At 39.5% G+C, this 72,089-nt stretch overlaps 2 protein-coding genes across 12 annotated transcripts in view; both read left to right on the top strand.

Annotated features, from left to right (window-relative positions):
* Positions 1–440, top strand: part of ttc14 (tetratricopeptide repeat domain 14) — a 12,977-nt gene extending 12,537 nt beyond the window's left edge. The window contains exon 12 of the mRNA XM_061034962.1: positions 1–440. This exon is cut by the window's left edge and continues 1,273 nt beyond it. The gene's annotated coding sequence lies outside the window, so the exon portion shown is untranslated.
* A 22,805-nt stretch (positions 441–23,245) lies between these two features.
* fxr1 (FMR1 autosomal homolog 1) lies at positions 23,246–36,104 on the top strand. Of its 11 annotated transcripts, none has more exons than XM_061034552.1 (19): positions 23,246–23,390; positions 26,949–27,001; positions 27,108–27,201; positions 27,293–27,364; positions 27,597–27,745; positions 27,958–28,051; positions 28,276–28,392; positions 28,626–28,796; positions 29,140–29,218; positions 29,334–29,443; positions 29,613–29,699; positions 30,892–31,017; positions 31,195–31,417; positions 31,530–31,623; positions 31,848–31,969; positions 32,249–32,458; positions 32,747–32,824; positions 33,394–33,476; positions 34,219–36,104. In XM_061034552.1, exons 1-19 carry the CDS (start codon positions 23,274–23,276, stop codon positions 34,408–34,410), a joined length of 2,271 nt encoding a protein of 756 aa, XP_060890535.1. In that variant the 5' UTR covers positions 23,246–23,273; the 3' UTR covers positions 34,411–36,104. The 11 variants fall into 11 exon arrangements, with proteins under 11 accessions (XP_060890535.1, XP_060890534.1, XP_060890533.1 ...); XM_061034551.1 differs by having other exon boundaries at positions 29,607–29,699; XM_061034550.1 differs by having other exon boundaries at positions 29,604–29,699.
* The last annotated feature ends 35,985 nt before the right edge of the window (positions 36,105–72,089 follow it).

Raw genomic sequence — 72,089 nt, 5'->3', positions numbered from 1 at the left:
AAAATGCCGTTCTTGTAACTCCTAATTATGTACATCGACATTTTTCCCCCGGTTATATCTTGTTTGAGATAACTTTTATACATTTGACAGATTAGTGGAGTTTTCAAATTTAAAAGGGTAATTTCTTCTTACATTTTTGGCCAGTTGATTGCATCATTTGGCCGCTCTAGCGTAACTTCATTTACCGCAGGCTCGATGTCTCTTGTTTAGTGTTTACCTTAAGTCGTACTTCTTACTGCTTAAGAGGATACTGCCTTATGTTTACTGCCTTGTGCCATTCTGTGCATTCTTTCTGTGGCTTGTGAAACTCTTTTCCCAAACAATCTGACTGTTAGGTACTACTGTACCTTTTTCAAGTTTTACACAATACACACGTTATCAAGTTTCTCCTGTAGTGAATACAAATCAGTCAAATGAATAAAGCATTTTGAAATGTCAAACTACGTGTCATTTAAGTCTTTGGGATTTAAAGGTCCCATGTTATGCATAATATACCTGACCATGTTTTTGTTTTTTGTTTTTTTTTTAAAGATTTTTTGGGGCTTTTTTGCCTTTAATGGAGAGATAGGACAGTGGATAAAGTCGGAAATCAGGGGGAGAGATAGAGGGGAGTGACATGCGGGAAAGGAGCCACCGGTGGGATTCGATTCTGAGCCGCCCGGTTGGAGGACTACAGCTTCCGTACTGGACTAACATGCGTCCCTAAGCCTGTCGACAAACCCTCCTATTATGAGAAAAGTCCAACCCCTCCGACTTTTTCCTGCTCAACTTTTCATGAAAATGTGTGCTCAAACGGGCCGTTTGGAGATTTCCCCTTTATGACATCACAAATGGCACAGCTGGGGGTTTTGTTCGTCCCTCTTGAGTCTGCCTTCTCACCCTAAACAATCAGGCATGGCGCAAGACAGCTCATTTGCATTTAAAGCTACAGACACGTGGAGAGCGGGTAGTGACATGCGGGGAACGAGTCACAGGTCTAACTTGAACTCGACCGACGGCTTTGAGGACTGTAGTCTCCGTACATGTGGTATGACATACACAAAGGCCATGAGAAGCAGAGTACTTAAGTCATATAAATGCAAAAGTTTAAATTGTTACCGGTCTGTGGTGATTTGTAGCCGAAGCATCAGCTAAAATGCTAAAAAAAATATATTGCACACCAAAGTCTTAAAGCTATATAGAAATTTAAATGAATTTTAATAACAAGAGGGCTCAAACTATCTGAAAATTAAAAAAAACATTTTTTTACTTAATGACACTAAACGTCCAGTTCCATGAATTTTAGAATACGGGAGGATTTGTTGACTTTTTATAGCTAAGGCTAACTACACTCATTATCACCATTCGTTTGATTCAAATATAAACACTCTTTTACTTCCATTGCTGACCATATCAGCCATATGTTTCCAAACTCCAAACAGGCATTTAATAAGTTATAGTAATACAAATCTATTTTGCTGAGTGTACGAGGCTTCGTGACATTCTTCTTGATAATTATCTTCTAAAAACAGGACAAAAACGAGGTGTGTTTTGGTCTTCAGCTTCCTCAAGAGATACTGACACGACTGTGGAAATATCCCGATAAAGCCTGAAACAGACATTAAGAGACCCCATCCACAAAGCACAGAAATGAACGTTAAAAAAAACAAAAGAACTTCAGCATTGGCTGTACGGGTGAAAAGAGGCAAAAGCTTCAACTCTCCTCAAAGTGTTGTGAAGAATGTGCATATTTAAGGAACAGTTGGTGATGAATTGCAACAGTGCTGGAAACCACCAGACCAACTTGGTGGTTCAAGTATTCAGCTGGGGGGGCTGTTTCAAGAGACTTACACATGGATCACTTACACACCTGTCAAGAGAAATACCTCTGCATTTTTTTTTGCAGAGGCGTGCTACCCCTCCTGGCTCAGTAATTTGTGTGGAAGAGGATTCATTTTCCAGCAGGATATTGATCCTGAGCATGCATGGAAACTGCTATGTAGCAGGTCTGTTTGAAGTCTAGGGAAGAGCAAAGCACTGCTGCCCCCCCCCCCCCCCCTCCATCTCCAAACTGAAACTTTATTGAAACTTTATGTTTATATTTGGCAGCATTTCACTGATATTAGGCTAATCACATTTTATTTCTATCATGATGTGACTTAAGCAAATTAAACCTAAAGTAGCATTATGACTTATTTGTGGTTTAAGCTACTTGGTGTCACATATTTCATTAAATAACTGGACACACACACACACACACACACACCAGTGGCTGTGTGACCAGCCGTGCGTCGCCTTTGCTAAAGTAGCTTACTTCAGGCTTAGCTGCCATCCTCTCTCTCTCTCTCTCCCTCTCTCTCTCTCTCTCCATCATTACCGGCTCCATCATCAGTGATGCAGCAGAGAGGCTATATGTCCCAGCCAATCTTGTTAGGGCAGATTAAGCACTAATATACAGGCAATAAAAAGAAGCCTGAACACACACACACACACACACACACACACACTCCTGGTCCTTCCTCTCTCACATGTGTGCCATCTTAATCTTAATAAATTCTGACTACAGGAGACCCTGCAGTCAGGGTGCTGGTCCCACTGAGTGCCCACTCTGTGGGTCATCATTAGTCCCACAAAGAGGCAGTGGACGAGTTTTTGGTCCTGAGCAAGACGCATCGCTGAGCACAGGGATTATTCGGGTGCTTTTATGCTCTCTAAAAATGACAAGTGTATGGATTGCAATCTGCATATTTGCTCTATTTCAATGATTTTGGGGTTCAAAAATCCGACATACACGAGAATGTATGGGTGAATAGAAAATAATCAAATTTTAAAGTCAACAATAAAAAAATGTCTAGACATAAATTCAGAGGATTTATCTGCAGGCTGTATTCATTGTCCAACAAAAAGCCTTGAATGAAAGTACATATTATAGTGGAGATATTTTATATTGTTAACTCTTTGTAAAGACTTGTATAACACCAGATATTCAAGACAAAAAAAAGAACTCAATTTATATTTAGCTTCGTTTCCCACAACTTCCATGTTACTAATGTAAATGTAAAACTCGGTTATCTCTCTCACTTGTGCAATCTTTAGGATGAAATCATTCATCTCTATACCTAAATTGTTGTAGTTTTTCTCAGCAAGGAAGTTGGCCAGACTACAAAACGTCTTTGCTCAATGAAATGTTGAAATATACTGTAGGCACATTCATGCAGAGAGATTTTCAGTTTTTTTAATCTGTTTTTATTTAACGACATCAACGTCATGTTTTTCTATTGAAGCTGTAATTTGTGAATGATCGTTAATAATAGTAATTAGTTTTGTCTGGGCCTATTGAAAGAAACCACCTCACCTGCTCTGCAAAGATCTGACTCATGAGTGAACATATTGGGACGTTTCTTAATTTGACATAAAAGAACAAACTAAATCTTCATCACTCCTCAGATTATCTGCAGTTCTGCAGCTCTCCACTGGGGGGCAGTGTTACACTGTCTGTGGGTACCAGCTGTGGGTTTTAGGGAAGGAAACAGAACCTAGAGTCTTCTCCACATCAGTCCTGATGGAGCTGTATATACATATATATTTTAGTTTCAGGAAGACATTGCATGAGACATGAACTCAAGTTTAGATCAAATATAAGAGTGAAACAAACGAGTAAACAACAACACACCAAAGACATAATATAACATTGTTAAACAGTAAAATACCCTTATAACCCTTGAGATATCACATTAAATATCAGTCTGTATGAGGAGAGGGAACATGTAAGCCATTGTACTCTAAAGAAGAACAATAAAAAGAAAATAGCTTTAATTAAAATGCACCTTACAGAAACCAAAGCAAAAACATGGAAATCTATGTAGTAAAAAAACCGAAAGTAACCCATAAAGGAGACCATTGGTCGATAACATAAATAGTAAGTCTACGTAGAACCCATATTATTAAGAGCACAATGATAAACAGAAAAAAAGTATTCCATTGAGGCTTCAACAGCTGATTATTTCTTGATTCATAAGTTATTTATTTAGTCAGATGATGTCTGTATTGTAAACAAACAAAAAAAGCAAGAGGTGTCCAAAACACTAAAAATCAGTTAACTATTAAAAACAAGAAAAGAAAATCATGATGTTTGAGAGGCAGAACTTAAAGATATTTGACATATTTGCCTGAACAATAACTCAGCAGGACATGTGCATACACGTGTTTAGTTTTTGGAGAATTTGAAAAGTTTTTAATGTTCTCAAAACAGAATATATTTAATGTGAATTTAGTGGTCGGTCGGTTACTACCTGTATATAAATCTTTGAACTTTTGAGCATTTCTTTTAGTTATCCAACCAATGAGGTAAGAGGACAGTAAAGCAAGGCATCAGGTCACAGGAGGAAAAAGCTGAATTTGATGAACATAAATGCAGTTGTTATAAAATATAGATGCAAGAGGAGTATTAATCCTCTATATTGACAATTTGCAGGAAATCATTTGCTCAAAATTCATTCAATTTGCTGGATTTTAAATTACTTTGTTCCATTTTTGCCATCACTCTGTGGGTTTATTTTTCAGTTTGTATGTTTTTCAGTACTTTTTGACAGGGACTGTGTAGAGCCTATTAGCTGTGCCAGAGTTAGCAATGAGCTAATTTACATCTGTAGTCCCTGGGCAGGAGACGCATATAACTTCTCTTTTATTATTGTGCATTGAGTATTATGTGAATTACCAGAGAATAAATGTTTTATAGTCCGAGGTCTTCAGTTTAATCAGTGATAGAAAAGGGTCCCTGAATCACAAAATGGTAGTGTCGTGTGTAAAAAGCGAGGCTATGGCCCTTCAAAATAAAATCAAAGTCTTGCTTTTCTAGGAGGCAACACCAACTCTTGACCGTCTGTCGGCTGTTTATTTTTTTGCCTAAAGAATGATGAGTCAGTTTTCTGTGTGTTTCTAAATCTATCATTCATCCTTAAGATAACACATTCAGGGAAACACGTTCATGTAAACTTCAGACACCTCACCACTGTCCTTTTCTGCACACCTGGCGGACTTGATTTCTCTGGGAGGTTAAGTCCTAACCCTGCACTGTGGCATTAAGCTGAGAGAAGAAAAAGAAAGGAGGAAAAAAAAGGGATGACATAGAGGGAGTGAGAAAAAGGTGCGACTGCTGGAGGGAAAAGAAGACCTTGAGTCCTTGAAGGTTTGGGTCTCTCTGCTCGTCCAGGGGGGGGGGGGGGGGGGGGGGGGGGGTCAGAGGAAGCAGCAGCAGCTGTCCTGCTTGACCAACTTTGATGAAGCTGCAGATTTTCCCCTTCATGAATCATCCACCTCCATTCTCCTCCTCTTCCTCAGCTTGCACCGAGACTCCTTTTCACAAAGAGAGGGGGGATTCCTCCTCTTAGGCCTCTTTCTTCTGCGCCGAGGCAATCAGACTGTTGAACACGCAGAAGGAGATGAGACATTTTAAATTAGTGTGAGGACAGGAGAGAGAGAGAGAGGGAAAAAATGACATTTTTCATTTTCTACAATAAAGGGTACTACATTGAATTCGCCAAGCATGACAATACGGAGGAGTAAGTAATGGAATAGGAGCGGACGTGGTGTCTGTGTGTTAGTGGATAATGAGGAATTTAAAGATGTACGCTCCTCTGCTGCCATTCAATCACGCTCTCTCACCTCATGTCGCTGTCACCGGCCCCTCGTGTCAGCGCTGTCACAATGCTGCATCAAACTTCTTCTACGCGCAGACAAGACTTTAAATGATTTCTGCAGTCACCTAGAAGTGCTTTAAGGGGATTTTTGGGCATCAGCTAATCCAAGTACGACCCTTCAACTAAGTAAAAGTCATTAAAAAAATTGACAAAGAATTTAAAACTTGTATTTATTTAAAGTCTTTATATGTGATTTTTCACACTTAAATATAATATAAATCAAGTATATCCTCTGAAAATAACTCTGTGAGTCATGACTGTCTACAATGGGTGTAACACCCGAGTCCCACTGTCTGTGATGTTTTCAGAGTTTTCAGAGTCCTATCTTCACTTTGTTTACATCGCCCGGACGGCCGGCTGACTCCTCCCCTCGTGTATAAAAGCTGTTTAATTGAGGGACTAGAGAAAAGAAGAATAACATACTGTACTCACTGCTTAACTGTGTTTCTAGATCACGCTCATTTCAGGTATATATAAATATATAAAATAAATATATATATACACGCATATAAAGCCTTTAAAGTATTCCTCATGTTGATTAATAGAATACAATATCGTCGGTATATTGCAAGACATTGTAAAAGCACAATTTGTGGGGCACTGGTGGAGTTCAGTTGGTTGAGCAAGCGCCCCATGTCCCGAGGCTCACAGCTGAGTTGTTGGGGGTTCGATCGCTTTGCTCAAGGGCACCGTAGCTGTACTTAAGTAGTGACCTGGTCAGAGGAGCTGCTTGTCAGTAGGCAAGGCAGGGCAACTGCTTTGGGCCCCCAGCCAGTAAGGGCCCTTCGAATGGCTGACAAACTTTAAACCACAGCATTGCCTCAAATTTTTGCAAATTTTGCAATGGCAGTAGGGGGGCCCCGTCTTAGAGCACTCGCTCTCTGCTCAGCGTTGCATGCATTATTGCTGTGAAAACCAAAAAATGTGTCAATGAAGGAAAATGAAGAGGAATTATCTGTCTGGGAGTGAAAGAGAAAGAAAGAGGAAAATCATAATTAACGCTGGTTGGATGGGCCCCCAATGAATTTTTGCCTAGGGCCCCAACAGACCCGAGAATCACCACCGGACCTGGCACCTCTCCAGCAAACATACCATACTGTAGTTCGGGACTGGGACTGAAACCCTCGACCCTCTAGTTCCCAGCACAAGCCAGACTGAGATACAGCTGCCCACCAAAAAAAGTTCATCAAGTTTGTACAAAAGCAATCGACTTGATCAAGGTATTAAGATCCTTACCGGAGTGTAAAAATGTAAAACACTCACCCATTGGCCAAAAATGTAAAACACTCACCCATTGGCCAACATTCACTCCTTCAGTGGACGGTGGACGATTCGTTAGTTAAGTTAAATAAATGAGTCAGGATAGGTAATGCCTTTTAGATGACCCTGTAGACAGACAATAAATGTATTTTGAAGGTAATACTGTTTTGAAACATTATTTGGGAATTTTACAGAAAGCATTATTTGCATAATAACATTTTGAATCCCAGTATAAGCTTGAATTTCCTGCTATGAGAGGGTGGGGGCTGCACTGCTTGGACACTCAATAAATCCACGACTTATCATCTGATTTTGATTCTGTGTACAGATATTACTTGTACACAGAATGGTAATGCAAAGTTCTGTTTTCACAAATCAAGGCTCTTTTGACTTTTCTGTTACAGACGTTTTGTGTCTTCATTTACACTCGTCCTAACCATGCATGTTCTGCTGGGTGCAGTGATCTGACAGATAAACAGAAACAGCTACAGGTGATAAATCTGCCAAATGTTGCCTTATTGCAATGAAAGGAACGTATAGGTGTCTGGTATTTATCTTTACAATATATCTTCTTTTTTGTTATTGAAAGACCAAAAACAGCACAGCAGGAGAAACAAAAACAGTAAGTATTGAGTTTCGTTCACACAACATTTCAATAATATTTGGATACCTCACTTCACTTGTCTTAAAGCAATATCACTCCGAACCGTAACCATGAGCAACCTTAAAGGCAAAGTGCATCATATCAAACAGTTACCCTTGCTTTTGTATGCGAAGTACAAAATACAAGTTTAAATGAAGTTAGCCTATATCATCTCTAAAAAGATCTATAAAATAAAAATCAATTAATTCAGCAACGTCATGCTCATTTGCACGAGCTCTTCCATTAAATCCACTCCAGCCTGCTACAGAGTGGCACACGCAGAAAATATATGTTTAAGCATACATTACTCCTTCTTAAAATATACACCGCATGCATCAAATGGTGAAGCGTGTCAACACAATAACACGTCTTCAGCCCCTTTGTTCAGTCTTCACACTCTGCACACTCTGCAATAATAATAAAGCACAGTATTTTGTAAACTATAGCATATCATTTAGTGACATCATCACAAAGCCGCATAGCAATTTCAACTTCAGGCAAACCTGTCAGGCACAGGAGGGCCTGCTTTTCACGGGACAGGAATATGCTTCACTGCTACAACCGTAAACAACTGTTTTGACATAATTGCTGCCCTGAGAGTGCACAAAGAGGAGAATGAACCCTTATTTATGAGAGTCTTCAGCATCCCAGAGGCCTGTTTCCCCCCCCCCCCCCCCCCCCCCCCCCCGGTGATGTGTCATTAGAGAGCAGGAACACAGCAGGGTGCCGCGAGAAAAAATGCAAACATTATCGTTCTGGGTTAGCTATTCCCTAATGGCATAATGTGTCTTTTATTGCTCTCCTAGGCGTAATATGTTGCTCGCACTGTACTGAGAGTTTCTAATGCAAAATGTGCAAAGAAAAACAAGCCGATTTGACAGCACTGTCGGCAAGAGGTGAACCCTCTCTTCTCTCTTTCCGCACAGCAAGGCAGCTTTTCATTTCATACAGTGTCATGATGTTACGATTCAGTGGACAGTTGATTGTTTTTCTCCCTCACTTATGAAGTGGAGCGATGAAGAGGCAGGAATTCAGATTGGAGAGAGAGAGAGAGCTGTCAGAACATCCTTCAAGCTCTGCATTGGATTAAAAAAAAGGATGAATGTTCTGGAAGTGTTCAAGGCCAAAGTGAGCGGTGAGAGGAATCTGTTGATTTGCTAATGGAGCAGAGGTGGCAGCGAATCTAGAGCATCCTGTGTGCAAAAAAACTCCTTTCTCTGACCTCTTTTTCTTCCTCTTTTATATATATTTTACTCTTTTTACACCTGGACTACATTCTCTACTTTCCCCTCTTTTCCTTTGCTCTCCAAACTTTGGACTCCCCCCCCCCCCCCCCTCCTTTGTTTGTCTGTGCATACATTCATTTTCAAACCACCACATCTGACTAATATTTCCCAAACCCTTCAGCATCCAATTGTTACATCCCCGTCTGCTCTGAAGATGCAGGCACAAGCACATTGTACACGCAAAAGGAAATGTCCTTCCAACAACAAAATTACACTTGGATAAAAAACAAGCATGCACGCTCTCAAGTGTACAAATACATGCTGGAACACACACACACAATCACACACACACACACACACACACACATATACAAATAGGTGTTCTCACAAAGCTTGCAAATTCCATTACACTTCAAAACGCAACCCGAAAAAAAAAGGATTTGGGTTAATTTGGTAAACACAGGGTCAGAGCTGCCACAAGAGCTTCTTGAGAGGAGGTGAGTGTGCACAAGCTTTAATGTGTGTGTGTGTGTGTGTGTGTGTTTGCACATGTGCACATACATGTGTGTGTGTGAGGAAGAAACGCTGACTGTGTGAAGCGGAGAGTCCTGGCGGCGGCGGCAGCAGCAGTCTAAAGCCAGCCTCTCTGTGCAGAGATAGCGCTTCTTTCTCATTTGCTCTGGCCCTATTTTAATAATAGCTGTGCATAAGTAATTTCTAAAAGGCCAGGCAGGCACATGGGCGTGGGTGGAAGAGGGGGGTGGGGGGGTGGGGGTGGAAATTAAACTCATTTTATCTGTGAGCAGGTGGATTCCTATTTATCATTAACATGCATAGAATTTGCACAATGTTATTTCTTGCTGCTGCTACTGATGGAACGTCATCCAAATAATGTCGAAGGAGGGTCTGGCTCCCCCCCCCCCCCCCCTCCTGCTTATGCTGGAGTGAAATTCATAGATAAAAGTACTAGGTTTTTTTTTTTTTTCTCGCAATTTTCTGCAAACGGAAACTAATTCTGGGAAGCTTCTTATTACAGTGCAGGCTCATTTGGTTTGCATTAAAAGAGGGACAGGAGCGACATTAGGATTTCTGCCAGATTTCCAGGAGATGCTCCAACATTTGCTCTTATATCATTAGTAACGCCCCCCCCCCCCCCCCCTCCTCCTCCTCCTCCTCTTCCTCTACTTACAGAAGCCCCCCATTCCCTCTTTCAACTTGCATTAAACAATCTCTGCTCATTATTGGCCCAATAATAAAACTGGAATATATTTAACTTCCTGATTTAGATCCTATCAAAATATTGGAATGTAAATGTTTAATTTTGGACGCATGATATGGAGGCTAATAATTGTGGTTTTTATCTCTTTTATTTTAGCATAATTCAACAGCAAGATTATTTGTCTTTTTTTTTTTAAATTAGTGCTTCTAAAAGAAATTTTTCCCGGAATGATTGAAGCTGTTTTTTATTTAATTCTGGCCTAAAATAAATCCTAAACTAACACCAGTCCTATAGTCATTGCTTTAATATTTATGTTAACTGATGGATGGTTTGGTCTTTGAAATATCAGAAAACTACGTCACACACTTGTGTTTATAAAGCCCCAAATGACTGATTGGAACTGCTTTGCATTTTTACTTGAATGATGCAAAAATAATTGACACAGTTTATAAGAGATGAATCTCAACACATCACCAATTAAAAAGCAACAACGATCAGATTTCAGATAAGGACAAAGAGAACGAAGACCGTCGCAGTTTTCTAAAATCCAAATACAACACAGAAATAATAATCTTTTGAATCTGTGATCAACAGATTAGGTAAGACACTTCATGTCATTGTATGCATCCAACGTCATGTTGACAATCAGCCCAGCAGAAAGAGACAAGAAAAACAAGAAGGTAAAAGTGAACAACAAGAGCAAACAACACACATCGTATAAAAAGTACTAAGTGGTTTTGCACATATTGTCCATATTGCAGCAGATTCAAAATGCAGTATATTGAACATTACTGCATAAAAAGAAAAAGAGAAGAGAAGTTCAAAAAGTGTCTTTTTTTCCTTTACAAAATGACTAAAACATGAATCAATAAATCAATGATCACGTCAACTCCTTTCTTGTCTAACGCTCTTTTTTTATCTGTTAAATGCTTTATATGTGATTTTTTGATCCAGCAGATGTCGCCCTTGAGCACCAGCATGAAACCAAAACAACTCGCGGTGCATTGTTGTGTTAGCATGCTAATGCTAGCAATCTTTATTATGCTCGTATCTTCACACTGCATGTAAATTTACCTGAAATGAGCGTGATCTAGAAACACAGTTAAGCAGTGAGTACAGTATGTTATTCTTCTTTTCTCTAGTCCCTCAATTAAACAACTTTTATACACGAGGGGAGGAGTCAGCCGGCCGTCCAGGCGATGTAAACAAAGTGAAAATATGACTCGGAAAACTCGGAAGAGAGAGTTATTTTCAGAGGATATACTTGATTTCTATTACAGTTAAGTGTGAAAAATCGCATATAAAGCCTTTAATAACCTTTTAAATGTACATTTCAGAGATCAAACGGACACTTTTGAATCCGTTCCTGTCATCTCTGCATCCAGGACCATGTGTTGTCATGTAGTGGAACAACATCACTTTATAGAGGGGGGGTGGGGGGGGGTCACTGGAGATCCGTCTGCAGGCAGGATTAAGGCTCTCCGTTCCGGACGATGAGGAGCGAGATGATGATGTGTTTCTCTGTCTCCTTTTCTCTGCGCTGACAAATAACAGCATGGCAGCTCATGGCAGCCCCTCAGCTCCTGACAGCCATCCAAAGCAGCCAAGCAGGCAGGCAGTCAGCCATTGTTTTGTAATGTGTTTCACTCTGCCAGCGCTGATCCTTGCTAAGGTACTTACCACGCCATTGTTGTCTAAGTATGCTATTTTCTGGCTGGGCACCTCCACTATAGAATAGGCTGCTTTTTCCCCCCCTTTTCTTTATTCCTCTTCTTTTTTTTTTTTATCCAAAAGAGAGGTTTGTTACAGTCACCGTCATACTAATCCTGCTGTGTGATATGTATATGTGTCAACACAGAGAAAGAGAGAGAGCGAGAGAGAGAGGGGAGTCTTAACCCGGCAGACAAATGGTGTGAATGGCAGAGAGGCAGATAGACAGACAAGTCCCATTCACTCTGTACTATCCCCCCGTGACACCAAATTACTGTTTATCAAAATAATACGAGCTGTATAGTACGGATACTTTAGGAGTGTGTCGTCTAATGCGTCTTCAGTGTGTACAGGCCTCAAACATATCCACCCAGCAGTCAGATTAACAGCGGGTCAGAGGAGGTCTTTTCCACAGCAGAAACGACAGAATGTTTAATTATTTACAGTCAGAAGAGAGTAAAAGTGTTTTACCACGTACATTTGTATAGTGAGGTAAATAACTGCAATTTTTGTTTGATTTTGAACCTAACATTTGGGAAAAGTGTTTTTTTTTTTTTTTGCTGAGAGTTCGATGAGAAAATTGACGCCACAATCAAGAAGCTACAGGTAGAAGTTGGTTAGCTTAGCTTAGCTAGAAAGAAATAAGGGAAAACAGCATCTAAAAAAGTTAGCTATCAGCATCTTTGAAGCGCAACACCACCTTTTAAAAATCATGAGGTAACACTTCTACATTTCATTTTTGAACAGATTAAACAATAAAACATTTGAAACATTAAACAGATTGATATGAGCCTAGCTAGCTTATAGGAAGCACCTATTGATATCTGACACTGGCCAGATACTGAATGAAGTATCTGGTTTGAATGAGTGATCAGGAACAGTCTTGAGCTGATCTATTCCATTTAATTTTATGTTTAGTTCTGAAAAAAGTCGTCATGCATCGGCAATTCAGCTGCCATTTTGCTCGATGAAAGATGGACGATGCTACAGCCGCGGGGAGGGGCTAGCTAGCTGCGAGTTAGCTGTTATTTTGGATGAACATTTTTACTCATGTACACTTTAAATCAAGCTTCATGTTACCTCAGAAAATGGCCACAGTCTCCTCTGCAAAGTTTTGCACACAGCTTTAACACCTAAAGCCGAGGTGTTTATATCAGATGGGTAACACTTAGTATTGATTAATCATCTAAATGTTGTCAATAAGCAATTTCACTCAAATGTCTTGCCATTTGAAAACCTGTACTTCTTCATAATTTGAATGTAATAATAACATTCGTAGAGAATCTTCTAATGCTAGTAAAAGGTTTTCCCAGCAGTGAATTCAAAGAAAGTCCCTGTGTTATTCTAATTTTTAACAGCAAAAGGTGAAGAATAAACAAGCTTTAAAACAACCCATTTTATTTAAAAATTGAAGCATATCGACTCCTCAGGTAGGGTCAGAACCCCACATTTTCCAATAGACCACAGAGGGTTCTTCAGTGTCATCATGGTTGTTTTGAACGCGACATCGACTACATTTAACCAACAGCTTTTCTCTCTGTTGTGTGACGTGTCACTGCACAATCTGTTCTTTAATTAAACTCCACTCTGACACCTTTTATTTTCCCCTTTTCTGGTGAAGTGTGCGTATTTCCTTCACCTCATTCTGAAGCCACTGGAACAGAAAATCTGTGGGAGCGTTAATAAGCCTAATATAGAAACATATTTGAACCCTGCTCCTCCACTAAGTAGATTATAAACATTTATTATAGCATGTTATCATAATATCCTGCACAGCATATTGCAAAACTTCAGTGGGCCAGTTTTTCTCCCGGTGCAGGGGAAGATCATAGTTAATTCAGCAGCGTTATGGTAATGTAGAGGTCCCTATCGGTGGCGGCATCACACATACTAACAAGCTTAGGATAAGCTCAGCTTGGAATGGTATGAGGTTTGAATTTCTGGAACCAGTGCGCTCTCTGCAGCCAAATCTCACTTCAGCAGAAACCAGTGGGGTGATTCCTCTGCTTAAAAAATTAGTGCTAGTGCATATATTTTTTTTGCAAGGAAAGGAGGTTTGGTACCTTGCAAGGAGAAAAAAATGCACTGTATGTAAAAAAATATATATTTTAAGGATGGCAAAAATCGTCTTGAGAGGGCTAATCAGCTGGCAGCTCTGAAAAGCCTGTAATGTGCATTAAGAGATTTAGACAGAGCGCAGAGGTAAAGCCGCGCAACATTGTTGACTCATTTAAAGATGCCAACATCTCAACTTTGTGCACTGTTAACAAATGCACTCATGTTAAGTTGGTGTACTCTGCACTTCTCCTGTCTCTGTAAATCGCAGTGTATCTGCCATAAGCATGTTAGGCCCCAGGGCTCATCAGCACCATGTGATCCCAAAGGCAAGGCTGCCTCTGTGAGACAACATGCTAAATCCTGTTTGTGAGACTCGACTGCTCTCAGCTCTTAGACTAATCTAACCACCCTCAACCTCACAGCGCAGGAGGAGAGATGCTGTCGATCTGAGCCGAGAGGAGAGGAGAGGAGAGGAGAGGGAGAGCAGGAGAGGAGAGGAGAGGAGAGGAGAGGAGAGCAGGAGAGGAGGGAAGAGGAGATAAGAGGAGCAAAACTCAGCGATACTTGGCCTTATGGTTCAATATGGTCAAATGTTTACCATCAGGTTAAGAAAACGGGAGTTTGCATATAAAAAGTGCAAAGTGCTTTTTTTGGGGTGCAAACAGCTGGATGTGTTTTTATTGGTTTTAAAGAAAAGGTAAGATGGAGACATACCTTCGCTTTTTAACAGAATACAAAGCATAAACAGAATGGTAGCTCAAGTTTTTTCCAGGAAACTGAATGAACAACACAAGTCCGTAACTCTGAAGAAGAAAAAAACAAAGAGAACAGATTTATTATTATGGAGAGACCATGAGGTGATTGTGAAGCCTAACAAACCATTATTGGTTACTCCTGTACATATCACATAAGGAGAGAGATATCTCCTGTCTTCTCCTCTCGGCTCAGATCGACAGCATCTCTCCTCCTGCGCTTTCAAAACTCATCAAATCTGCTCCGACAATCCTTTTAATGTGTCATCAAATCTTACTGCAGCAACACTCATCAGCTGATGCACTGACTGAAGAAAGCCTGAAACATTCCCTGAGGCCCGTTCTTTTGAACCCCTGCACATCTTTCCCCTTGTAATGCATATTGGAGTGTAAAGAAAAGTTAACATTTTAGAAATATGAGTAAAGGACAAGGAGAGGTCTCAATCTTACAGTCCAAAGATCCTAAATTTAGTGATCTTTAAAGCAGATAAAATAAAGAATCATAAACAAATGTGAAGCATTAAGTAAAGAATAACTGCAGTTGTTGCGTTAAAAATAACTTTAATGAATTGTGTGTCGATTGACAGATGGAATAACCAGCCATTCGTTTCCTCTTTATTTATATTACAATATTGGATGATTACTCTGACTCAGTTTCTTTTTTTAAACAGTGCTTCACATTTTCCTTGTACAGCTTCTAATAGTGTGCAAAGAGTGAAATACTTTAAAAAAGGTATCATACTGTGGCTTCCATTTGCCGCATGACTCAATTCCTGGTATCTTATTGTTTTAGGCAATGTTTCCATCCATCCTTTATCTACAGCCCGTGTCCCCTTCAGGGTCGCATGGGGCTGGAGCTGATCCTAGCTGTCTTTGGGTGAGAGGCTGGGTACACCCTGGTCTCTGGTCACCAGTCACTCAAAGGGCTGACACACAGAGACAGACAAACATGTATGACACTCACACCTTAGAGTCATCAGTTATCATAACAAGCATGTTTGTGGTCTGGGGGATGAAGCTACTCACATCTAAGGAGAGTTGTCAGACTGGCGTTCAAACCAAGAACCTGTCTCTCTGTGTGTCTGTGTGTCTGTCTGTCTGTGTGTCTGTCTGTCTGTCTGCCTGTCCATCACTGTCTGTCTGCCTGCCTGTCTGTCTGCCTGTCTGTCTGCCTGTCCATCATTGTCTGTCCGACTGTCTTTCTGTCTGTCTACCTGTCCATCACTGTCTGTCTGTGTGTCTGTGTGTCTGTCTGTCTGTCTGTCTGTCTGTCTGCCTGTCCATCACTGTCTGTCTGCCTGCCTGTCTGTCTGCCTGTCTGTCTGCCTGTCCATCATTGTCTGTCCGACTGTCTTTCTGTCTGTCTACCTGTCCATCACTGTCTGTCTGTGTGTCTGTCTGTCTGTCTGTCTGCCTGTCTGTCTGCCTGTCCATCACTGTCTGTCTGTCTGCCTGTCTGTCTGCCTGTCCATCACTGTCTGCCTGTCTGTCTGTCTGTCTGCCTGTCTGTCTGCCTGTCCATCACTGTCTGCCTGTGTGTCTGTCTGTCTGCCTGTCTGTCTGTCTGCCTGTCTGTCTGCCTGTCTGTCTGCCTGTCTGTCTGTCTGTCTGTCTCTTCATTCTCTCTAAATGATAATTCAGAACATCACACATTTGGCACTTGTAGGAGGTCTCGCGGAAAAATTAATTAATGCAAACTCCAAGTGCTATCGAAATTATACATTTGGAGCGCAGGCAGACACAGATACAGAGAGAAAGAGATGTGAGGATGCTCTGGTCTCATTAAGAGAGCAGGCAGAGTGGAATTAGTCTGAATATAATGACAGGCCACACTATCTCATGTAAAAACAGCCCTGTTTTCCTCTCTCATTCATTGGCACTAGTAATTAGTTTTGGCCCTAAAACTGTCACCCTTTACTCTAGAAAAAGGCAGATGTGATTTGAGGTGCAATTTAATCTTGCTTTAATGAAGAACTAATGGACGCATTGCAAATTACTTTTCCTCCCCCCCCTCCTCCTCTTTCTCTCTCTCTCTCTCTCTCTCTCAGCCCTCTGTGTGATTGAACAGGGGCTTGGGAGGGGGGGGGAAAAATCTATTTCCTGCTTTTGAAAAGATCAAGAGTATCTTTGATAATGGGCGAGAGCGTCACCGGCAGCTTCATCGCATCGAGCCAACAAGCTCCTTTTACCCGAATCACAATTCAGTGGAGAGGAGGCCACAATTAGTGACAAAGCACGGCGAGGGCCCGGGCGAGCTAGAAAGCCTTTGGGTGCTCCAGGCTCCTTGTTAGAAAAACGGGCCCTGGAGGTGTCACGCAGGAACAATGGAGTCTGATAAATTACCCAGCTCAAAAAAAAAAAAAGATGTACTACTAATTTTCAATTACACCTATAATGCATTCCCGATTGGAGAGAGAAATTGGACATGTGTGGAGGAGAACAAACACTCATAGGCTAAATACATCGCTCTGTGTTTGTCACAGTGTATTAGCAATAAATGACACGGTGTTTAAGGCAGCATGCTCACAGGTGAGGTGGAAAGAGAAAGAGAAGATGGCGGCAAATAATGTCTCGTCATTACATTTGAGGATAATAACGGCAAAAAAGACGACAATTGCATTCTTATCTAATTTAGACTAATTTAGAAAAAAAAGGCTGTTTGGAAAAGGAACATTTGTACAGAAGAGAGAGAAGAGATTTTGAAGTCTGTGTTAGTGTGTGTGTGTGTGTGTGTGTGTGTGTGTGTGTGTGTGTGTGTGTGTGGGCTGCTGCTCTCTAAACCACTTAAGAGACACTGTGTTACAAACTGGCATTGCTAACGGATGATGTTGTAGAGAATATATCAAGGCCAAATAATGGTCCTTGAAATGGGTGAAAAGGGGATGTGAGAAGTGAGGAGGGTCAGACATGTGGAACATGTGTATCCTTCCTTCTGTGTGTGTGTGATTGCGTGTGTGCGTGTGTGTGTGTGTGTGTGTGTGGTGTGTGTGTGTGTGTGTGTGTGTGTGTGTTTGACTACAGCAGCAGCAGCAAGGCAGAAAGCCTAATGGGAGTGAGCTTAACTCTTGCACACAGCCATGGCTACATATCTGATTACTGGGACCAGTAATTTTCTTCCCTTAAATAAGGAAGAAATTGGATAGGATGAATGAAATTTGGCTGCCATATTGCTGTGATGGTGCAGCAGGGAGATTATGTGTTTCACATAATCGTTCATCATTTCCCCCAACCAGTGTTCAGGCTTAGCATAATGGAATTGGTAAACTGGTTTAAATCAGAACGTGAGAACAGACTCTCGGGCAGACTGTGAGGGTCTGTGGTAATGTCTTCAGACCGAGCAGAGTATTTTTTTTTAGCACAGCACACACACACACGGAGTGACACACAGAACGGACACTTCAGAAACCACCCTCACTTCTGCAGCATCCCACAGTCACCAACTTCAAAACATACCTTCAAACTATCATGTTAAACATTTGATTTGATTTGTATTATGTCTATTAAGAAGCCTTTCACATGCATTGATAACAACTTTGTAGATTATCATGTTTTCATTGTACTGAATATACATTTTACATGATAAATAAGACAAAACTATGGAGCTGAAAACCTTACAAATGTTTTATGGGTCAATTCAATGCTAAACAGTACACTACCACTTTAATAAACAAAGGGTTTTTGCACATCTGCATATTGCACATGGGGTAACTACTTCCACTTTAGGGTTTCTCTTTAGTGGGACCAAAGTTTGTGTTCTTTTTCTTGATTGCATAAGTTTGTAAACTGACTTATAATTGTCTTCTTTATCAAATTCTATGAACTGGAGTTAAACAGACGATACTGTTTATTAAACTTACCTTTTGAGTGTCTTTTGGTTTTTTATTATCTGAAACAACTCGAGGAGGCGGTGGTGGAATAAAGAAAAAGCTGGATATTATAATGGTTACTCTTTTGCACATTTTTCTGTTTGTAAATGACATAACAACTGATGTCTGTCTTTGTAGCAAATTATGATTTTTGATCCTGTCTAAACCATGAGAAGAGAAAGTGCAAAGAAAAACGACAGATACCAGCAATCATAGAGTATTTTATGAGAATTCAGTTCCTCAAGGAAGTTTTTGACTTAACTGATGTTTTTAAATACTTGAAAATGTTTGCCATGGAGACAATAATTATCAATCAATCATAGGAAAGAAGGTATCTGCTAAAACTTAAAACAGCATCACCAAGTAAAACGAACTCAAATGGTTGTTTTTTGTACCATTAAAATGTATCTGTTCAACCTGGGATGATAAATACTTCAATCTTTCTTTTTTTTTTTTTGGTGTCGAGACGTTGCTTTGGAAATATCTGCATGAGTGAATATTTTATTTTCAAGACTGCGCAGATGTTGCATTCATTTTTCCAAACCCACGACGTCTTTTAATCTTTTTTAAAGCCAAACTTGACCGTTCTCAACTTCATGTTACTTCTGCTTGAATTATTTCCTCTTCTAAAATGCCAGTATTGCTTTATTTCCAGGCCTGGCTTTGGCTTGAATGTATAGATGTTCCTCGTGTCCCTTTGAGCTTTGTGGTGTAACTCTGGTATGCAGGCTCACGGTGGAGCTACATCAGATAATAACTATCTGATAAACAGCAGCAACAGTCCCACAGGAGGAGAACTGTTGGCCACTAGGTGTCACAGTGGTTGTTTCAAAGAGACGAGGCCAGCGTCTGCTCTCTGTTTCAGTGACTACTCCTCAGTGTGCAGTCTGATGTGTGTTTGTCTTGACGCAGCCGTGTATGAGAACTTGTCAAAAATGAACGACAAATATCTCAGGCTTTTTGAATAATCAAAGTATCTTCAACTATTCAAAAGCTGCATTTTTTAATGAATGGAGGGTCATGTTTATTTTAATTAAAGCTATAAGGTGGAGATATTTTGAGTCAATTTAAGACATAAAAATGTCGGCTTTGTATTTAAAAGATTGAACAGTTTATCACATTTTCATCTGTATATGAAGACCTGCTTTAATATGTGAAGCAAGCCAATTAGAATAGATTTGAATATGTTTATATTTTTCTATATATATATATTATATATATATGTATATATTTCTGTTTTTCTATTATATTTTTAAGCCCAAGTGTTTCCTTGTTATAGTAGGAAACAGGACCTTGTAAAATGAATGAAAAACACAACACAGTATGTCATTTCTTCAGCTGGCACACACTGAGGAAGGCATCCAATAATGTCTGTCTTCTGCATAACAAAAGAGATGAAGAAAAACTGAAACTCAGAGGGCTCATTTTAGCCTGTTGACAGTTGGATATTTTTCTGTGCTTGTTGTTTTTTAAATTCTGATTACAATTTGTAATACTGGGGTGGGGTATGTAATTTTACTTTATTGTTAGTGCTTTCTGTAGTATACTGAATATCTAAACGGAGAGTTGGTGCTCTTTTACGGGGTCCGTTATGTTCTGCTACAATGTTTATACCGCAGCCCAGAATGGACAAACAAAACACCGGCTCAAGAGTTTCATATAGGGATCATAAGTTCCTCTTTGCAATATGCAACCTCACCACTAGATGGCAATTCATTCAACACACTGGTCCTTTAATGTGTCCGATAAACAACGGTGAGTGTGGTGAATACTTTTTATATTTACATGTCACTTTATAACAGGAAGTAATAAACTTTAGTCAAATGAATCTGGATGAGTTAACCTGTGGATACATCATACTGAAAGATAGAGCCAATCAGAACAGAGCAGGAGATAAGTGACTGTATACACCGTATAAGTCATTTATGTATACATTGTATTTCAACTGTGGACTAAATGTATAAAATTGAGCCTACAGAAATCATCCCATCATAAAACTTATGTTATCTTACCCAGATGTGTTCTTCTTTATTGACTTGTTTAAAAACAACTTTATTTTTACTGTATCAGAATGAAGGATGATTCCCGTAACCATCTTTGTAAATACAGACATTTTCCATTTTTTTTCACAGCTCATTGTATCTCATCAGATGGAAAGCCTCATTTTAAAATGTGTTGTGAGGTTTAACACTGCAGGTCCATCTGGGTCTTAAGTTTGAGAGTGACTGAACCTTAGATATTTTTACTCAAATAAAGATAAAGTCATAAAACACAAGTTGGAAAAACAAGATTTGTACACACCAGTGTTTTAATAATATATATAATTATATTTTTTAACAATTACAGAATGCTAACTATAACATTATCTTGTGGACACTTAATAAAAACATGTAGTGTCCATGTGTGTCAGGTTCATGAGATTAAAGCAGTTCAAAACAAGGGGCACTCCAACTGAGCAAAATATGATCCTGCTGTTTCCCCTTTCAAATCAAACATGTTGTTAATTGACTGTTTGGCTTTGGTGGAGGAAGTGTTACATCTTTCAATTCAATCAATCAATCAATTTTTATTTGTATAGCGTCAACTCATAACATGTGTTATCTCGAGACACTTTACAAAAAGCAGGTAAAATACCTTACTCTTTGTCTGTTAACATTACAAAAGAGCAGGTAAAAAGACCTTACTCATTGTTATGTTACAAAAAGCAGCAAGCATCTTTACTCAATACAAAGTAGTAATACTACTATCTTTATGTAAACTGAACAAATAATACAAGTCTTTACAAACAGAAAGACAACATTGAAGAATAAGAGTTTAGGGTTCTTCAAGCGTCAAAAGTAAGCATACTATAAAGTCACTATAAAGAGAAATCCCCAGCTGTTATATTATTACAGTTTATTATTAATTCATTGATCTTACACATGTATTTTCTTAACAGTACTTTGGACAGCAGTAGTATAGTCGCACCTTTCTGCAAATGTATTTCATTTAGTTATAAATTGATGAAAATGTCCATCTACCTACCTGCTATTATAACATTTTTTCCTATTAACACAATGGGGAAATGTGTGAAGGCCCATATAAAAGTAGACTGACATCATACATCATCCATAACTTTATACATAATAAAAAACAAATTATACACATTGATAGTGCTGTTTTTATTTATATCTGGACTGCTCATCTTCAATGTGAAAATGTTTACTTCATTTAGGACTAAAAAGTTTTCATTTCTGTATCACCTTGATTGTGGTTGGATGAGAAGTATAAACATATACCATTCTGACACCCTATTGGTTTGTACGCGATCCATCGCACCTGCACATGACACAAATCACGTCACACTCCAGCAAGGAAATAGCAGACGTATGTAGCCTAGTACGAAGATGTCCGTGGCAGAGACTCAAGAGAACTCGAGCGAAATGTCCCAAGTTTGTACATTTACATTCCAGTAAAGGCTATTGATAACATGCCTCTGAAGTTTGACTTTTGGCACCACTACAATACTTATAGGACACTAGTCATCATATCTTCCACTCCATGAAACACATGTTAATGCTCAGTAGAACACATATATGGTTCTTTCATGTATTTGCATTGTACTAAAATGCATTCATTTTCAATGGTCATAAATGCGGCTGAAACAGGTGCATCCCACATTTTTCAACATTAACATTTTAATATAACATTAAAGTCATTATGGCCTTTAGAAAAATGTTTTTTTGGGGAGGTGGGGTAGTGCACTATAGGCCCCTGTGGCCTTTAGGGGCCTTTAGCTTTTAAGCTTTTCTAGTTTTGAAACCAGTACTTTTACACTTTTACTTGAGTAAAAAGCTTGAGTTGATACTTCAACAGAAGTCTTTTTAAACCCTAGTATCTATACTAGGTATAGATTAGGGCTGGGTAATATATCGAGTTTTTAAGATATATCGATATATTTTCAAACAAGATATAGGGTAAGACAATATCGTTAATATCGATATAGTTTATGTTGCATTAAAATAACGTTACAGAGGTGCCAGTTCACCTTTTTCTCATCTCACTGATGATGACTGACTGTCTGTCCCTCTTAACCCTGCTCCTCCTCTCTCTCTCTTTTATTGTATTTAAGGAACATTTTTATTTTATAATATTACTTTTTAAATTCACAAACAGGTAGTTTATTTTTCCATGTGTTTTCACTGTTAATAAAATACATATCGATATATATCGAGTATCTCCATTCAGCTAATCAATATCAAGATATGAGTTTTGGTCCATATCGCCCAGCCCTAGTATAGATACTGTACTGTATTATTATTATCATTTAGCATCAATATATATATATATACATATATACTGTACATTCTATATATTTTTATTATATTATTATATTAGTCTATATTATATAACATTTCATTATATTACACTATATTGTTCATATTGCACTATATTATATTATATTATATTATATAACTGCACTCTGCATTACTGTGGTACAACACTGCCTCTCTTCTCTGCTGCTATTTTATCATACCAATCACCATCACTTGTGAATACTTTTGACACCTCTGGTCCTCTTTATGTGCGTCTTGCACCTGAAAGGGTGTGATGCAGTAGAGTGTCATGACACTGAAATACTAAAAAATAAACGTAGGCCTACCTACATTCTTGATTTAAGGACAGAAGGCCTACTGGAGTAAATGTAGGCCTAAACAGTCCACCAACGTGCTTCAGTTAAAAACACTTAATTTGCCTCAGTGGAGTAGAAAAAAAGAAGTGAAATGATAAGAAAATAAACAAGCAAAAAACACCTCAAATGTGTATCTAAGTCGGTATTTATAGATGATTGTAGCTCTGACAGTAAGCAGTCAACACTACCATGGAGCTGTTATCTCAGGATGCCTTTAGGAGCACCTGTCGTCCCAGCATGCTTTGCGTGTCCAATATGGAGGAACTGGCGGTGGAGGTCCGTGGCTCCAACGGGGCTTATTACAAGGTAAATACCTGCTTATCAACACAGAATCAAACACGACAGAGTGTTACACGACACCATAATTTGTATTCAAGGTGTCACTGACCCACTTTAACGGGTTTTCCTGCTCGACCTGGACCCCGGTAACTGTCTGCTGTTAGCCTGTTGTAGCAATGCTAGCCACAGTTAGCATGCTAGGCTAACGTCGCCACTTCTGTCGTCTTGTCACTTTTTTATCAACCTTCCTTTCCACTAAAAAATGTAAGAAACACGATAATACTGATGTTTACAACATAAAAGCGACATATGCTGCTTTTGTTTTTAGTCTATATTGATGTTCGGTTGTAGCTTCACCGAGCTAAAAGTTAGCTAAGTTAGCTATTCTCCGAGTTGACTGTTGACGTCAGAAGATATGACTTTTATAAAATGTTGTTAAGCTTTATATTTACTGTGTAAACAACATGTAGTGTATTATATGTATTCAGTCATTAGAGGGGGTTGAAATCCTTTAATAATAGATCATTCAGTGTTATAAATGTGTCATATAGGAGGCACCACAGCCTGTCTATAATCTGATACTTCTTCATGCAGAAGTTATTTTCTGTGTGTGTTTGTGTGCCAGCTGTTCCCTTCAGTCCTGACCAGCTGGCACGTCCGAAAAGAGGGTCACTGATACCTCAGACTTAAAGAGCTATTTGTAGACCTGCTGCCTGTTACAGTCATTTCTCCTTTCCTCACACCCTGTGTCTCCTTTCCTCACACCCTGTGTCTCCTTTCCTCACACTTCTACCCTGTGTCTCCTTTCCTCACACTTCCACCCTGTGTCTCCTTTCCTCACACTTCTACCCTGTGTCTCCTTTCCTCACACTTCTACCCTGTGTCTCCTTTCCTCACACTTCTACCCTGTGTCTCCTTTCCTCACACTTCTACCCTGTGTCTCCTTTCCTCACACCCTGTGTCTCCTTTCCTCACACTTCCACCCTGTGTCTCCTTTCCTCACACCCTGTGTCTCCTTTCCTCACACCCTGTGTCTCCTTTCCTCACACCCTGTGTCTCCTTTCCTCACACTTCCACCCTGTGTCTCCTTTCCTCACACCCTGTGTCTCCTTTCCTCACACTTCCACCCTGTGTCTCCTTTTCTCACACCCTGTGTCTCCTCTCCTTTCCTCACACCCTGTGTTTCCTTTTCTCACACTTCTACCCTGTGTTTCCTCACACCCTGTGTCTCCTTTCCTCACACCCTGTGTCTCCTTTCCTCACACTTCTACCCTGTGTTTCCTCACACCCTGTGTCTCCTTTCCTCACACCCTGTGTCTCCTTTCCTCACACTTCTACCCCGTGTTTCCTTCACCCTGTGTTTCCTTTCCTCACACCCTGTGTTTCCTTTCTTCTCACTTCTACCCTGTGTTTCCTTTCCTCACACCCTGTGTTTCCTTTCCTCTCACTTCTACCCTGTGTTTCCTTCACCCTGTGTCTCCTTTCCTCACACTTCTACCCTGTGTTTCCTTCACCCTGTGTTTCCTTTCCTCACACTTCTACCCTGTGTTTCCTTCACCCTGTGTTTCCTTTCCTCACACCCTGTGTCTCCTTTCCTCACACTCTGTGTCTCCTTTCCTCACACTTCTACCCCGTGTTTCCTTCACCCTGTGTTTCCTTTCCTCACACCCTGTGTTTCCTTTCCTCTCACTTCTACCCTGTGTTTCCTTCACCCTGTGTCTCCTTTCCTCACACTTCTACCCTGTGTTTCCTTCACCCTGTGTTTCCTTTCCTCACACTGCTACCCTGTGTCTCCTTTCCTCACACTTCTACCCTGTGTCTCCTTTCCTCACACTTCTACCCTGTGTTTCCTTTCCTCACACTTCTACCCCGTGTTTCCTTTCCTCACACTTCTAGTGTGACTTCTACCCTTTCCTCATCTCTTAACTTATTTTCATTTCTCTGCCTTCTCATTTTCCCAATTAACTTCCATCCTTCGAAAAAATCATAGTTGTTTAGTGAAAGAAATGTCTGTGACTATTCTTATCAACTGAAATAACCAAAAGTAAACATGCTCATTGTAGAACAATGTGGTCCCTGTCAAAGTTATTATATCTAGAGAATTAAACATAAAAGTGCATTAGTGTGCTGTAGTTGTTTAAAGTTGTGCAAATGTCACCACTTTTAGACTGTATGGTCGTTATAGAATAATAATGAAGTAGCTTAAGAAGTATGAGAAAGTAACTAATAATATATTCATAAATATAAACAAATAATTGGGAAGTTTATCAAAACATCTCGTTTGAAAGTAACAAGTGTCTTCAGCTGTCAGAAAACAATAAAGTTGCATAAAATACCAATAGAAAGTAGGATGACTTCACATGAAGTATGTGGACCTTGTTACTTTCCTTATCCGCCCAACCCTTGTTTCATGAGTCACTTTGTCCACTTCCCTGCTTGTCAGCTGCCTAGGCTGAATTCTTGAGCTCTATGGCGGTGTGATTCAATGCTTCTGATCAAATGTAATGTATTTGTTATGTAGCTGACAATGCACCCTGACAGAAGATGGCAAAGTGGCCATCTCTAAATAACATATTTTGTAAGCTTCTGAATTAGTGTGAAAGGTTAAATTCTCCGTGTCTTTGTTACTAATCAATAACCTTTAGAGCTTATCTGTGTGCAATTGTATTACTTACTTCTAAACTAATTTTATCATCTTGGTTCACTAATGTTGTGTGGTGGTCTACAGGCAGAAACAGACATACAGTACAGTGGTTTATAAAGTGTGCACACTCAGTGAGCAAGAAGAACAACAACTATAACTAGGGATATGGGGTACGTAGTCATTGTATTTTATTAGTGATTAATCTGTCAGTATGGTCCAATTTTCCTTACTTATAACTTGTGCGATCTATAAATGTTAAAAACAAACAACAACAATAAAAGGGAACATAATCACGATTTGTTTCACCCAGCTTATCCTCACACTATAGAAGCTGGATCCATCAAATGATTAACATTTTTGCTGAACTGTATATTATTTTATTAGCTCATTAGCTTTATTCAATTAGCTTGAAGTCATGCAGCTGTTTAATTTTTTATTTACCCAGAATTGAGATGCCTTCTACCAACCAAAAACAAAAGCTTTGAATGGAGCTTTGTGTTTTATAGCCAAAATCTTTGACGCAGAACACCCTTCAGCAGTGTCTGATGTCAGAACAATTGTCTCTGTTACTTTACAAAATCAACAGGACTTTATTTGACGAGTAAGAACCCCTGCTTTTACCATGAACACTTAAAGTTGTTAAAGTTGTTTAAAAAAACAAGTACGATGATAGGCTAAAGTTAGGTATTCATCTCTACTTTAAAGCTGGACTTAAATTTGTAATTTTGTTTATTTTTAATAAAACCATGGTCCTCTATTACATGCCTCTTATTTGTTTTTATATATCCACCACAAAGGAGAAAACAGAAGAGAAATGTCAGCACATTGTGTATATTTTCTGTCCTGTAGAGTCGGTGTAACTTAAACAGGTGGCACTTAATTTCAGTCAGCTGTCAGGCACTAATGTTCTCCGCCTGTCTGTGTTTCTGTCTGTCATGCAGGGCTTTGTCAAAGATATCCACGATGACTCTCTCACCATTGCCTTTGAGAACAAGTGAGTCTCTCTTTCACCTGTATTCTACCTATTCCTATAACACATGCCAGGTTTTTTAAGGACTACAGTGTTTCAGCCAGGTAAGTCATTCTAATAATATTTTTAGTTGGCAGCCAGAGCGCCAGGTGCCCTTTAATGATGTCAGGATGCCACCGCCCACCGACGGCAAGAAGGACATTGGAGAAGGCGAAGAGGTGGAGGTGAGGATGACACACACACACACATAAAGTCTTGTTTTTACCCCTTTCTCGCTGTTTCTCACTCGGTTTCTCTGTCTCACCATCCCAACAGATTTTGTCCAGAGCCAATGATCAGGAGCCTTGTGGTTGGTGGTTGGCTAAAGTCCGCATGATGAAGGGAGATGTGAGTGTTGGTCTGAATAAAATAATTTCTAAATGATAAATTTCAAATTGATGCTAAAATAATTTGTGCTGCTAGATATAATATTATACCCGATGACTTTCTGAAAGTTGAGAGTTACGTGAAGATAGCTAACGTGGTGAAAAGATCGTTTTTGTTATTTTGAAGGTGAAAACCTGCTTTTCACAATTGTGTATATATTGGCTACTATAGTTGAGCCTGTCTTTCTATTCAGTTCTATGTGATAGAGTATGCAGCCTGCGATGCAACGTACAATGAGATCGTGACCTTTGAGCGTCTGCGTCCAATCAACACCAACAAGGCCATCACCAAGAACTCCTTTCACAAGTGCACTGTCCCTGTTCCTCAGGATCTACAAGAAGCGTATGTTCAGAACATTTACACTAATGCTATCACAAATCTATAATTCAGATATTAGTTTCCCCCAAATAATGAATGATAATAGGAATTTATAAAAAAAGATTGTTATGGTAATTTAAGAGCTCTGCATTTCTGCTTCATTTAAAGATGAAAATACAAGTTGGCATAAAGGATTCTGAAGTTTAAACTTATACTTTTTTTTTCTTATTTTGCAGATGCCAGAATGAGAATGCCCATAAGGAATTTAAGAAAGCTGTGGGAGCCCTTCGCATCTCATACTGCGCTGACACCAGCCAACTAGTGATTATGGTAACTGTCTTAATGTCACTCTGTTATTACATTTGAATATTTATTGTTGTATCTACACTACTACCGGATATGTTTAACTATGTCCTGCTTGATATGTTTGTCCAGCGGATGACTCAGCCATTCCTCTAGTTGTCAAGGTAGCAGTCTCTAATGATAATCTAATGCTAATTCTTGTTTTACTTTTCTCTCTCTGTGTGTGCGTTTGTTTGTCTGTGTGTGAACAGTCCATGAATGAGGCGACAGTGAAGCGTGTGTCTTTGCTGAGTGACATGCACCTGCGCAGCATCAGGACCAAGCTGTTGCTTATGTCACGCAACCATGAGGCAACAAAACACCTGGAGGTCAGTCTGTAACAACATCTTCATGGTTGTCCCGTTACTCGTGACCTGGTCACATAGGCATGTAAGAGGTCAAACTTAAACTAAAGACAACAAAAGTCATCAATTATCAGAATCTGTCCTCTTTAAAATCTGTAATGTCCTCAAAAATCACATACCAATCAGGCGCTGATAACCAAATGTTTAACTTGTTAAGAAAAATAGCTACTAACAGAATACAATTTCTGTTTTTGCAGAGCTCCAGGCAGCTGGTGTCATCCTTCCAGGAGGAGTTCACGGTGAGAACGGATCTGATGGGCCTGGCCATCGGCAGCCACGGCAACAACATCCAACAAGCACGGAAAGTTCCAGGTGTCACTGCCATCGAGCTGGATGAGGAGACTGGCACTTTCAGGATCTATGGAGAGGTAGGAGGGTTTTGTATGGGTGAAGGACTGGTTTTACAATGGAGAAAAGTAATCAATTAACATTATTCTTTAATAAAACAAATGTTTGGGAACACATTTAATCTTGTTTGAATAATGAAACTAGTGTTGTGAATAGCGTGCATTTGTGTCTTTTTACAGTGGGTGCGGTTTTTTGGTTATCTTCCGTGGTTTTGATAATTTTTTCTTTATAAATAAGTGACTGTAGTCGTGAGCTGAATGTCCTTATTGTGTGGCAGAAGATACAGATGTTGGTTATGCGTTCGTGTTTGTCAAACCTAAATTAGAAAAAGTAACAAAAAAGTAACCCTGTGTTGTCTTTCAGTCAGCAGAGGCAGTGAAGAAGGCCAGGAACTATTTAGAGTTCCTGGAGGACTCTGTCCAGGTCCCAAGGAACCTAGTTGGTATGTTGACACCATAAAAGAACCTACTAAAATAACATTACACTTCTCAAAATGCAGGATATGTCATATGGCTACTAGTCACCTCCTCATCTTTTTCTCTGCTCTGTGACTCTAGGCAAAGTGATCGGTAAGAACGGCAAGGTCATCCAGGAGATTGTGGACAAGTCGGGCGTGGTGAGGGTCAGGATAGAAGGAGACAATGACAACAAGCAGCCCCGACAGGAAGTAAGCCTGCTACAGCCACATCTTTTACTGCTACTAATAAAGCTGATTTGTAGACTGATCCATTTTTATTTGCTTTGTATGATTGAATTTTAAGCTTTTCTTTCCACTCTGTCTACGTCAGCCCCATACTAACATGTGTGTTGTGTTTTTTTGTGTTTTGTCGACACAGGGAATGGTCCCCTTCACCTTTGTCGGTACTAAGGAGAGTATTGGCAACGTCCAGGTCCTGCTGGAGTACCACATCTCTTACCTCAATGTAAGGAGATCTACAGTATGTATACATAGCTGTCTGTGTGTGCGCGTTTGTGTGCTGAATTGGGATGACGAAAGGTTGATTTTGAGACATGTTTGTTTTGTTTTCCTTTCATGCTAAAGCTTTATACACTACATGCTGCTTCTTAATCCATTTTCTGGCATAATTAATTAGGCAGGTGGAAGTTGCAAAAAAGACATGTTTGATTTATCTCTATAAATAAGTTTGTAAAACTAAACAGAAGTACCTCTTTTGTGCTGTGCCGGTACTCAAAGTGGTAATACATGAAACCAATCTGTAATGTAAATTCTATTAGACGAATAGTATGTACCTTAGGATATTCCTACAAAACGGAAAAAAATGGGTTCTCAGACCTGCACAAAACTCTATTAATACTCCCTTTTTTGTTTGCCATAAATATAAGGTCAATTTTAGGATTAGAGAAATATTGCATGGTTGAAGCAGTTGCCTTGCCTAGAATACTGGTTTTCCTAGTTTAATCAAAAGTGATTGAAGTCATACACTATTGTTAATAACATAAAAAAGTTACCTTTTTTGAGAAAAGTCCAAGATGTTTTGGGGACCTTTATTTGTTTAATCTACCGAGGTCACTAAATTCACCACGGGGTGAAAAGTATTCAGATCTCTCCAACCTCTGTAGGTCAAAAACAGCTTGTTGAAGCATCAGGAAAAACTAACAAATTCACATTTTTAGGCTAAAAAGTTTAGCCCATTTTGATGCAGTCTTATAATATCTGTCTTAATTATCTACAAATTCATAGTGATGGGTGAGGAGGAAACCCCTGCACAAAGAGCAGGAGTGCAAGGAGCACACAGGACTGAAGTTTGATAATCATCAACCAGATATTGACTACAAGTTTCTAACATTATCCAGCTGCACAAAAAGATTCTCTCAATCTCAACTAAACAATCGTGTTGTGGAAACCTGATTGTTGATCTATATTTCCAGTCTTCATTGTGACTTGCAAATGCCCCCAAAAAATTAAACTTCTGATAACATACATAGATATTTTCTTTGCTGTCCTGCAGTGTGGAATTCACAGTGTAAACTTTTTGCACTTTGCACGTTTGTACGTGTGTGTCCTGTGCTTTTTGCATGCTATGGCTGCTGTGTTGGTGCTCTGTCGTGTGTGTGTGTGTGCTTGTGTTTGTTTTGCACTGTGTGTACGTGTAGGAGATGGTGGAGCTTCTTGTGGAGAGCCAGCAGCTTGAGGAGGAGCTGAGGCAGATTGTGGATTGTTCACAGGGACACAGCCTAGCAAGATTCAGAAAAAGCAACACAAGGCACAGTGAATGTGATGTGTGTATGATGAGAATGCATGTGTATCAAGTACTGGGAAATAAAACATTTTCAGGGATGTTTATATTTAATGGAACACAGTGGATTCACAATTTTGTTTTCTGTTTCTTGCTGTCTCTTTTGTCTTATATTCTTCCTCTTTACCACACCATTCCCCCTTTACCGTTTCTCCTCCAGGAGGTCGAGCAGCTTCGTCTCGAGAGGATGCAGATTGACGAACAGTTGCGTCAGATCACCCAGAGTCACCGATCATCTGACAGGGAAAGAGGAGAGAAAGGGGAGAGAGGAGGATATAATACGGATGGCAGTGCTAATGCCTCCTCATCCTCTTTACATGGCAGTCGCTCCTATAATAGCAGAGGGCGTGGCCGTAGAGGACACAGCTACAGCACTGGATATGGTAGGCAACTTTTAAATTCCATCGTGTAAGAATGGATAATGTGTGGATAACGCCTGCTATGCCCCAGAATATCTACATCCATCCTTACCTTTATGTGTGCTTATTTTTCCAGGCACCAACTCAGAGCAGTCCAACGCCTCCGAGACAGACTCAGAGCGCAGGGAAGAGCTCAGTGACTGGTCACTGGCTGCAGAGGACCAGGATAGGTGAGTTGTGATTTATCCAACCCAAATGTGATTGTGATCTGGAATCGATTTCAAATAGCTCTGTCAAGATTTCCTCTTTCTCCTGCTGGTTGTTCTTAACGTTTGACTTGAAAGTTTAGACATGAGTTGCTGGATAGCCTCGCGGTTATGTTGTGCGCAGACGCAGAGTTTGTTTATACTTTTGTTACGGATTTAAGCTGATTTATTGGCATTCTGACTTCCAGGGAGAGGGAGAGAGGCTCACGGCCACAAAGAGATGGTCGCAGGAGGCCAGGACCTGGAAGAGGCAGAGGAGGACCTGGAGGACGGGGGAGAGGAGGGAGAGGAGGATACAGCAACAACTATGGTAAAATTCACTCCTCAAATTTAAAACATAGGACATTTGTGTTGCTATTATTCAAAAAGTCAATGCAGAGTTGCACAAGGCACAAGACTTTTGCCATGCAATGCAGAATACACAAAGAAAATGAATTAGCATCATTCACCTTCTGTGATTTGTTGTTCAAATGTTAAACTTGAGCATGACTTGTGTGTCCCACTTTGACTAGAAAAGTAAACAAAAAAATCCTTTATGTTGTTTGACTGTATTTGTAACATTTTCTATGGCTCTCACTTGGCTCTTCAGGAGGACATCGGGACTATGAGGATAACAATGCCTACGGGGCCCAAGAGACGACCACAGAGACAGACCAGACAGCCGATACAGATGGCAGTGAGTCCAACTTGCCTGCTAACCGCCGCAGAAGATCTCGAAGGCGCAGAACAGACGAAGATGCCACGCTGATTGACGGATTGAGCGAGTCGGACAATACCTCAGTCAGCGAAAATGGAACGGGTAAGAAATTCTTCTTTTTTTTTTTTAAATGATAATTTTATACAACTTCATCAAACACAATTTTTAAACTGTGCTCTGAGTAAGAATAAGTCAGAAAAGAGTACATAAGAAGGAATGTAATAGAGCTAACAGTGCTGTCTTTGAGCTGACAGATTATGCAGCATTGTAGCACAACCATTTAAGTCTCAAAGGAGCCTTTGCAGGTAAAAAAAAAAAAAAAAAAGGTTTGTGGTTCTACAGCAATTAAAGACCCAAACCCTTCTCTTTGTGATGACCTAAAAACCCTAGATGATCCAGAGGCAAAATCTCAGCGTCGTAACCGTAGTCGCCGCCGCCGCACCCGCCTGCCTGAAGAGAGGCAGCCAGGTAACATAGCAACAGCCAGTATCCCCTTGCCTGAACAGTGCTCCTAACGGCTTGGCTGAACGGTTACGCTAAAAGATGTTTGTCCGTGTGCCATACTAAACCAATAAGAAAAAAAAGTCCTGTAGTGGTATTGTCTTTTTCTAAATTAATGATTTGAGCCTTTACATCAACATGCTTAATATGTCCACAATGAAACGAGAGTATGTTTTGTCTTTCTTGCATTATTACACAGGCTTGTTCACTAACAACTAGGCTACAGCTTTTTTTGTATCTTGTCAGGCTGCTACACAAACAGCAGTCCTGGTTTGTTTGGTGTGTCACAGTAAACCTGACCTCTAACTTCTCTGTGTTTGTTGTGTTGAATGTCATGTGTTCAAGGCCTTCAGTTAGGCTCCATAAACACGTTGCTGTTCTCTGAAAGTGTTGAACATCTCTCTTAAGACTGCGAGACTGGATCTACTCTCTGTCTTCAGTTGTTTGTGAAATTCTCAACCCTGTGGATGCGGAGACAGACAGAAAACAGATATTTTCATTGTCAGTGGTTTTCTTTTCTTCTGTTGTCTGTACAGTGACTGTGGCTGACTACATATCCAGGGCTGAGTCTCAGAGCAGACAGCTCAACACCCAGGACTCCAAGAAAAGCAAGGATGTGGTTAGTACTGAACTGCCCAGTGTTAACAAACTGTTGGCAGAGCACAGTGAAGTTGAAAAACATGCCAACTTGGAATGTCCAAAAGACTCCAGTTCCTCATATGACTACTAGATGCTGACTCCAGAAGCTAGTCAATCCCCTTACACACTCACATATAAATGCACTTTTACAAATTGCTATATTTCTGTTTGGTTTCGCCCAATCTGATTCAATCAATAACCTTAAACATCTAGGCAGTGTTTGTGGTTTTGGTTTTCATGCTGATATCAGACATACAGCTTGCAGTGTAGTTAACTTTCCAAGAAGTTAGTCACCACTTCATTCAGATTGCAGAGTTTCTATTATTATTTTATACATTTGTTGGCACTTGTTCGCAGGTATGCTGGTCATGTCATACCTGGCTTGTTAGCTTGTTCAGAGTTTCATAGACATTGATGGGGATTAGGATTGATTTCCTTTTCCACGCAAAGATGGAGTAATGACAATTTATTCTTTTATGTACCCCAGTTTGTTTCTTATAAATGTTCACTACTGCTTTGCCTGAGTAATAAATAAACAAGTCAGGTCAGCTATAAAAAGAAATCCAGGCACATTGTGTTAGAAAGATTGTATTTACTTTTTAGCTAATGAATGAGCCATGGGCATAACTTTGTATTTACCTGGTGTATGTATGTCTTTAAAAAAAAAAAAAATCTCCTTTTATGAATAGTTAAATACCGTTACTTCCTGCGTTTCTGTTCAGGGTCAGGTGGATACCATCGCTGAGAACAGCCCGCCGTCTGCTCCAGCAACCACCAATGGTTCTAGCAGCAATGCTGGAGATAAAGAGGACGGCAGTCCCACCACAGCTACCAGGTCTTCCACTGAGAGGCCCGCCAAAGTCTCCTACGAGGGGGACTCTAACCCTCAGCCTGTGGTCAACGGACTCTCCTAGTCAGGGTTCCGAGAGAGGAAATGGTTTCAAATATTTGAAATTCTTTGGCTGCACTTGATTTAATCTCCCCGTCTCTAAAGCAGCCTTACAAGTGAAAACATTTAAATACAAAGCACTGTTGATCCTTTTTCACGACATATTACAAATATTTGAAACCTTTTTCACTGTGCAAGTTTCAGAGATCTGAACCTTAACATCCCCTTTACACACGTGTTCTCTCCAACAATTCATTTACTACATTTTTTAAAAATAATAGTTCTTCCTGTATGAGCTTGCCAAAGATAGTCAAATACGCACTCACAGAAATCTTCTTAGCTGTATTTTTCAGCCCACTCTCCATTGAGAGTTCAGGGAGAAGTCGGACTGAATGCAGTATTTATAAAATGCAGACAGGGATTCCACTCAAACCATACTGTGGTATGAATGCAGCAGTTCTTGTTTTTTAAATGGTAATAAAAAATAACACAGCAGGGTTTTAAAAAAAAGTCTGAAAGATGCTTCCACAACTGTCTTTTCAGGATGTTTTGTGCATCTGAAGTAGTTTGTAAATTAAGTATTCTGCATGAGCAGTACCACAGTGCAGATAGGTTTGTTGGAAACCCCGAGTATGTCTAACATACATTTGATCAGCTGTTGTGCCTTGAGAGTAGATTCAACATGTTGTTGCCTGGCTCTGCACACCGTCTGAAATCTTTTTACTAATTTCTGTGTTACCTGGTCATCCTGGCCTGCAGCCACAGTTGAACCAAGTGTCTTCTTGGTCTATATGTATGCCTGTGGCACTGCAGGAAAACACTGAAACAAACTGAAAGGATTTCAGAGGCATATCTTTTTAAAATCAGGTGTGTTACTTCTTAATGTTTGTGGGGGGAAATGAGTCCAGTTATCCTTTATATATATAAATATATCTGTTGAGGAGTTTAACATTAGCTGCTTTCTGTTTTTTCAATATGCAACCACTTCAGTTATAGAAGAAATGTTATTACAGCGTGTCTGGAAAAGAAGCAAACGATAGAAGAGTTGTTTTCTTTGCACTGAAACAATTTCTGTTAAAAAAAGTTGATTGTAGTCGAGTCTGAAAACTGGCCTGTTAATTGTTTGTTGCTGGACAGAGATGTAGCTGTCAGTGCTGGGTTTCCCAGAAACATCTCACGGGACAGTCTGAGTGCCGTTTCCTCCTCCAAGTCAGATGAAATAAAAAGAAAGCGTGTTTGTTGTACTTGAGGTTACAACATGCCCACTCATTACAAATGTCCTGTTTAAGTATTAAAAACCAGACTGCCCTGTTGTTGAGATGTTTCTAGGAAACCAAGTCAAGGTGACGATGATGTCATTTTCATGGTTCTTCCTCAGACTGGCTGGCTGGAAACTGGTCATGACTGTTCCACTAAGGAAGAGATTTATTTGGTTTATTTATTTAAAAAATGTACAGTATTTAAAAAAAGACAAAAACAAGAGAAGCTCCTCTTCTTCTTGACACTAAAACATGCGTTACCTTGGGTTTTCTTTCAAGACAAAATGAAAATTTGGACTGCTGAGAGTTGTGACATCCCAAGAGTTTTTGTTGGGTCAACTACAGTATGTTTTTTCTTTTTCTTTTTTTTAAAAGGATTGTTCTGGTTGGTTGATGTGCAATATGTTTTGTATGCAGGTAGTTCTTAAATAAACTTGATCTTTCATGTAGATCTAAAACATGAATGTGTCCGGCTCTTTTTCTAAGAAGTTTATAGGTTTTACAAATATTCTCAAAAATTCTCTGATGCCAATCTTTGCCACGGTGTTGATATGCCTTGTTAGTTCGCAGAAACATTTCAATCATTTTACCGTCTACACTTCTAATCATTACATTTGTAAAGCTAGAAATGCATAAAAGGAAAATCATGACATCGGCTTCTGATATTTGTTTGGTACAAAGAAAAGTTCTCATACAATTTGATAATGATAATACATTGCAATTTTTCAAAAATAATTTTATCTGGAAAAAATTTATCGACCCTGAGGGGCAATTTGGTTTGCAACAGAGTTCCATACAGAAAATACACATAATAAAAACAGCACAAAGACATACGTATAAAACTTAAGTCCAGTGGATAACTGTTTGAGAAGATACACTTCATTATTAATCTTGTGAGGGAAATTCAATTTGACACTTGTTGAGACATGCTGCACAAACACACATGCACAAACAAGATCCTATGGACATGCACTAATGGAGAGATGTCAGAGTGAGGGTGCAGCCCACAGCGAGTGCTCCTGAGCTGGTGGGGGGTTCGGTGCCTTGCTCAAGGGCGCCTCAGTAGTGCTCAGGAAGTGAGCTGGCTAATTTCAAAGTGCAAAAAAGTCTTAAAGAATGAAAAACATGAATCTATCCTTAAAATTCTTGGTCTTGTGGGAAACCATCTTGGGCAAATATTCATTTAAAAATGCACTAAGTAAGTTCTAATACTATAATATGGAGGGAGCATGCCATTAGTTTTATTTGAGGGCAAGCTGTTGAAAAAGTTACTCAAGTCTGCTAAATAAACAACATGCAGGAAATCAATGTGGGATGACATCAACAGCATTATGATTTCTGTTTCTGTCTCTTTAGATGGCAGAAGAGACACTTTACTGGAGAGACGCTGTGAATAAAAAATATATAGATGGATAACCAGACGTATTCATTTGCTGTATATCAAGCACTGTGTAATATCTGAACCTCTTCAGACTGTTTACATGGACATAAAATCATGGCTATTTTTGCATAAACAAAAGTTTGATCTCATTCTGTTAAAGTTTAAGACTAACCTTTTATGACTAATACAATTAAATATTATTGCACGCTTAATTGAAGAGTTGACTCTTTGTATAGTTCCATTTTTCTAACTAGAGAGGGTACAGTAGTTACATGTTCCTCCAAAATAAGGAGAGTCTGTTCTTAGCATAACAAGTTGTCTGATATTATGTTTAATATTGGACCATGTGTCTAATGTAAAGTGATAATTTAACATCTCTTAAAGTGACAGCTTGAAGGTGTCTCGTTTTGGACTGGGCTAAATGTGGATGAAAAGGATCATTTTCATTCCATGTTACATAGAGTCTCATCTTTTATTTTAAAATAAAAAAATAGTGTTTGTCATAATATTTAAATGTTTGTATGGAAATGTTTAGAATAGTTTTAACCCTTTCTTTATCAAAACATCTTTTTTTATTTAACCAGGTAATTAACCCATTGAGATCAAGATCTCTTTCATAAGGCTGACCTGGACGAGAGGGCAGCAACACACGTCATAATAAACATTACATGATTAAAAAACAAGAAAATTATTCTTTTTTTGTTTTTTTCATGATTTATTTAGCCTTATAAGGCTTTATTTAATAGGACAGCAACAGAGAGACAGAAAATGTGGGGAGAGAGAGGGGGGATGATATGCCCAAAACAGCATCGGAAACCGGAGTTGAACAGTTGACGATAGTGCAATGAGGACTGTAACTGTATGTGGAGCGCCTGCTCTACCAACTGAGCTAAACCAGTGTTTACCTAGTAGTGAGGTAGAAACTTTAAAGGCTTTAAATGTGATTTTTCACTCTTAAATATAATATAAATCAAGTATATCCTCTGAAAATAACTCTGTGAGTCATGACTGTCTACAATGGGTGTAACACCCGAGTCCCACTGTCTGTGATGTTTTCAGAGTTTTCAGAGTCCTATCTTCACTTTGTTTACATCGTCGGGACGGCCGGCTGACTCCTCCCCTTGAGTATAAAAGTTGTTTAATTGAGGGACTAGATAAAAGAAGAATAACATACTGTACTCACTGCTTAACTGTGTTTCTAGATCACGCTCATTTCAGGTAAATTTACATGCAGTGTGAAGATACGAGCAGAATAAAGATCGCTAGCATTAGCATGCTAACACAACAATGCAGCGCGAGTAGGTTTTGGTTTCATGCTGGTGCTCAAGGGCGACCTCTGCTGGATTACATAAAGCCTTTAAACAGACAAAACATCTAATCATGCCAGTTGAGATGCTTTGACCAGCTAATGTTTAAACGTAAACTGTGTAAAAAGACGAGCTCTCCAAAATTGAAGTCAAACTTATCGAGCTACTTTTGACTGTTCCAGTAAATGCTCTTAAGTCTGCCTCCTCCATGTCAACAGATAAGACATGGAACAAACTTTAAAAAATCAAAGTACACGTCAAATTATTATTATTTTTTATCAAACATGCTGTCTGCCATCAATCAGTCCAATAACTTCAATCAGTTATTGGATTCTATGAAAGAGATATATCAACATGACTAACAGCTCTGTTGACACATGTGGCTCTGACGGCGCTGTGTGGACTGGATTACCAGAGTAGAGGAGAAGGGGGAGAGGAAACGTAACAAAGACATACACAAGAGTCATTGAACTTTCCATAACTGTGAGTGTCTGCTTCAAACCGACATAACAATCCTGCTTTCTGTGAACTGTACCAACCCGAGGGATCTTTGTCATTTTATCTGTAAGTTAAATGTGTGTTTTTGTAAGGGGGAATATGTCGGACTTCAATACTGCAGCGTCACCAGCCAATCCCTATAGCTCCAAAAACCCGCCTGTTGCAGGGGGGTATTTTGGCTTCACGTTTGGACAACAGGAGGAGGTGGAGATGCATCGTCCATCTCAATGTATGTCAAGTTAACACATGGCTTTAAGGTTTAATTACTTCATACAAATCAAAGTAAAGATAAAATACAGGCAGGTCCTCTGGCTACGTCAGGTGCTTTACATTAAGGACATAACACACAGGTAGGTACAGGTAGGTAGGTAGGTACATAGGTAAGTCTTACAGGTGAAACAGAGTGACAGACCCAATATGATGCATCACATGCCAACAGCCCTGACTCTCCTGCTGCTACACTGTCTTATATGCAGACACCCTGATTCAGTGTGATGGCTAGTTATAGGCCAGAAGATGCTAGTATGAACATCTGCAAGCTGTCTGTAAGGAGCAATTTAAACCGAACGTGCCCTGCTGGGTCTCTTCTTCCGTTGGACCGAAAGCAGCTAACACAATGGGACAGAGAAGGGCTCTAATTATTGCCCCTATCATTTGCATAATTACAATGTTTCTACTGAGGCAGGGGCAGTATAGAAATTATAAATTGTAGTGGACCCGCTGTCTCTCCTCAGTGGAAGTCACATTTGAATGGAGAGAGCCTGTTCTGCTAGCCAGGCGGCTCAGCAGCCAGGCTCAGTGCGAGAGGTCCCAATCAGCACAGCCTCACAGACTGCTCTTTGAATAGGATTTAAAAAGCCAACTGTGTGGAGAAATGAGAGTTATTGCCCCCCAAATCATATGGAATTACAGTGCTGGTTGCATATGGGGGGGGGGGGGGGGGGGGGGGGCAGTGGCAGGCACAAAAGCCCACAGGAAGCAGCTATTTCTGTGTGTTTTATTAACCCAACCAAGCAATTTAATTCTTTTGTTCGGGGGAGTTCTACTTCATTGATTAACAAAAGCGGGGATATAATTTTTTCAGCCCCTTTTGAAAAGCCTGAAATGTCAAGCCTTTTAAAGGAGATTATTCTGCCTGTGTGCGATGAATAGAGCCCGGGGTAACCTTTTGTCTACAATTAAATATTCCAGCATAAATATAAAAGAAAATCAGAGATGGGGAAAGATTGAGTCAGGAGAGATTGGAGAGGTAGATCCTCTGCCCGATAGTGGCAACAGCCTGGCTCTAATTAGATATGCCAGGCAGGCTGTGAGCAGTCACTCTCCACAGCACGCCGCGAGAGGAGGCAGCCTGAGAGAGGAGGACTGAGGGAAACCTATCTGCTCATCTGTCTGTCCGGCGCCTTCCTCTGGGCAATCCGCAAAGGTATTTCAGGAGACTTTGTTTTGTTTTGTTTTGTTTTTTTTTCCCGCCGTTATTTGTTTTTCCTGACATCTTTGCCGCCGAGGAGGGACGGTATAAAAAGGCAATGCCTTCTGGGAACTGCATAAACAGAGAGGGCTGAATGAGAAGGGGGAGGAAAAAAAAAAAAGTTGTGAGATTGTTTATGATTGTGAGGGGAAGTGATTAGGAATGACAATAAGAGACTTTAGGGACAGAGAGGAGATGAATAGGGGGTGATATTGAATAAGTTTGGACTCATGCAGGGCTGCGTTTGAGTGTGACTTGTGAGTTGCAGTTAAGACTTCTAGGTGTTTTATTGTGCAGTGAGACGGTAGAAATGTGAAGCTTTGATAATAGGTGAGCTGTGCACTGTTATCTTCATTCCTTAGTGGTGTATTTAACTGGAGATAGAAGTTATTGCCATCAGTTGATGAGAAGTTTTGAGACTCTGTTGCTGAGAAGCTTTCATTCTCTAATGAAGATTTCTCTTGAATTTCTATCAACTTAAAGAAAAACTAAAACAAAGGGAGCATTAAGCCTGTAGCTCTCTCGTGCTGGTTTAGTTTGAACATGTGCGCTCGAGTCAGGTTATTATGGATGCTGCTGTGACCTCCTGTCATTGGATTTTATTTCCTGACCAATCATTTTCTGGAGTGACTTCACGAGATCGACTTAACTCTGCCAGGAGGTGTGGTGCTCCTTATGACTTGTGCCGTGCTCTTTTTTGACATGTTGACCAGAGAAACTGTTTCATTCTCTAAAGCCAGTTTAATGCTGCCTATTTTTTGAAAGAATAAGACCTTCATGGATATTTTGATTGGTTTAAGATGTCATTTTTAAAATATAATTCTGGATCCTTCAGATTCTCATATATCTGGTGATATATGTTTGTAGCCGCCGTAGCTCTTCTTCATATACAAACAAGTTACTCACAAGTGTTAAATATTGTCGATTTTGGAAGTATATTCAAATAGAAAGGAAAGTTATTTACAGAAATGTTAAATACCCTTTCTATATCAGGTCTTATTAGATCATAATCTGTGCCTAACTGGGATTTTGTTCTGCAATACATTCAGAAGAAGCAACAAATATGGACCCACATTGTTAGGTCAAACATCCTGGTTTTGTAAGAGGATGGGGAAGTGAAGGTTAGATGATGGAAATCAATGTTTTGATGTCTTTTGTTGACAGAAAGAAAGGACTGAGATTGTCTTCCTCTCTCCTTCTCGACAAATCACAGGCAAACTCAATAAATCAAAAGCTCTATAGTTTTTTTTTCTTTTCTTTTCTTAAAGCCTTCAGCAGACAGAAAACTGCTGAGTCAGTGGAGGTCAAGACTCTTTTCCCCTGAGTTATGTGCAGGTCACTCAGTGGAGAAAAGAATCTGTATTTGACCATGAAATCAAGAACAACACATTAGAGGACGTTCATGTTCCTCAAACTGTATAGTATTGTAAGTATAAATCAAACAATAGGAAACATCGCCTCTAGTATCTGCTTACTCCACACACAGAAAGCCAAACAAATAAAAATTGTCGTATTTCTTCTTCCTGTTTGGGCAACAAATAACCATGTCCAGATTCGATAACTCTGATCTGCACTGACTCTGCTTCTACATTAAGTGTAACTCTTAGTTCTTGCCGAGAAGCATGCAGAAATATGACAAGTGCTGTATGACAATTCATTGTTTAAATAAGAAGAAGAAGGAGGAATGAAAGCCAGCACACTATCTACAGAGGGTGAAACAGATTTCATCCAGTCAAGCTATTACTTAAGTAGTATTCTGTCTGGATCAATGAATCAATAAAGACCTACAATGCATGAAAGAGTAGACAGTTTGAACAACTCCTCAGATGTGGGAAATGTGGCACTGAAAGCATGGTGTAAAAAGAAAATGTGTAACTTTTAAATGTCAGGAAGTTTACAGTGATGATGGATTTGTATTGACATTTCTCAACTCTGTTTTTCCCCATCTGTCAATCAAAAAAGTAGGTGTCTGGTACCCATCAAGCTTTTTTAAACTCAGCCTCGTCTCAACTGGGTTTTTCCAATCAAGGTCCCAAAAAGAGATTTAATCAGTTGCCTTTTGAACAGAGTTTTATGGAGATGTGCTCAGGGCCAAACACCGGCTGACCCTCAAAAGTTTTCTAAGTGAAAGTTTTAAACATCTAAAAAAAGAGTGCCTGAGTAAAATGCAAATGTAGATTTGACTTATTAACAACAAAGACACGAGTACAAATCAGGATTTTAACTGCAAAAAATGTCTTTAAATCTTTAAATCTGAAGAAGACGAGCAAGTGTATATCATTGACTGTCTTTGTCACAGTAGACCTTATTTTAGCTATTTTTATATACTTTTGCAAAGTTTAGTTTACAACAGTGCATCAAATTTGATCAACAAATGGTGTTTTTATATACTCAACCCAATGTGGTGTCCTTTAAGTTATTATCCAATTATGAGTGCTTTAATAAAACATCTCCGTATCGTCTTTTTAACCTACATTTAGTCTACATTGAACACTATTCTCAGTATTATCATTAACTCTGTTATACATTATAGTTTAATGCAAACATTTTAGGTGTAGTTTGGAGGGAGACATCTTGATCTTTCTTATCTCTGGTGAGAGCTGTACATGTGAGGAGTATAGAAATTAATATTTATCTCTAGTTCTGCTTTATTTCCTTGTTTATTGTTTAGCACCAATACATCAAGTCAAATTCCTTGTATGTGTAAATGTACTTGGCAATAAACCCCGATTCTGATTCTGATTCTGATTCTAGGAAAATTACAAATCTTTCAAATGTAGCCTGTCATGTGTCTACATGAAATCCTACATCCTTAAAGAAACCTGTATGCACAGCACTTTGTATTTTACATATGAAGAGTTGTGACTTACGGTTGAATAACTGGCTCCAGTTCACTCCTGTTACTGGGAAATGAAAACTGATGTCACCACTTCATAAAGGGCATGTCTGTTCAATTTTAAAATCATGCTCACTCGGCAGAATCAAGGGAGCAATCTTCAGTCCACATGATCTGTTGACTACGTAGACTGGAAAGTAAGCTTAGCTGCAGAGCTTAGAGCCTCAGTGCATATGAGCTATAAAACATCTTTATATTCAAACCATCCAAATACATATATAGAAGATACAAAATAAAAAGGTAGCTTCTCTTACCTCCATGTCATGTAAAAAGTTTTCGTTCATGCAGGAGGATCACCTTTAATGAGAGGAAATGATTTCTTCTAACACACAGGAGGTAGATCAGTGGTGTGACTACTGCTCTGCTGCTAGACGCTGAGCCTGAAGAAGAGCAAAACACCTGAAAATGAGTCGTTCTTTTACTAAACTAAAGAATTCAAAGTAAACAAACCCCCCCAAAAATGAAGGAAAAAAACCTGTCGGAGAGTCTCACAGTTGGACTCATCCCCAACAACATAGTCACTGGCATGGTGCCATACACGAGAAGTTAGAAAGAGAAACGACACAGATTCATGTTTCAGGGATATATCCTGGTGTTCTTGGTAATGGGATTGCAGCCAAAAACCCCACAGTGTAGAATCATCTGTGAGAGTAATAACACTCATTGTGTCTACACATGTTTGCAGCACAACTACAAAGACTGCCAGATCCCTCTTTTCATCCTGGAATGCAGGTGTGTTGCTAATGATGAATTTCTAATGTGGATTTCAATCAGCAATTTTTTCCCAAGAAAGAAGAAAATTCACTTTCTAAAAGACTATTAAACTTAGTCATTGTTCATTTCAAACATTTACTCTTTTGATTTTTACAAGAGGAGATGCAATCTCCCCTGTCTCTGCAGACAGCATCGTCTAGTTTCTTAAAAGGGCAACATCACTTAAAGCATGCCTCAAACTAGATGTATTTCTGTCCTCGCCTTTAAAAGGTCACTCCTATAAACAATAACCATGAAATCCTTTAAGCCAGACTAATATTAGTAATAATCTCAACATCAATTTACCCACACCTTTAAACAAAACAAAACAAAAAATTAAAATGTGTGTTTTCACTTTGTTTTATAAACCTTTACAAAATGTCTTGAATGTGTCAAAATGTCTGCTTTTACCAACCTCTTAGACACTGGAACTACTTTTATTTTTTCACAACTTTTTTTATTGAGTTTTGTAACAAAGGCCTACAGAGATAAGTTTGACCGGTTTTTCAAATAGCCAATTTCACCTGCTTGTGCTACATGAGTCAGGTGTTAAGGTGTTCATCAGAAGATGAAGAGCATAGAAGAAATTTTAATTTTAAGCATTAGTTTGCGAGGACAACTTTAAAACAGAAGTGTTTTAAAACTTTAAAACAGAAGTCATTGGAATTAAATTGTGGAATTCTTTAAATAATGACTTGAAGAGTTGTGTTCAGATATTTCAGTTTAAGAAAATGTATAAGAACAAAGTGATCAGACTGTGTGAAAGTGGCAGTTAGTGTGTTTTGTGTGTGTTTTCTTTCTACTTTCTGAGGAAGTGAAGACTGAATTGTCAGATTTGTTTTATGTTGGCATGATATTCATTCATTGATTGTAATTGGACAGACCATCCAGACATTTATTGTTTTCTTTTCGAGTAAGGGGGGCAGGCAAAACAAGAGTTATTCTTCTCCCTGCTCCTTTCCGTACATGGGATAAAGTGTGAATCGTTTTTTCTTTTTTTCCTTTTCTGTTGTGTGTTTTTACAATCTATGGTTTTGACATGTACGGAACAAATTAAAAAAATTAAATGAAACGAAAAGATAGAGATCAACTTCTCAGACGCTAATCCGACGCAACCTAACATGCGTGACATACACCTGTGACAAGGTAAACTGATTGGCTGCAAATGTAAACACTCGAAGAAGCTCATTGGCCCTCCGAACTGAGGAGCGCTTGCTGTAACCTGTTCATGCCCTACAGTGAAAACTAAACAGAGCAGGTGGGGATATTTAAATACAGGTGGCACAAACATGCTGTAAACAAGCGCACCCTGCCAAAAAAAAAAACATGCGCGTACCGGACCAGGTAGTGGAATTTAGTTTGAAGCAGTTGGCGGCATTGAGTTACCAACTTCAAGCAACAACAACATTCACCTCTTGGATTTACATCATTCATCTCTAAAATTAGGCTAATACCTGTGGACAAATGAAACACAAACACCTGAGGGATGCTCACGTCTACAAAGGTAACGAGTCATTAATCTGTTGCTCTTCTGAAATACACCTACACAGGTAAATCCAAGGCTTTGAAACTGGGCGACTGAATTGTCGACAATTATAGGCTCTCATGTGACCATACAACACATAGTCATTGGTAACTCTTCAAACATTTAGCCTACTATTGAAAAGTGAAGCTGAGTCCACTCCATGTTTCAAATCCAGACAGGGTTCTTTGGTAGGCTATCTCCCCAGCTCCTCCCCTCCTTTCATTGTCTCCCAACTTTCTACCAGATATGAAATGACAAGTTAAAGGCAAAAAGTCCTATAAGGAGCTTATGTAAATCCCTAAAGTAAAAGTTTCATGTGTAGGCTTGACATTCATGTGGATTCAAATGTATTTCATTGACCTTTGCTCTGAAATGAAAACTATTGGAAGAAGCCTAATATCACTCTGATTTCTTAAAACCAAGCGGCAACCTGTTTGTTGAAAAGTGAAGCCAAAGTGAAAGTGCAAAAAAACTGCAGTTCTTCAAGTGTTTGCTTGAGGCCCAGAAGTCACATACACACCCCATTAAAAAAAAAAAGGCAATTTATTACAGCAGAATGAACATGTTAACAGCCTGATACACTAAACGAAATAGGTCTGATTATTTATTGTCCTTGTTTTGATTTTATAAACGATAAGTGGTATTCATAATAAGGCATGTAGCTGACATGATTGACAGGCGGGCGCAGCATAGCGGTTTGTCAGGTAGCTTAGAACCCGCCTCAGCTCCGGCTCTCAGCCTGTTGTTACGGCGTCTGAAAGTTAGGCTGAGACATCAAGCATGGCGCCCGCCATCGTCAAGTCTCATGGGTGACGTCACTCCCCCTTCACCCGTTAATATTTATAGTCTATGCTTAAAACCCAATTTGTGGATTTCAGACCCTCCTACTACTTGTCAGTCAGTCACTGTAGTAACCCAACAACTAGTGCCCCCCATTTAACCCCTGTCCTCACCTGAACTTCATCTTAATTCTAATCTTAACTCAAACCAAAGTGCCTCTGCTGCTTAAGTACATTTTCTCATCTTACTAGTACTGCCACAGTGCCCTGGTCCTCATAAGTATAGGAACATGATAGAACATGCATACACACACTCAGAGGCGTGCAGCCCACCAATATTACCAACACACGCACACATACATTAATCCAATGTCACCTCTATTCCAGCAGCGTGTTTTTTCCCAGAGGGCTTTATCAGAGCGGCGTCGGGCTGATTGGAGGAGGCAGCAGTAATGACTGCAGGTCATGAGGTCACAACCCTGTTATGATAACTAAACTCCGGGGTCAGACGCCTAAACGGCAGCAGCACGCACCTCCTGATCACGCCTGATAACAGCATATGAACGATGCTTTGTTATTTTAACACTTAGACTCAAAATTCATCCATTTGTGGAATTTGGATTTATTTTTTCATGCCAATTCTCAATCGTCGTGTCCCATCTTTGCAGCACATATAAGGAGCAATATAAGGCTGGAATGATTGTTCTTTATCTCTCAGTGAATTCACACATGTTAAAGTTTAATATCTGTTGGTGTTGTCGAGGTAGAATTCTGACAAATTTGTTCCGTATCTTTAACAATAAATCATAAACCGGGTTTAAAAACTGTAACCAGAAATGAGCTTGAATCAGTTTTTTACAAAAACTCAGATTTGAAATACATTTTCAATAATACCTGCACAGACCAACAAAGATTAAGAACATGAAATACCTTTTTTTGTATTTTATTTTTACTTGTAAGAGTTTCAGACGACACTTTGACTGAGAAATGTCTGAATACTCTCTGACGCCGTCCAGTTAGTGTTTCATGATTTTTTATTATTCTTTGATTGTTCATGTGACAGTTTATTGGCGGCTGTGGATCAGTGGTAGAGTCGGTTGTGTACAACTGGAAGGTACGGGGTTTGAACCCCAGCTCCTGCAGCCACATGTCCGATGACACTTAACCCCGAGTTGCTCCCACTGCTTTGTCGGCGGCGTATGAATGTGATTATTGGATACTTTACATAGCAGCCTCTGCCATCACTGTGTGAACGAGTGGGTAGGTGTAAAAGCGCTTTGAGTATAGTCTGAAGACTAGATAAGTGCTATACAAGCTCAAGTGCATTTACCTTTTTACCATTTAAATCAGAGTAGTATGGATGCATTTACAAACTGTGAATAGTAGAGAGAAGGAGAAGGTTGGGGAATTGCAAGTTAAAGGAAATTTGGCTTAAAGGTGAAAAAAAAGAAATGGTTGACAGGAACAAACAACGCATATGAGGCATTTTAATTTGCCAGATATCCAAAACAGTTTTTTTTTAACTTGGGAATAAAAGCTGTTGAGTCTCACATGAAATCCAAAAAGACCCGATGCTAAGATTGTATTATTGTATTTTAATGTTTTGCTCTTAAAAAAGGTGTCAAAGTCTTCAATATAATTTTAAAAGGTGCACAGTAACCATGTGTCTGGTGTGATGGTTGTTGTTGCTTTTTATTTTTATTTAACATGCTTTTTCTTGATTTGTGAGCACCCACCAGTGTGACACAATGTAAGAAATCTCTTCCAGAATATAGGCAGCAACTAAAAATACATATTAAATATGTATTTACTGTCAAGCATGAGCTTGTTCATCTTTCCAGACAGACATACAAACATGCAGACAGATAGTCCGAGTCTCAGCCCAGGCAGACTGACATGCACAGACAGTCAGAGCACACATGTATAAATCTGGTATAATGCTGATTTCTACTTTCCCAAAGAGGACTGCTAGCAGTGCAGAATGGAAACAAGAATTATTCAATCAAACAGCTCTCCTTCCATATCCAGATTTGAGTCCAGCTGCATAAAGCTCGCCGCATAATCCTTTTATCAAACCCTCCGATGGAATACTCTTATTGGAAATGCCCAGAGAGAGAAATAATATTAAGGTCATTTCTATCTCTAGTTTATTTTCTCCTTTAAAAAAATCACCTCTGCTTCATGTTTTTATCTTGAGACAATAATTACTTCAGGTCTGCAGGACGGGAGACCTAACTGCTGATTATTTCTGCTCTCTGACCACTGAGGGAATCTCTGCCCTCATCAGTAATAACTGAATCAAATGGTCCTTATTTAAAGCATCTGTGTGCTGTGGAGAGCCTCCGTCAGGCAGGTTGGAGCAGAAATGTAATGTGGGGTCGGCTGGTGATGATGACTGCTGGTACTAATGTCTCCAAAGTGTTAGATGTGGAAGCTGAGAGAGCTGCTCCTCTGTCCTGTCAGCGTTTTACAGCTTTGTATCTCAGCTCTCTGATGGGTGCTGAGAGGGTTTAGGGTGGTGTATGCAGAGCAGGGGTTTGTTGTATTAAAACAATATTCCTGTGTGGAATGAAACCATTTCTATTTTAACAGTTGTTCTACTCTGAGGGAGTTCAGGTGCAGGACGTGTTTCTTTTATTTCTCAAGTAATTTACAGTACAGCTCCAAATACAATATATGACATCATCTTTTTATTTTAAAGTCACTTAATACATAATAATGTGCTTTTCCATGACATTTTGCACGGCTGTTTAAATAGGTACCTTTATTTAGAGTATACTTTCTTAGACACCTTACTTTATGAATTAGCATTTAGTGTCTGAGTATCCCTAGAATAAATCAGTAAGCAAATATGAAGGAAGAATGGTATCGGCCCTCTACACTTTTAACGTTTCCTCTCTTCTCCCTTCTTCTTCTTCTTCTGATGATCCACTCAAGGGAGGAGAGCAGTAATGTTGTCATAACTTCTCAGAACACTCATTGATACACATTCAGACTTTAAGTTACTCTAAAGTTAAGAACACTCATGAACCTGAAAACCCAATCACTGACGTAAGTATCCCATCCTTCTGTTCTGCCGTTTGGTAAAACTAGCTGGTCTCAACTTGAACTTTTGAATACTTTGAATTGTACGTCATCATTTCAGATGTTTTAACCAGGCTGGGGGATGTGGCTCTAGGGAAGGCCATATTGTTCGGCCTGTCTTTTTTCAGTCCTCCACTTTGGTACAGGCTAAATTCTCTCAACAGATACATTTTGTGTAGCTTCCAGAGTATGAATTACAGCGACTTTGTTGATACCTTAAGTTAAGACGAGCATCACTTCCGATCCGGTTTCCAATACATATGTGCCAATAAAGATACCGATTCCGTTATAACTAATAGTGTTATTGTTGTTGTTGGTATTATGTGTGAGGCTACCCAAAGCTGTAGTGAACCCAGAGTTGCATTGTGCTGGCTTCACATACAGACAGGGTTTCTTTGGGGTTTTTTATGCCTGTAATGGAGAGATAGGACAGTAGATAGAGTTTGAAATCAGGGAGAGAGAGAGAGAGAGAGAGAGAGGAATGACATGCGGGAAAGGAGCCACAGGCGGATTCGAGCCCGGGTCGCTCGCCTGGAAGACTACAGCCTCCATACACGGGGCGCACACACTAACCACTGCTCCACCAGCGCCCCCTGGCTGTCAGGATTTTCTAATTAAATGTTTTAAACTGACGTGTAAGAATTGCACTTTTGATCATATAGAAAGTTCCATCTCGTCTGAACGTTGTCATGGAGACGATATGGAGCCGAGAATGTTTCAAGTGACCAACAATCTTTCTTGATCAGTTACGTGGATCAGCACCAACTTAAATATCGGACCCGATACGTACCGATATGAAATGGAATCTGTCCCATCTCTAATTGTTATGATATTTGTTAAAGCCAATGAAGTTCCCCAATAACTTACACAAATCCAACCTTTCCTCTGGTGCCACCGTTGAATCAGAAATACCCATCTGTATTTTAATTTTAATGTTTGCATGCTAATAAAACATGATAGAGGTGTTACTCTAGAAATGGAGGTGTCTGTTTGATCTAGACTGAAAGATCTCTACAGCTTTCTGATGGATTGTCGTAAGATTTGATTGATTTCATTCATGCTTTCAGGTGTGATGTACCACCACATCAACTCATTACATTTAATATAGTTTATGACCAAAGACCTTTTTAGATGAATTATATTTCCTTCAGCCTCAGCTGTGCTTGATGTTTCACCCTAATGAGAACATTTGAGCATGCGAACTCACAACCAGAGATACTTCCCTTGTTAAAATCAAACTTCATGAGCACTCAGCATTTTGTTGTTTTGAGCATCTCAGCATGCTGACGATATCAGTCAGTGACTCATGCCTCAGAGTAGTCAGCTTTGGAGTCCTCTTTAAAGTCTTTATATGTGATTTTTAACACTTAAATATAATAGAAATCAAGTATATCCTCTGAAAATAACTCTGTGAGTCATGACTGTCTACAATGGGTGTAACACCCGAGTCCCACTGTCTGTGATGTTTTCAGAGTTTTCAGAGTCCTATCTTCACTTTGTTTACATCGCCCGGACGGCCGGCTGACTCCTCCCCTCGTGTATAAAAGTTGTTTAATTGAGGGACTAGAGAAAAGAAGAATAACATACTGTACTCACTGCTTAACTGTGTTTCTAGATCACGCTCATTTCAGGTAAATTTACATGCAGTGTGAAGATACGAGCATAATAAAGATCGCTAGCATTAGCATGCTAACACAACAATGCAGCGTGAGTTGTTTTGGTTTCATGCTGGTGCTCAAGGGCGACATCTGCTGGATCAAAAAAATCACATATAAAGCCTTTAAAAGACTGCTTTAGAGATGAGATTGATCAAACTGTGTGAAGATCCTGTTCTTTCTTTTGGTGCATTGCAAATTATAGCTTGTTTGCACGCTCTTTGCTCATTTCTGAGTCGTACAGTTCAGGTTTCACGCAGAGAATGAATCAGATCGTGTCTATATCAGAAAGAGAAGAAAAACAAAGAGAAGGCTACGACTTAAGAAATGGAGATCAAAGTTCTTCCTATGAAAGACGACTGGTTGTTTTGATCTCGAGTGAGAGAGTTGCTATTTTCTCCCACTGATGGACTGAGATGGCCTGGACCTGAAGACAGCAGGTCACTGGGTCCATGCTTTTACCAACACCCTCTGTCCATTAGTCTCTGTAAGCCAGAGAGGCCAGACCAGGTCTCAGACCATCACTCCATCCTATACACTCTGTAATGTGATGATATGCTAATGGGATGAAAAGTCATAGTTCATTCTCCAGTGGCTGCTGCACTGCTGAAAATGTCTGTGTGTGTGAGCTCTGAAGCTGTCTGTGTCTGTGTGTGTGTTTTTTTGAGTGTGTAACTACAGACCTATAATTATCCTCCTGAGGAAAACAAGTGCAGAGTGAGTGGTCCATTGTGGAAACAGGATTACAGCCTGAGAGAGAGAACAAAACGCTCTGTGCTTTGTGTTGGCTAATGTTTTCAAGTCGAGTCTGAGCTGTTTGATTTGAGCTGTGTGTGTGTGTGTGTGTGTGTGTGTGTGTGTGTGTGTGTGTGTGTGTGTGTGTGTGTGTGTGTGTGTGTGTGTGTGTGTGTGTGTGTGTGTGTGTGTGTGTGTGTGTGTGTGTGTGTGTGTGTGTGTGTGTGTGTGTGTGTGTGTGTGTGTGTGTGTGTGTGTGTGTGTGTGTGTGTGTGTGTGTGTGTGTGTGTGTGTGTGTGTGTGTGTGTGTGTGTGTGTGTGTGTGTGTGTGTGTCCAGTTATTTAATGTGGATGTTTGAAAAAAAATAAAAAATAAAAAAAAATCCTGTGGTCAGTGTGTTTCATGTAAATAATTTCCTTCCTGACCATTCGGCTGAAAATGAAACTTTGTTGTCTTGGAATTTGTCCTTGTGTTCGGTCAGGCAGGTGGTTATTAAATATGACACACACGCGCAAACATACAGAAAAGGCAAACGCACTTTTTCCTCTCACAATGAAGCGCCTCATTTAGCTTGTTTTGATTAAGGTGTACGACCGGCAGAGGGAAAAGAGCGCGAGGTGCAGAGACAAGGCAAGCGAAAAGAAAGAAAGAAAGAGAAAAGAGACGGCAGGCTTTTCTTTCTCCAGAGTTTCCACGTGTCACTCGTGTAAGAAAGCCGCCAAACCAATAATTTTGTCAAGTTCTTTCTTTAGTGGAGCGGCTGAAACGTCTTTGGATTGCCACATTTATAAAGGCAGCCCATATAAAGCCATTCACAGCGCTGAATGAACACGCCATCTGTGGGGCTTTCTTATTTCCTCTTCTCTTTTCTTCTCCTCCTTTTTCAAGCCTTGTAATCAAATTTGAGCAAAATCAAATGGCGGGAGGATAGAGAGAGCAGTTGTGGGGGGGGGGGGGTGTGGGGGGGTGTGGGAGGGAATGAGGGTTCAATGAAAGTACCTTTTGTTGGTCTGAAACGAGCAAGTAATTTACAAAATGCCCTCCCTTTGTGCAGGGGGCTAAGGGAAGAAAGAAATCAGTAGCTTTTAGAAGCTAGGCCTTGCGCTGCGACGGGCAAGATAATGAAAGCCGTCTTGTGTTTGTGGGCTAGAGAGCATCTCAAAGGCAGACCGGGCCCCGGCTCAGGGTTAGCTCGGCTGCTGAGAAAAAAAAAAAAAAAAAAAAACAACACTCTCCTCTGTGTATGTGCGTGTATGTGTGTTTGGCAAAGAGCGGCAAAAAACAGGACGACTGTGCCCGGCTACTCTTGGCAGAGACACTCCGAGGAAGAGACAGAGTTTGTCGATTTGCTGAGGAGAGAAGAGGGATGAAAGAAGAATGGATTTACCGGCACTAAAAGGCTGCTCATCTCCTCCTTACCTGTTGTTGTCCTGCTGCAGGTGTGTCCAGCCAGCGCCTCCCCCCCCCCCCCCCATACAACGAGATGCAACACCTCCCGGAGAGGAGCGATGAAGATACAGAGAAGGAGATGAAACGTCCTGCAGGGATCATTGTGCTGACGGATTACGAGAGGGAGGAAAAGGATTTCCTCCTCTGCCTAGATGTTTTGAAGTGGAGCACCTGAACTGCTGAAGGACGCTTTACCTGCGTGGATCTGCTGGATTATTACCTGTGTGACACCTGGGCAGACTGCTGCAGTGGATTAATACAGGTCAGAACTTTTGGAATAACCAGACATTTCCTTTTGTGCATACTAACTTAGAAACAAAATATAAACAGATAATGAACAAGCGGGTTATTCACCTGTAATGAAAATTAATAACTAGTTATTTTCATGATAACTTTAACTGACAGTTGATTTACGATAGGTCCAGTTTTGATGAAAATTAGCGGCAGTCCTTAAGAAGACAAAAAGAGAAATTCAGTATAAAACGTTATTAAAGTGCATGTAATCGTCCTCTGTCTCTGGCCTACAGATTTGTTCCTGTCACAGTGAATGGGTCGTCTCCTGAAGTCTCGTCTTGCAACGCACACACACCGGTGAGTTCAATTCTTATGACGGAAATAAAAATAATGGGATGTTTCTCTTTTTCTTTGCACTTTCTCACCGTCTCCGTTTGTATCTAAGTCTCTAAGAAAGACACATTTTTTCCTCCACACTCGTTTTATCTCTCCTGTGACATCTCGAGTGCCTGAACCACATTGTCTCTAGTCCGCTTTGAACATGGAATACATTTATTTCATTCATGCTTTAAGCTCTGAAGTTTCTATTCTTTTATGAGTTTGTGTTCATCATCTTGATCAAGTCTGCAACAAGCAACTGTTTTAGAACTGATTCATTGGCCATTTGATTTCACAGTTACTTAATGTGTTGTTTTGTATTTAAAATGTAATGTGATAAACGCTCATTACTCCCAGAGCGACATCTTAAAATTTTCATTTACAAACATGTCAAATAAAAAAAAGGGCATAAAGTTCTTAAATTTAGGAAGGTGATACCAACAAGTGTTTTACATCAGACTTAAAGAAATGACATCATCATATTTTCACTTTTTGATGGCTATGAATTTTCTTTAAATGGACTAATCGTTGAAACCAAAAAGTTTAGACGTTTTCCGTTTTTCGACCTCTTTCGGGTTTGTAACATTCAACTTATGAACTGATTCTGCAGCTCAACAAACTCTGTTCATAACAGTTTTACTGATTCTGTTTTCAAAATTCAGAGATTGAAGTTTAAGTTCAACAGGAGACAAACTCTTGTGTTTGCTCGGTTTGAGTTACAGCTTCAGGCGACAATCCTTTTTGGCCAGATTTAAACCGCCGAAGGTGTTAGATGAAGCTTCATCAAAATGGATGCGACATGTGATACTGAGAAAGCTGGGATAAAGTTTCCATGTCGTCAGTATCTGAATACTTGTTGAGTACTTTTAAGTTGTCGTGCACGCATGCTAACACAATGCAGAGCTGATTGGATTGTTTTTGAAGATATGTTATAAACTAGAGTGCGATAAACAAAAGTTTTCAGACTTTTCATGTTGTATGTACCTTTTCTGAAGGTAGAATACGGTTTCATTAGTTTTACAATCTTGTTTGGGTTGTACAACTTGTCATACAGTAAAAGTTGACATGGTAAGAAATAGTAAAGTTTACTGAAAGTTGTCCAATGAAGAACTTCAGCAATCACAGCAGTAATGTAGGATGGACTGAATATAGGGAAGACAAAACTCATAAACAGTAGAAGTTAAAAACCAGAAGAGTTTATCTGTCTTTGTCAACCTGATTACTTTTGAGATCTTGCTTTTGATTAGTGTAGAAATCACGTTATGCTAAAAGTCTGTTACTCCAAAACAGCTCATCAATGTGGATGAAGATGTTTGGATCTCTGAGTCTAATTTTCTGTCTCATGTCATGGAGATGGATTCCAACTTCTAACATTTCCCATGAAGCTTCAGTGGCCAAGATATTGATGTAGTACACAGAAACTGGGCTGAGCAAGTTCTAATAATACAACAGGGGTCTTATATTAGAGAAATGCTTTGGGATGTGAAGTAAATTGTGGATAACTAAGATTGCAAAGATGTAGGCCCGCCTCCCAAAAAATAGCAGTTTCTCTAAAATGACATCATTTCAACAGAGAAAATCAACATCATAACAGAACTGACCTGTGAAGTGAAATCAATATTTATTAACAAAACTATAAAAAATAAAAAATAAATCAGGGATCAGAATATTATAACTGGTCGAGATGATGTCATCGATGAACAGACCTGTTGACCGTGTAATGTGGCTTTATGTGTGTATAGAGGATTTACTGTTCGAGATATTGCCTCCAAATAACCTTCAAAATAAATACAAGAATGGTGTTGTGAACGACTGAATGAGTGAATATCACTAAATCATCATTGTTACTTTAGCTTTATGCTCAAGGATTTCTATTTACTAATACTTTATAACTCTACTCCACATGAGTTTAAAGGCAGATACTGGACTTTTATTCTGTACTTAATTAATTCCACGACTGAAGGAACTTGTAACTAAGCTTTTGCAGAGTAATTATTTAAATACAATTGCCAAATAGATAATGATCTTCTGTTATATAGGTGGGGATCAGTCTGCCTTGATTTAATTTCCAAGGTTGATTAAATTTAGTTTTTAACTTTAAACCTGCAACACTAAAGTGATGAACGTATGAATGTGTGTTTAAATCTTAATAATAAATGTTGTGTTTTAAATCAGCTGTTACAAATAGATTCTTTGAAGTCTTTGGGTTATTATTTGTATTTCTTTGTTTTATCTGTTTGTTTTAATGCTGTCGTATCTTAGCTCAGGTAAAGTTTGAATGAATGTTTTTTTTTACAGAGTTTTCATACACTCTCATTTGACCACTTTTATACAAGTTACACATCTAAGGACTTCCTCAAACAGTGCTGACATTTTTAACTATGCCATCAAATGATCCATCTCATGTGTGCCAACTTTTGGCCAAGTGACCCACAATGCAATGCGTCAGCTTCAATGGATATAAAATGATTAATGGAATGTGTTGCATTAATTAGCTTCAGCATTGTTAGATCATTTTCATTGCGGGAAATAAACGTATGTCATCATGCATACTAACCCCGACCAGTTTTTGGCAGCCCTTTTTCCTTTTTTATCTTTCCTTTTTCTGAACTGTTCTGTTAACCTCTAAAGGTCCTCTAGAGCAGGGGTTCCCAAACTTTTATATCCCGCGACCCCCAAAATAACGATGCGAGAGACCGGGGCCCCTTCAGTCCCTGCAAGTGGATAAAGCATAACGGTGCACACAGCAGCACGCACTAATGGGCCTATCCAAACACTGACATTAGAACAACAATAAAAAAATACTGCAGCCTTAAACTAACTGAACAACATTTTTGTATGTAATTTCACAATAATAGGTAAAATATGTAATTTCAAGTCATGTCCAGTATTTGGAAGGCAACTCGCGACCCCCCTCCCAGTGTCCTGCGACCCCCCCAGGGGGTCCCGACCCCCACTTTGGGAACCACTGCTCTAGACTACAACGTAAAGGTTGTAACAGCACACCTTACCGGTGAGTGTGGTATCAACTCCTCCAGTCTGTGTCTGTATAATTAGGTATAGTGTGGATAAGGGAACAAGCAATTAATCAGAGCACAGTGCTGATAAAAAGAGTGTAAGGTATTGTAAGAGTGGGTAACCGCAGTAATAGAGCTTCTTCTGTAAACTGCCAAATTATATCTTTAACCCAAACTCATTTTTTATTTTTTTTATTTTTTTTAAAGGTTTATTTTTGGGCTTTTTGTGCCTTTATTGGAGAGATAGGACAGTGGATAGAGTCGGAAATCAGGGAGAGAGAGTGGGGAATGACATGCGGGAGAGGAGCCACAGGTGGGATTTAATCAGGACTTTAAAGACCTTAAAGGCTTTATATGTGATTTTTTGATCCAGCAGATGTCGCCCTTGAGCACCAGCATGAAACCAAAACAACTCGCGCTGCATTGTTGTGTTAGCATGCTAATGCTAGCGCTCTTTATTATGCTCGTATATTCACACTGCATGTAAATTTACCTGAAATGAGCGTGATCTAGAAACACAGTTAAGCAGTGAGTACAGTATGTTATTCTTCTTTTCTCTAGTCCCTCAATTAAACAACTTTTATACTCGAGGGGAGGAGTCAGCCGGCCGTCCGGGCGATGTAAACAAAGTGAAGATAGGACTCTGAAAACTCTGAAAACATCACAGACAGTGGGACTCGGGTGTTACACCCATTGTAGACAGTCATGACTCACAGAGTTATTTTCAGAGGATATACTTGATTTATATTTAAGTGTGAAAAATCAAATAGAAAGACTTTAAACAACAACTACTTTTAAAGTGGATTTAATTTGTTCATTTGTTCAGCAAACTGAGTATTAACTGTTTAACTTCCTTATTGTGAGTTGTTATTCTTGATAAAAAAGGTTATACATGTGAACTCACACACTTCTAACTGTGTGGTGCTCAGCTGTTTCATCTGGTGGATTCTGCACACACCATGCCACCGTTGATCTTGCTATCAGCAAAGTTTCACACTCTTCCTCCTCCCTCTGCGTCTTTTCTTTAGGGAAACAAGCAAGCCGCATTCAAATGAGCTGATTTCTCTGTTGGCATATTGAAATGTCAAAATTTGCACTGGAACAAACGCGCTGGTTTAAAATTCAATTGGAGCACAAAGGGAAATGATCTATCTCGGTGTTGCCACTCACTAACAGGCAGAGTGTCAGTCTGCCTGGAGGGTTCCAGTCACTTAGTCCCACGGCATGCATCGCTGCTTTGATTGTTAGCAACAAACAACCTCAACCCCTCGCTCCCCAGAACAGGTGTGTGTGTGTGTGTGTGTGTGTGTGTGTGTGTGTGTGTGTGTGTGTGTGTGTGTGTGTGTGTGTGTGTGTGTGTGTGTGTGTGTGTGTGTGTGTGTGTGTGTGTGTGTGTGTGTGTGTGTGTGTGTGTGTGTGTGTGTGTGTGTGTGTGTGTGTGTGTGTGTGTGTGTGTGTGTGTGTGTGTGTGTGTGTGTGTGTGTGTGTGTGTGTGTGTGTGTGTGTGTGATTACACTGGCATTCTGACTTCTCGTTCCATTAGTTCCATAAAGTCATATTTCATAATATTATGATCCTTTTTTACTCAATATATTTTACCAAAAGTATTCTACCTCTAGTTAAACACAAATTATAATCTTTGTATATTATTATTCTTGTATCATTTTGATATTGAAATATTTTTTTTAGGTATTAAATTTAAACTTTTTAGCACACTGCTCTTGTCTTCAAGTTGTTAAATATAAAATGTAAGTGCACCAAAGCCAATTTACTCCTTACTAGTTATTCATGTTATGTTATGTGTTCAGCCTTGACGACACTGAAATGATAAACTGCAATAATTCAATATTTGCAAGACATAACCTGACATATTAAATACAAATATTTACATGCAAAACAATGGAATCTGGACATTTTACTAAAAACTCAACTCATTTTTAATTATAGTGTTAATTGAACAATAAAGTATGTGTTGTTTTGAAACAAAGTAGTTTTTAGAAAGTCCAAACTAGTCGCCTGTTTCGATTAATCATAGTAGTGTTAAGTTGAATTCTGCATGCTGCAATCTATTCCTGTTTCAACAACAGACCATTTTCTCAAACATCACAAGAGCAGTGCTTGGAAATCTTTTTGTCCGTTTGTATTGATCTCCTCCTATTATATTTCTGCAGGAGGTACAATGCTTTTATGCCTCCATATCAGGTTATATATATATATATATATATATATATATATATACAGTATATGTAATATATCATAAACAGCTAGCTGTGTCAAAATCAAGCATGACTGAAAGAATTTGTCTAAATAATTCATTCTTAAGTCCAGCTGCATCCTTTCCAGAGTCACAGGTTATTTTGAGTTTGATCCCAGCAGCATCTTCTCTATTAAATCTGTCAGGTTATTAATCTCTGCCAGGTTAGCATGTGTGTTGTGACCCGTACAGCTCCCTGAGGACCCTCTAATAACTGCTAATGGGCTGTTAAAGTAGTAAGAGGGGCCTCCACCGATCAACACTCGAGGGTCTGGTCTCACCATCAATTACAGCTCATCGAACAGGAGAGGCGGAGGGGTTGATTTCATCTGTAATCTGTGAGCGTGTGTGACAGTGCACCTGCGTGTGTGTAAGTGTGTAAGTGTGTGTGTGTGTGTGTATCTGTCAGTCAGGCTCCTCTTCCACCCAGCTAGCGGTGCACAGGCAGTCATTAGCAGCAGCAGCAGCCCGTCATTAAGCCCGTCATTTCCTCTGTCTGCCAGCTGACCTACTGATTTGGACAGCTTCTGTACTTAACCTCTGAACTCTGATTCCCCTTCTCAACACACGAGAGCTGTGTGTGTGTGTGTGTGTGTGTGTGTGTGTGTGTGTGTGTGTGTGTGTGTGTGTGTGTGTGTGTGTGTGTGTGTGTGTGTGTGTGTGTGTGTGTGTGTGTGTGTGTGTGTGTGTGTGTGTGTGTGTGTGTGTGAGAGTGAGAGAGTGAGTGTGTGTTGACAGATATTTCATATTAAAGCATGTAATACAATGTTTATAAAATGAATGAAGATATACAGTGATGAAAAGTGTTTGTTTGTAACTGTGTGCTTGCTGATTGGATGTTCTCTGATATGTGTATTTATACTGCAGACGGATGCAGCGTCTAAACTAAAACACATAACTATGACTACTACATTATGTTGAATCAGTGTTTGTTGAACACAGCTCTGCAAACACATTTGTACAAGACACATTTGTTACATGCTAATTAGACGATGGCTAAAGTTTAAATTTCAAAAATGTAAATGTTTTCCTTGTTGAATTTGGTGAATTTATTCTAAAACCCCTACTGAGGCGTAACAGGGTTTTCTTTTAGGGCACGACTGATGTGGGATTTTTTTGGTGCCAATACCGATATAGATATTGGGGAGGAAAAAAAAATCTGATACCGATATGTCGGCCGATATCTTTCTTAGCTCTTTGTTCAATCTGTAGAGATAGATAGATATACAAATGTATTGTGTTGATCCCTCAAATTGTGGAAAAATACATTTATTGAAGACAAGATGATCACTCAACTTGGCAGTAACTGCGCATGTGTGTGCATCGCCGCCTGACACTCTGGAGGGTTACTGTATATATGCTTATTGTGCTCGTTGTGATCCATGAAGCGCCCTCTGCTGGTGACAGCCAGAAAGACAGCTGCTAGTGTAATTCAGCGATGCTCAAATGAAATGCTATTTTACTGGTGAATAAATCTAGTAATATCGGCCGATACTAATATTCACTGTATAAGCTAATATCAGCAGATATTATCGTTTGGCCGATTAATCGGTCGGGCTCTAATTTCCCTTGACTGAACACATCACTGATTGGCTTCTTAAAGATTTGGACGTCACACTTTTAGATGTCTTGTTGAATTGCCTTGATGCTGAAATGTTCTTAAACTTGACTTGACACTAAAACAAAGAGAAGCAAATATGGAGATATGAAATATGAATTTTATTCCCTATTATTTTCAAATCCATCGATCCATCCATTTTCTTCCGCTTATCTGAGGTCGGGGTCTGCGGTGGCAGCAAGTGCAGTAAGTCAACCTAGACTTCCTTTTCCCCAGCAACGTTTTCCAGCTCCTCGGGGGGGGTGAATCTGAGGTGTTATTTTCATATCAGAGTTCTAATTTCCACCCGATACTAAGTGTTGAATATTGCGGGACATCAGATCTCATTGAAAATAAATCTGTTTTGAATCAAGGTAAACCGTTTTAACTGAAAACTTGCCATTAACCACTTACATAAAAAATGTCTGCATATAACTCAACAAGAGCTGTTGTGATGTTTTGATCCTGAAGATGCATATAAAAAGTCAAAGGAATAAAATCACATTCAGATTGGAACAGCTGACAGGTATTCACTTTATGGAACAAACCTGCGCTGCACGTGTTGGGAGAAAAACTATCAAGTGATTATTTTCTTTTGACTTGACAGGGTTGTCATGTTACCACAAAGACATCCTGATCACGCTCTACAAACTCTGCTCTGCACATTTTACTTTGATGCTCAACACTGTGTCTGTTTGCCTGCTCCTTTTTTTTTAGAACCTCCTGCAAGAAATAATGTATGTGTAATGAGGTTTAAAACAGGTGTGTGCTGGTCCCTTCATTTAAATATCCACTAATACCTCCTGACTTCTCCACTTCTGGGATTAACCTTGCGCTACTTTGTCTTTAGCTGCCGCTCACTGTGGCTCTGGGGGAAGCCTTCCTAGCGGCGATAGAAGCTGAAATTAGGCAGCTTTCCGCCCCAAAGCTGCTGCATTAAGACAGCCCTCACCTTGGCCTGCGGGAGCTGCGTTAGCCCTGCAGCTAATCCAAAAGCTAGCAAAAGTCAATCAGTCAGACCTTAAGCTAACTAAAGCTACCTCTGCTCTGCCTTGTCTTCCCGAGATAAGGTAATGAGGATACAGAGCGGGTTAAGGTGAAGGTGTGTGGTCTTGTGTTTGAGCCGGGTAGAAATGGATGACCAGTGAATATCTGGGTAAATACAGCGACTCTCAGGTAGAAGGGGGGGAATCAGGGGGGTATTGTCTTAAGATGATAAGGCAATGAGAGGCTTACAGAGTTGTATCAGTAGGCCGAGGTTGGAAAAGACTCGCGGAGTAATACCTGCTATCTTAGATGTGACACCACAGCTTGGCCCCCTGAGCAGGCTAGCAGGTGTTAATATTCCTCTTTTGTCTTGTCCTGATAAGCTAATGAGAGTAATAGCGCAGGGTGATGAGAGTGTTAAGAGCTGCATTAGTGGACGGAGAGGAACAAGGGACAGTGGAGCTGTTAAAACCTCCCTGTTAGAGCCTGCAGGGCGGCTCTCAAGCTCCCCGGTGTTGATCAGAAAATCAGGAGTTGTCTCGAGCTGATAAGGAGGAGAGGGCAAGGTTAATGTGAGGGAGAGTGCAGAAATGAAAGATGTATCGCCTAAAGACTATCAGACAACTTTTCATTTTGATCTCATGCAAATCAGCAAGGTCTCTAAAGTGTAAAGCATCGTCGATATTTTAATAAAGGTCCTCCTGATTCAATTTATAAAAGTCAAACTGGTTTTAGAAATCACATAAACTGCTTTAGAAATGGAATTACTGCTATATTTACAAATTGTAGCTAATGTCCCAGACTAGAGGCTAAGAGTGGGCAATTCATTGCAGTGTTATTTAGAGGTGGGGGAAAAAATGGATGTATGTAAAAAAAAAAAAAAAATCGAGATTCTTATCTTCTGAGATTTTAAATCGATTCATAACTTCCAAAAATCTTTTTTTTTTTTTTTAGCCAATCAGTCACTCCATGCTGAGCGCTAAGGCTAGCTCTTTAACTCAGTAGAATGTCAAATGGAGGAGCTAGACATTCAGCCAGTCTCACAGATGACTGGAGTAGATCCTGACGTATGTACTCATTTCAAAAATAGATTTTGAATCCATGAATCCAGAATCGTTTTGAGACTATCGAAAATAGTCTCAATCGAATCGTGACCCCAAGAATGGAAATCGAATCAAATCGTGAGACACCCAAAGATTCCCAGGTGTTAGTGTTATTACAACATCAGACTGAGTTTGTTCTTACTTGTTGTTGTTGTTCTGCAATGTTTGCTGCTTTGTATTAACTTGAACCTTTTTTAAACTTTCGTCCGATATAATTCTTATTTTTTATTTTTAAAGATTTATTTTTGGGCCTTTTTTTGGATAGACAGGACAATGGATAGAGTCAAAAATCAGGGAGAGAGAGAGAGTGGGGAATGACATGCGGGAAGGGAGCCACAGGCCGGATTTGAACCTGTGACACCCGCTTGGAGGACCACAGCCTCCATACATGGGGTGCATGCACTAACCACTGCGTCACCAGCACCCCAGATAGAAAACTTATCAAACTGCAAACACTAAAGTCATACTGTGTTATACTTCTTTTTTTTTAAATACATTGCTTAAATTGGTGCATCTGTGGGCTTGGGGTGCTGTGGGGCTGGAAGGGGGGGTAACACATCAAAATACTTGATCTCAATAATGTACTATTAGATCACAGGTCACCTAGCCTCGAGAGAAAGAAACGTAGGCATGGACCCTGATTTTCACAATCGGTGCATCTCTAGTTTCCGTCAGTGTCGACCTCAGCACTATGCTATCTTCTATCTGTTAAGCTTCGTAGAGGCTCGGGCATATGAAATGAATCATGCCGGAGGGAGGGGAGGAGAGTAATGCGTCTCTCATTTTTACTCCTGTTAAAAAAAACGCAGATGCTCTTACACTGTCTCTCAGCTTCTCCCTCTTTCAGAGTTTGTGAGTGCTGCAGCACGCGACACTCCAACAACAATGTGGATAGTGGATTACACATAATGGGCGCACGTTTAATCTGAGAGCTGTGAAGTGGATGGAAATAAAGAAAGGGAAGGACAGAGTGGAAAAATGTACCCTTACAGCATATTAAAGACGTCTATGTTTAACCTTATTACTCTTTGTAAGGTTGGTAATCCTGTTTTCTGTTTTTTCTTTTTTTATGGATCTCAAACTTTGCAAGTTATTGTTTGAGCCCAGTGTAATGAAGTATTAATTTTAACATGCCTAATTTAATATGATAGTAAATGGGTGCTGATTTATATGAAGAGCAGCAAAGCAGCATCACTCACCAAAATAAGAGGAAAGTGAATGATGAATGAGAAAACAGAAATTCTACAATTCTACAATTCACTTAGAAGACGCTTTTATCCAAAGCGACGTACATCAGAAAATGTCAAACAAAACACATCACTGTGTCTTTGTGTGTGTGTGTGTACGACCTTAAAGATTCGATCTGGATAAGCAGCAGCAGAAGTCAGTCTGTGTGTGTGTGTGTGTGTGTGTGTAGATCTATAACTAATGGTGCAGATGATGAGGCCTCTTGTAATGGTCTGCAATCCATCAAACAGCAAGCTGACAGCATCACAATACACAGCCTCAGGAGGGGAGGGACAGATGACTGGTGAAGACGCACACACACACACACAATGACATATGCATACATAAATTAATGTAAACACTACTTATGTCAGAGAGAACATTTTTTACTTTTCCACATTTTTAGCAATAATGAAGGGTTTCTGTTTTTAAATGTCAGCTCGGTGTGTAGCAGTGTTGATTCATCAGCTGCGAGGAGACATGACTTTGTACAAAACAGACACACACACACACACACACACACACACACACACAAACATGCTTCATGCATTTCAGTTCTCCAGCACTTATCCTTCATGTGAGTACAATTACAGCAACAGTTCAAAGACAAATTGAAATTGCAATGAATAGGTTTTTCTAAGCTTTTTATATGACGGTACGTTTTTCATAATTTCTGCTAAGAAATAGTTCTTGCAATAACATGCCAGCTGTGAGCCTGAATAGACCTGTATTGATTGTGTGTGTGTGTGTGTGTGTGAGCGCACAGGTGTTTCTATGATCCATCAGTTGTTGTTGATGGCAGCGTGTGCAAGCCTCAAGGCCCTCTCTGCTATCTTACACACACACACACACACACACACACACACACACACACACAGACACACATAAATACATACACAGCTACACACACATACGACTGGCACCCCTGCTCTGCTTTTACAGCCATTACTGTCAAACAGCTGTTAGCACGTCAAGAGAAGTGGTGTTGATGGGAGAGGGAGTGAAGGAGGGAGAGAGGCTGAGGGATAAATGGTCAGGGCCAATAGATAGATAGATAGATGGACGGATAATTGGGTGTAAAGGAGAGAAGGGAGGGGTGCAAAGGGATGAAGTGGTGTATGGATGAATGGTAGGGTGGAGGGACACAGAGGGGGGTGTGGTGGTGGGGGGGGTTTGCAGGGCTGGGTGACGGCCTACTCTAAGTGAAGACAGATTGATGTGGGTGTCAGAGAGGACTCCAGAGAGGAACAGCCCTTTTATTTGACAGTCAATTATCAGATAGACCCAGTGGCCTCGCAGTCCACGGCCGTCACCCTCATACAGTACGGAAGCGGGTTTCAAGCACCGGCTCGGCACCCAGAAGTGGACAGCTGAAATTTGTAATTTGTTTTATTTATCGGGGGACGGTGTGCAATGACAGTGATCATTTATAAAGACAAAAAAAAAAAGAAAAGACGGCTGCACCAGAATTAGCGACTGACGCTCAAATGAATACATTAAATATAAATATAAATAAGACAATGAAGCTCCACTTAACATGGAACAGTAGAGAAATACCCCCCGACAACACAACGTACATAAACTACATTGTAAAATGTTTTAAACACTGTAGAGAACAGTCACTATATCCTGCTCAGGACAAAGTGTTTGTCTTGATGTGTCAAGACTGTGGTTTATGTTTCATGTTCTGCAGAACAGGAAGCTGCTGGAAACCAGTTTTTTAAACTGAGTCAGGCCCGTTAAACTGTAACTTAATGTTACAATTCACTTAACAGACACTTTTATCCAAATGTTACTTTTAAACTTTCCTTTATAAAATTGATAAAAATCCAGATTTAAAAATGATCAGTTGCATCTATGGAGGTAGTATACACTGCTGAAGGTGCTTTATAAAACATGCCATAGCTGTATTTGAAGTGGCCAATGTACTAATGTAGATAACCATTATCCAACAATCCAGGATCAGTGCTGACAAGACTGATTGCTCAAAATCTATTTTTTTAACATTGCGGGAAAATCTGTCGTAGTTTGTATGATTTTTTTAAATTGTGAGCGAGTTTATTCTATTCTGTGATGGTCCGACATGAAAAGGCTGATTGAGAGAGAGCAGAACTTTGTTTTGGGATGTTGCAGTCACCTCTAGAGGCGAACCATAGGGCTCTGCCCAGTAACTGAACAAAGATATTCAATGTGGGGATGGGGCAGTAATATGGATAATTTAATGTAAAAACATGAGTTTATCAAAGCTAACATTTTGTGTTTCACGGGTAAATCACAGTGATGCTACTGTAGAGGTGATCTTATTTGGTTTGGAGCACTCTTTTGAGTTTGGGACCAGGATGATATACAAAAACAAGATGCGGGACAGGATCATGTCATTCAGTTAGGATTTAGCACCGTGCCGGGGATAGATAATATTCTAAGAAAACAACTCAGAATTTTCCAAGATTTAATATTTCAAAAATATGAAAAAAGATGCTCTCTAAAATTAAAGGGGCTATTCTTAAGTCCAAAAATGAAAAAAAAAAAAAGTTATTCTGAGAGATACAAAGTCATAAATGTGCTAAAAAAAAAAGCTTTTGTCATTTGCCAGTTTCTAAAAAAAGGATCAACAATATTTTGAATCCGCACACAGACTGTACTATTTCCCTTTCCAAGCACTCTCTGAAATGCTGTCGCCAGTGTTGCATCTCCTTTTAGATGAAGCAGATAAGATACACTTGATGAAGATAGGGAACTTTTCAAAGCCGTGTCAGAGTGTGCAGTGGCCTTCCAGACGAGGTCAGGGGGAGAATTGTTGCTATTGGCTAGCTGTGGCGCCTCATGGTAAAGCCTTATGTGTGCGCCTCAGTGTTTGGCCTTGAGCTGGGATGCCGCAGCCAAGTGCTGTTAGAAAAAAACAAAAAAAAAACATGACTATTAAAGGGCCATGATTGGTGCCCAGAAGAGATGCATGAATATCTGCAGAAGTCTTTAATTTCTCCACTTGTGAAACGGGAAACAGATGGAAATTCTGAAGCACTTTTTGTCTGCAGGGGGAAACAACAAACAGCATGTAACAGCAGGATGACATACCAGGATGATATACGTTTAATTTAGCAAAAATATAGGAAATGCATAGATTAAACTAATGCATGAATCATACAGATTTGAGACAAATTATAGGAGAAAACACATAAAGGGATTTAGCTAAGATGCTCTTTTTACAAGCTACACCAGTGGTATGAAGTAGTGATCTTTTCTCTCATCTACCACCTCCCACAACTTTGACATGACAACAGTTCTAGTGTAATCAAACACAACGCAAGCTTCATTTAAGTTGTATCATTCTTTTAACATTTCTGTCCCTTCAGTTTTTTATTTGACTGGATGTAAAGTGATGTCAGCAGCCCTTAAGATTTGGCACCAATGACTCTTAGACAGATTAGCTTTTGGCTCCTTCCTAAACCACATGGATGCACACGGCGCATCTATTTTGTTGTCATGCAGATACACAATACACAGCATTTCATCGAAGTGTAAGAAGTACAAACTTGTTTGAATTTGCAATTGATTTTTGATGAAGACGTTGCCCTACATTTCTAATAAAAAAAACAAACGTTACATGACACAAAGATACTGGAGGAAATCTGAGCAGAACTCAGTTTGTCTCTGTCCATGGTGCTGAACTCAAGGCCGCTCGATCCGGGGCATAAAAGGACATCACATCATCCTGAATTTTTAACAGATAAAAAGAACAGAATAACTTATCTTTCTAACTCTTAACTTTTATTTAAGCTAGATGAGATTTTTGTCATTACTGTTACGCTTCCTCGTTTTTTTTATGCTTTCACTCTATTTATGATGTAAGCAGCTTTTATTTCTTTTTCTCTGAGTGCTGAAGGTTTTCTACTATCAGGGTTTTTTTTAACCTTTATTATTATTACCAAAATGTATCTGTTTTCCCAAAGCTGTATGTTTCTACTGAGTGTAGTTTCCCTCTACACTTGTTGATGTAATGAAAACGTTATCATTTAATCAACGGGCAAAATGAGTTTGTATCGATGTCCGTCTTTTTCCTCATTGTTTCATTTGAAAGTTTCTGGGCGTCCTTTAAATTCAGTTTTGCAGTTTTATAAATATATTGACATCAGACTGGTTGATAAGTATGATTACTTTTAAATGAAAAGCTGCTGTTTTCCCTTCTGATTCAAAGAGTGCTTTTGGAACAACATAGTATGTTCTTACTGTAACTCAAGATGTGTAAGAGCTGACCACGTGAAATACTCTGTTCGATTTTATTGACTTGGTTATTATTTTAATAACAGGGGATGCACAAAGGAGGATTTTGGATTTGAAGACGATGAGAAGGGACTATTTGGCAAATTGTAGAATCAAAAAGAAAGCTTTATTTTCCATTATATTCCATAAGTGCACAACATTCAGGCGTCACAGTAACATAGCACAACATGCATTATAGTAATATGTATGATGCATGCAGGTGAACAATGTTTATACAGTAAGTGGAAAAAAAGGTAATATAATATCCACCATAAAAAAAGACAATACTAACCTTATTTTCAAAAAGTTTGTATTTGTTTTGAGTCATTCAAGACTTCCATCTTGAGAGAAAGACCGCCACACGCAGGAACCACAAGTGTCTCGGCGATCATCAGGGTGAAAACATTTATAAGCAGCTCATTTTCGAGGAGGAGATCCAATCAACGGCATTTAGAAACAAGACCAAATGAGATCACAAACACGACGATGCGGCCTGTTTTGTCCTCGCAGCTTCGCCGTTGTTCGTTTATGATGAGTCAAATCAGCCGCTTTCTTTACATCAAAACCTCTAATGGGTCTTAATTGATCTTAGTTTATCTTCTCTTCTCTCTACCACTTTCTTGTCCTTGTGGGAAAAAAACGTGTGGCTCTTCGTCTTTCTTTTTTTTTTTTTTTTTTTTTTTTTTAAGGTTCTTGCTCTGGTTTCCATCAGCCTCAATGTTGCTTTTGATTCTGTATAACAGAGCATTTCTTCCTTTGGTTACATATTTTTTCTATCAGGATTTGTGGAGAATAACAGGCTCCAAATCATTTCCCATTTTCTCCCTTAAATTTAAATCAAAGTGAGGCAGCATTTTCTACATCTGCACAACATTTCTCAATAATTATTCAGCATCTGTATCTTCCTTCCTCTTCAATTTTGTGTGAGCATTAGTTTGTTAGTGTACACATGTGTTTGTGTGTGTGTGTGTGTGTGTGTGTGTGGTTTGTGTGTATCAGTGGCGTGCTATCAGTGCCCCCTGCAGTAAAAAACCAAAGGGAATAAAGAGACGAGAGTGTGAGACACAGCCGAGGGGGAAGATAGGGAGAAAAAGGGAGAGAGAGACAGACGGAGAACAAGAGGATCGTTTCCATTATCTCCGTCACACAGAGGAACTTAATCACACTCGTACAACAGAGAGGTCTTATAGCTAAAGACTGCAGCGTGTGTGCCGAGGTGTCTGCAACGTACAACTGTGCTGAGACGCTCTTGAAATTTACACGGCTCACACACACACACACACACACACACACACACACACACACACACACACACACACACACACACACACACACACACACACACAAAAAAGAAGGGAAACACACAAACTGAGATTTTTCTTTTTCCTGGTAATTTTCTGTATTTTGCAGTTGAATACAAACCAAGAATAATGAACGCATTGCAGCTGGATGTTACACCAGAATTAGACAAGAATCAAATCAACAAGTCCCCCGAAAAAGAAGCGGAGCATCAGACGCGGAGTATCTTCAGTGAAAAAAATAAATCAAAAGAAAGATGGAAGTCTTGAAATAATCATCGTCCTCCTTTGCTCTTTATGAGCTTGTCTGCTTTGGGTTTTTTTTTTTAGTCTGAACTGTGATTCCTTTTGTGATTTCTTTGTGAGTGAATCCTTTTTACAAGAGCTTAATATAGTGAGAGGGGTGCGAGGGTGTCATTTTCATATCTGGGATGAGGTTTTTTTATTTTCAGTGGATAATATTGGTGCTCCCTCCTGAAGCCTGAATTCTGTCCATACCATACAAAGAAACAGTCTGTTTTTCAATAACAGTCACCTGTAAGCTACAATTTGTCCTTTCCTACAGTTTAATATTTAAAACATATATTATATTACATCATTAATATTCTACATTTTTCAAAATAAGAGCATGAGCTGAGCAAATACAAATACATCCTCCAACTAAATATATATTTGGCACATCATATCACATTCTGCTCGCTCAAGAAGTGTCTTTTGTTGAGAGCAATGACATAAAAATCTGGCGTCAGAGTTTTTATTTGTTGGTTTGTGATTTCATGGAATCCCCGAGAGACGAGAACATCATGAACTATTTATCCTGTCGCTTTCTGCTCCTATAGCTGTGATCAGGATTAAAACAAAAAAAAAAAGGATGCCTTATTTTTATTTTTCATATCCAGGTAGTGAAATGTATTTTTCCTTCTTTTGTTGACAATCCTGAAATAAATCAATTTCTATCTACTGCTATTTCAATTAGAAAACCCCACCATTGTTTTCCATCTTTAAATCTAATTTGTTTAATACGGTTTTAAAGATGAACACATCCAGCGCACGTTCTCTCTCGTGTTGTTGAGATATGTGAATGATTATTTTATTCATTCATTTATTTTCATCATTACACAACATGCAGCACTTTAATTGTTCTTAATTGTGCAGTAGAAAAGTCATTTAATAAATAGCTGTGGTGTACAATTTGATTTATATTTAACAAATATAAATCTGCTTTCATTTTCTTTCCCCATCTTAAATTCACCCCTACACTATATGTCTATAATCTCCCCCTCTCTGGATTAGGATTTTGAAGCAGCTTCCCCCCCCCCCTGGGTCTCTGTGGCTCTGTGTGGGTTTTCTCCCTCTTAGAGGATCGCTCCTCTTCTGTCTCCGTCCTGTTCTAGAGGAAGCCATGGCTCCAATAGATGGCATCACAGCACTAGACTTCAGTCATCCTGCTGAGCAGCTCTGCTGTGCTGAGATGCTGCGTTACAGACATGTGTGCACTACATTTATAAAAAAAACTAAAACACTCCCTTTTTTAAAACTTAAAACTCCAACACACATCTGGTTTTATTTTTTTTTAATTATAAGCTAAAATAAATGATTTAATATTAAAAATGTGGCAGTGTGTTTTATTTTCAATACCAAATATAAATGCTTTGCTTATAAGATTTTTTTTCATGGTGACTTTTTTTTTTATCCATTAGCACCTATTTTATAGATCAATCAGTGCTTTATACTTTCTTATTTCACTTCAAAAATCTTCCTTTATTCCTTCTGAATATTTTTTTTTCACAGACAACTTCAGTGAGAATCTAAGCTCTAACTAAATGCTCATTCTTCATAAATAAAATCAAGGACTTAATTGAATATGACACATAAAACATGACTGCATGTCATGACTAATTTGTCTTTAAATTTATGAGGTAGTGTCCCGTTGAAGCCAGTCAGTCTTGTAACTCAGTGTGATACGGCTGACAGTTATGACTCAGGATTATAACCTGTGTGTGTGTGTTTGTGTGTGTGTGAGTGTGGGGGTGTGTGCGCGCTCACATGTCACCACACCGTGTCTTTGTAATACGATTAATCACACTCCATTATACCACCCTCATTTGTCCCACAATGCACTGCTTTATAGTGAATTAACACAGGTTTTTATTGGCTCGTGCAATAAATCAACAGCAGCACCTCTGCTCACATAAAAAATAATATTATTTGGCTGACGTGTGAAAGCGGTTTCTGTCAGTTTGGCTTGAGAGCGGCCGTCCTTAAATCTGCCGCTCTCGCTTTCAACTGAAGATATGTGTGTGTCTCTTTGACTGTAATGTGTTTTTTTTGTGTGTGTGTGTGTGTGTGTGTGTGTGTGTGTGAATCCCCTGCTGGTCTGTTTCACTGCAGACACTCCAGACAGGAGAGAAAGATAGTCAGCTCGGATAATGGAGCGTTTCTCGACAGCAAATGTATGAAAAGGGGGCTCCTGAAATGACAAATGATTGTGGCCTAAAAAACATGCAGAGACGGAGGGAGAGAGAGGAAAAAAAAAAAAATGTATTCATTAGAAAT

The sequence above is a fragment of the Labrus mixtus genome, chromosome 3 (genome assembly GCF_963584025.1).
Source record: "Labrus mixtus chromosome 3, fLabMix1.1, whole genome shotgun sequence".
Lineage (NCBI taxonomy): Eukaryota > Metazoa > Chordata > Actinopteri > Labriformes > Labridae > Labrus > Labrus mixtus.
This window is presented reverse-complemented; position numbering and strand designations above follow the sequence as displayed.

What these genes read in the sequence shown, in the direction of transcription:
- fxr1 (XM_061034550.1), top strand. Translation starts at nt 23,274, where the DNA reads ATGGAGCTGTTATCTCAGGATGCCTTTAGGAGCACCTGTCGTCCCAGC. An exon ending in CAGCTACAGCACTGGATATG is followed by an intron (nt 31,418 to 31,529) that starts GTAGGCAACTTT and finishes TTATTTTTCCAG; the next exon opens with GCACCAACTCAGAGCAGTCC. An exon ending in GCTGCAGAGGACCAGGATAG is followed by an intron (nt 31,624 to 31,847) that starts GTGAGTTGTGAT and finishes TCTGACTTCCAG; the next exon opens with GGAGAGGGAGAGAGGCTCAC.